Source organism: Bidens hawaiensis, unplaced genomic scaffold, assembly GCF_021521415.1.
Source record: "Bidens hawaiensis isolate Kalapana, Puna unplaced genomic scaffold, B.hawaiensis_p1.1 tig00006068_1, whole genome shotgun sequence".
NCBI classification, from domain to species: domain Eukaryota; kingdom Viridiplantae; phylum Streptophyta; class Magnoliopsida; order Asterales; family Asteraceae; genus Bidens; species Bidens hawaiensis.
Window position 1 is genome coordinate 275,786 of NW_027491401.1, and position 60,948 is coordinate 336,733.

Below are 60,948 nucleotides of genomic sequence, written 5' to 3' on the forward strand. Positions count from 1 at the left end.
TTTAATAATTTTGAGTATAATTATACATAATAAATGGGTTTATAAGAAAAATATTATTGATAACTTTTTCTTTGGGCTGATTTAATGTATGGAATATTGTTTGGGCTGTACCCAATTGGAATATTCTTTCCAAGAACACCTATCTAGAGGTGTATAAATTGGGTTTTTTAAATACCCGAGTTCTGGTATAGAACCGGGTGGTATGACCGGGTATGGGTATGATCGGGTATTGGTAGTAATCGGGTCGGGTTCGGGTAGGGTATTGTCTCTAAAAACCATACCCTATGCATCGGGTTCGGGTCGGGTATAGCACCGGGTATTCTAAAACCGGGTATTGAATACCCTATTATCGGGCATTGAAAAAACCCTATTTACGAGTTTTTTTCCGGTATTATTTTGGTATAGATTGGATTTTTAAAAGTTTACACTTTTTAGGGGTATTATTCGAGTATTTTTAAGGTATTTTTCGGGTATACATCCGGTATTTGAAATACCCGGTTTCGGGTATTGGAAAATCCCGGTTTCGGGTTCGGGTATTACCGGGTACAAATCGGGTTTTCGGGTATTACCGGGTACAAATCGGGTTCGGTTCAGGTTCGGGTTTTAGTGCCAAAATGCATACCCTATCCGTACCCTACGGGTAGGGTCGGGTACGGGTTCGAGTATAAAAAACCCGGGTATTAGAAAAGCCAGTTCCGGATATTTATTTCGGGTCCGGTTCCGAGTTCGGGTTTTTTATGCACCTCTACACCTATCTATAAAAATACACCATTAGCCCAATAACTTTTTCTTATGTGATTATGTTATAAAATTCATTTGTAAATGACATCTCTCTTATGTGATTATGTTATAAAATTCATTTGTAAATATATCAAACTTATGTAAATTTATAGTGTTTAAACCATGGTAGTAGCTTCAATTAACTAATGACTTTCGAAATAACATTAAATGGCCGAGAACGCGTTGTTAGACTAAAATTCGTCTCTTTTTTGTTTTCAATTTCAATGCGGCTATGCATTGATTATGGAACCATGTATAACCCTTTGACGGGTAAAGCGATATCATGATGTTGGTTCGATTAGGGTTTATAAAAGTACATTGGCATTTCATGTAAAGCACTAGATATATAAAAGCATTATCTATTTGTAATGCAACTTAACATAATGTGTTACATAATTATAATGTCATGTCTATAGGTATAAAAGTAATGAGAAAAATATCAAGACTTCTAGATTGGATCATTTTTGTGTATATTTCAAAGATATATGAATCGAAATTTCTCATGTTTTTATCGCATATTCTTTCATCTCAAGTAACGCATCTTCAAAAAATTTTGCTAACTTTTCAGGGTCAGGAATAAGATCTTTAGCAACCAGAATCTGCATATCGGCCTTTCCTGCATAACTCACCATATGCATCGTGATTGCCTGCATCCAAAATCAACACAAACCATTAAAACACACAAGTTGTTTACAAATGAACGATGGTAGTAGTGTTTGTATTTAGAGCATAGAAACTTGTACGTGTGGTAAACTTGATGATGTCGTTCTGATGTATGTGACCGGGATGCCTGCAACCGTGATCTCTTCTTTCGGCCCCACCACATTTGAAATCGTGAATGAAGTGTTACAAATTACTCTATAGTTAAGTATACTTGCAATCTACAAGTACCAGTTAATGACAATTACTTAAAACTCAACTTCATTAGCAAAAATGTAAAAATGATACTTTTAATCCATTTAATTTAGTAAACATAATCTATTTAAGTTGTAATTTGTAAAGGGTTAGTAAAATATAAATATTTGTTCTTCAACCAACATTTTGACAATTAGATATTATTTCAATATGTAAACTAATACAAAAAACAACAAACTCATCTAAAACATACAAAATCTTGTGGAGTCATATATTGACTCCTTGAGTTTATATGTTCTAATAACTATGTTATTAATCCTATTGTCGACGACGATTATAACTTTTAGTTTTTATTTTATTTTACAAATTTTACCCAAGTGAAAGTTAAACTTTTTAGTAATGTAAACTATACTGTATGCCGGTTTAAATTCCGCGATAAAAAATTATAATTCTATAAAATTGCTATTATATGATAATTTCTATTTCTAAAAATGTGATATCCTATAATATTATGTTAGTTTTATATTTACAAAAATAACATGTCAATTATAATATATACATTTTATAAAATAACTTTTTACTTGTCTAAAACTAATAATCTGTCACCTTTGCACCAAAGAATTTCATAACAAAGTACCCAAGCTGGTATGAAAGAAAAGCTTCCAATGACAACTTCTTCCTATCAATCATCTTTTTAGCTCTTTTCAAGTAGTGAAGTGGATCAGACTGATTTTTATGATAGTAGACAGGCAAGAGCATAATACCAAATTTATTTCCCCATCCTGCTTTCCCAGCATTTTTCTTCATCAATTCTTTTATATCCTGATACGTATATGCGTTAGCTAGTTTAACCGGATAAAACTCCAAACACGATAGCTTAGCATAAAGTTTTTCTTTTCATAGCGTAAAACTTTGTCCAAGCCGTTGAAACCGGCCAGCTAAATAAAGCGAAACCAAACTTGATTGAACCGGACATATGTAAGGACTGGTTATTGGTCCATGATATTGGAGTATATGATCAAATTAGGGTTAATGGGCTTATTAGGGCCCACGGGCCTCTAATATGATTATACGTTCCAATACATGATACAATAAATACAATAAAAAACCAGTTATTGATATAGTTTAGTCATATATATTCTTTTCCTTTATTATTATAGTTAGATTTGTTTAAGCGAAGAAATGGGTTGAATCACTATGCAAACGTTTTAGTTTTGTTCCCTTTGTGGCCGTACCGGTTCTAAGTTGCACCGAACTTGTACTATACGAAGCCATGTTAGGTTCTAGCATTTTCAAATATTCAGTTTAGGTCCGGCTTGGTTTTGGAATAGTTTTACAAGCAAAGACCAAAAATTAGAAATTCTTTAGATTTTGAGAACCAAAAAAAAAAAAAACTCACAAATAAGGTAACCACTCTAGACCTTTAGATATAAAAAAATGGTTCGGGTTAAAGTAATCACATGTGATTTTAAGAATGAGTCGGGTTTTAGTAATCACATTTGATTATAAAATTCGTTCTCTAAGTGTTATAAACTGAATTTAGGTTTACAATGTTTCATATATGCAACCTGAAGTCCTGGCGATGGTCTTAGATTAACAAGGGCGACACCCGTGATTTGAAGTCCCTCTTGAAGAGCTAGAAAGTAAACACAAGTAATTAACTTGATAAGCATAAGTATCGAGCTTGAAATTTGATGTTATACATTACAAGTTAATGATAAATGTGAAGAGACCGAATACATACATTCTGGTGATCTACTGTCCAAGTATTTTGATAGTCCTGATGATATTACGCCAAAAAGAACGTCATTTATCGTCTGCATCAAATAATCTATTATGAAGTCTATGCATATGACAATAAAAGTAGTCTATACATCCAATATGGATGTATAGACAATGTTACGTTTCCATCATGTTCTAAATCATTGTTTTGCCTATCACTGCATTTGCAGGACATATTTTATGCATATGAAACAATGTCTATTACAAGTAATGTCTCAGAATCGAACCAGACATCATACCGATTGTCTTAGGGTCGGATGGACCAGATTTAAGAAACATACAACATAGATATTCTAATAAGATATTTGCAATTTTGATGTGGATATACATTTTTAATTAATGCTGATTAGTATGAAATTGATCATCCCATATGTACTAGAAAATATAAAAATTTGTTTATGCAAAATACCTAATAATTTTTTTATGTAATTAGAATTATTGAATTATTAAAATGCCTTGAAAAAGACCATTCAATACTCATTTTAAATTTATTATACCCACAATGGGTGCAATGCCCAAGGTCCGAGTGATGTGATAGTGTAACGGACTTGGAGGAAACAAACCTCTTTGTCGGGAAGGTGAAGTCCAAGACTGAAGTCTGCTTATGTAGATGGGGGAACAAATAAAATGTTTAAAATCTGACGTGTCGTTACGACCATTTGTTATTGCTTGTGATGTTAGACATCTAAATTATAATTTCCGTGCATCTCTTATAATATCTAGTAACAAAAACTTCTTGCAATGCATAAATATGACTCATCTATTTGCATAGTTAGTTTTAATTTTAACTAGATTCATTTCATTTATATGATCATAGCCCAAAGTAGTATGTCAAGAGTGGCTAAAAGTTGACATTTTGTAACCATCACTGTTTATAGACAATTCCTTTAGTAATTTATTATGAACCAAATAATGCCACCCACCCACCCACCCACTTTCATGGACCAAGCAAAATAAAATGCCATCTTTGGTGGGTCCATGTACTTAGTTGTCAAGTTCTAGAGAATCACAGATTTTCAAACTTTAGGCACCATCCGGTTGGCTCTATAATTGCATATACAGTTGGGGGAAAAAACCGAAAAATCTAAATTGGAACGCCTAACTGAAACAATAAACGACGGTTCAGTTTTATGTTTTTGTAAAAACCGAACTAACGGTTCGGTTTGGTTTTGCATATAATATAAACCGAAAAAATTGAACCGAATCGAATTCCTAAATATTTGTTATTTTATATTTTGTATTAAGTAATTATTTATAAGAATTTAATAAACATATAACTTAAATACTTTTGGTAAAATGTTTAATAGTCTATTATTTTACGATTAACAAAATTATTTATACCTAAATTATTTATTTTTTGAAAACATTCTTTTGACCTATAATTTTCAAGATCAAATGGCAAAAACCGAAAAAACCGAAACCGAACGAGTTTCAAATACTCCAAAAACCAAAGTTTTGGTTTTCGGTTCGGTTTTAACCAAAAACCGCACCGAACCGCACCACGCACACCCCTAGATATCATGTGTCGGATAAGTATTTGTCTTTTAGAATTAAAAAAATTAAGTCGGTGATTAATAAAAATATAAGTCGCTAAAGAGAGTATTTTTAAAACTTCTTTACTTTGGGGAGATTGTTTATTCATTTGGCCGATCATACATAGACATGCACAAACCGGTTAACTGGTTATTCGAAAATCGGTTACTTTAATAACCGGTTATTGGTCAACAGTTAATTATCGGTTAGATCGTCAACTGGGTCGGTTAGTAACCGGTTTTTAAGCACAAAAACCCTAACCGGTATAACCGAATCGGTTAACCGGTAATTAACCGGGAAAAACCGGATTTAAAAAAATAATTTAAAACCAAAAGCTGGTTTCGGTTAACCGGTTATTAACCGATTCTAAGGCCAAAATGAAAAACCGGTTACTAAACGCCAGTATTTTCCGGCAGAAACCGGTAAGAGACGAACTGGGCCGGTTACTATCCGGTTAGAGAATTAGTTAAAAACCGGTTGGTGACCCCGGTTTGGATGTGCATCTCTAATCATACCGGCTACCGGATGTTATACTGATTCAATATTTATTTACTCATTAGTCATTTTCCTTCCAAAATCTTAGTTATCTCAGCCAACATTATATATGAAAACTTCGTATATTTGGTTGTAATCTTGTTATATATATTATTAAAATTTAAAATTATTTACGAAGTCACTCAAATTTAAAAAGTGTACTGATAAGACGACAACATGATCCGTTTTAAATGATCAAAACCCCTCAAAGTTAATGTTGTTCAAAAAGTTGAACCGAGCTGAAAACCTGAGCTCAATCTTGGCTAAGGTTTTTAACTAATCCACCTCAGTCTGGTTTCAACTCCATTTCATATAGCTTTAAACCAAACGATAATGGAGAGTTAAACGATAATGGAGAGTTAAACAGAAGGGGGTAGTAAAGGAGGATCATTTTCGGGCAAAAAGGGTCACTCTAGGTACAAAGGAAAGGAGGTTAAAGAAACTAGTGGGTTTTCTTTTGTTAATGGTTTGACAGATCTTATAGAGGTGGGAAAGGTTCTTGGATACAAAATGGAAGGTACTAAGGCGGATCTTAACAAATTAATCAGCAGGACTGGAGAACACAAGGTGGATCAATGAATATCTTAACTAATAATATATGTGGGGTGGGTAAGGCGATTAAAAGGAAGTGGGTGGCCAATCTTTGTTGAGCGGAGGGGGTAAATTTTTTAGGTCTCCAAGAAACGAGAATGACGTCTGTGGATTTATTTTATGTTCGGTCTATGTGGGGGAACTATTTTTTTGATTTTGTTACAGTGAATGCGCGGGGGAAATCAGGTGGAATTATTTCTATTTGGGATCCTTCGGTGTTAGTTAAATCAAAAATATTTTGTTTTGACAATGTGCTTATAGTGGAAGGGTTATGGGTTAAGTTAAAGGTCTCGGTTTATATGGTGAATGTCTACGCGCCTCAAGAAGAGAGTGAAAAACTTATTTTATGGGAGGTTATTTCTTCGTTCAAAAGGAATAATCCGGGTTTATATTTTATTTTTGGGGATTTTAATTCTTGTAGGTATCCGTCGGAGAGAATGGGGACCGTTTTCTCTAAAGTAAATGCTTCGAATTTTAACTCGTTTATTGATCGGATTGGTTTATTCGATATGCCTCTAGGTGGTTTTTAAATTTACTCGGGTTGGCTTCTCGGGTAAAAAGTTAAGTAAACTTGATAGAGTTTTAATTTCTGAAGAATTATTGGAGGTGATGTTGTCTTTGGCGGCAACGATTCTGCCTTCGGGTTGTTCGGATCATAGACCCATCATGATTCAAATGAAGGAGGTAACTTTGGTCGTATACCGTTTAAATTTTTTAATTCCTGGTTTGAATGGGAGGGGCTGGATAAGGTGGTGGAAGATGCTTGGAAGGAGGAGGTTGTTGGTAGATGTCTCGTTAAGGTTAAAAACAAACTGAAGTTACTCAAAGAAAGAATAAAAGGTTGGGTGAAAGTAAACAAAGAAAAATCTTCAAAAGATAAGGTGAGATTGGAATCTAAGTTGATTGATTGTGAACATAAGATTGAAACAGGCTTGATAGACGAAGGGGTATTTGAGGAGAGAAATGATTTGCTTCTTGAGTTGGAGAAGTTGAATCATCTTGAGAATAAAGAAATGGCGATTAAACTTAAATATAAATGGTCTCTGGAAGGTGATGAAAACTCAAAATTTTTTAATGCTTTGTTAAAAAAGAAGCGGAAACAAATGAACATTTCAGGAGTTAAAGATAAGGGAGAGTGGATTATAGATCCTCTTCAAGTGAAGCAGGTCTTTTTCGATTTTTACTCGAAGAGATTTAAACCTTTTGATGGGGTGGAGGTTGTTAGAAGAAGTAATAAATTAAAATTTTTATCACCGGATGATAATGATTTTTTAGTTTCTGAGGTCACTATGTTGGAAGTGAAATTGGCGGTTTGGGGTTGTGGTTCAGATAAGTCGCCGGGACCGGACGGTTTCTCGTTTGCTTTTATTAAAAAATTTTGGGACATTATGAAGGCGGATTTTTTTGAGGCGGTTCAACAATTTTTTTTGGAAGCTTCCTTTCCAAAAGGTTGTAACTCCGCTTTTGTTACATTGATTCCTAAGGTGCAAAGTCCGGTTCTTGTCAAAGATTTTCGTCCTATTAGCCTTATCGGAGCTGTTTATAAAGTGGTAGCTAAAATTCTGGCAAATCGAGTAAGTAAGGTCATTCCTTCAATTATTAGCCCGGAACAAACCGCTTTCATAAAAGGAAGGCAAATTTTAGATGGTTCGTTAATTATGAATGAAGTGGTTGAGTGGTTCAAAAAGCGGAATAAAAAATTGATGATATTCAAAATTGATTTCGAAAAAGCGTATGACTCTTTATCGTGGAATTTTTTGTTTAAGATGATGGAACACATGGGCTTTCAAATGAAACGGATTTCTTGGATTAAAGCGTGTTTGGGATCGGCTCGTATGTCAATTCTTGTTAATGGAAGCCCAACTTTGGAATTCGAGATGCATCGAGGTTTACGTCAAGGTGATCCTTTATCTCCGTTTCTTTTTTTAATAGCTATGGAAGGGTTACATGTGGCCATGGAGGATGCTATTGAAGCGGGTATTTTTAAAGGAGCTCGAATTGGTAGAAATGGAGGGCGGATATCTCATCTATTTTATGCTGACGACGCTATATGTCTGGGGGAATGGTCGGAGGCAAATATAAATGGTATTGTTCAGATCTTGAATTGTTTTTATTTGGCTTCAGGTTTAAAGTTAAATTTATTCAAATCTAATTTATATGGAGTGGGGGTCCTATATGAGGAGGTGGTTTTACGTGCTTCTTCGACATGTTGTCTTCCGGCTAAAATTCCTTTCACCTGTTTGGGTTTACCGGTTGGTTCGAGTATGAAAAGGGTTGAAGATTGGAAGGTTATCATAGATAAATTCAAAACTCGTCTTTCGGTTTGGAAGTCGAATTTATTATCTATTGGAGCTAGAGCTCTTTTAAACACTTCGGTCCTTGGAGCCTTGGGAATTTATTTCTTTTCCCTATTCGTTGTGCCTCCAAGTGTTTTGAAGGTTTTGGAAAGAATTCGGTATCGGTTCTTTTGGGGTTTTAAAAATGACGAAAGAAAAATTCATTGGGTGTCTTGGAAACAAGTGTTGGCCTCTAAAGAGAAAGGAGGTATCGAGATTGGTTCCTTGGAGGCATTTAACAAGGCTCTTTTACAAAAGTGGCGTTGGAGGTTTGTTTCAGATAGCAATTGTGTGTGGGTTAAGTTGATCAAAGCCATATATGGAGTTGAAATGAATCCTAACTATCGTGAAAATAGTGTGTTAGGGTCGGGTGTGTGGTCGTCTATGTGTAACTCATTTAATAAACTACACGATTTAGAAGTAATTCCTCTTTCGGCTGTTCAAAAAAAGATAGGAAATGGTCAAGAAACTAGATTTTGGTTAGACTGTTGGGGGACAAGTAGTACGTTGGCGGTCAAATATCCTCGCCTTTATGCGTTGGAAATGGACAAGCAATGTTTTGTTAATCAAAGGGCAGACGATGGTTTTTGGAATTGGAGAAGAGAGATTAGAGGGGGGAGAGAAAGTGAACAATTTGATAATTTGATGGTGGAGTTAGGACATGTAAGTTTAACGGATTTTCAAGATAGATGGATTTGGAGTTTTGGGGATATGACAGACTTCATGGTTAAGGGTGTAAGGAAGGTTATTGATGAATTTATTCTTCCTTCGTGGGCTCGAAAGACAATATGGTTCAAATTTCTTCCTAGAAAAGTTAATATTTGTGCTTGGAGGGTGTTACTTAAGAGACTTCCTATGAGAGTCAATCTGGTGAGTAAGGGTATAGACATTCCGAGTTCTTTATGTCCTATCTGTAATGATCATGAGGAGTCTATTGACCATGTTTTCGGTATGTGCTCGGTGGCTAATCGGATTTGGGGTCTTGTTGCTTCTTGGCTTGGCCTGCCGTTGTCTTCCTCTTTGGCTCCGATTGAGCTGATGTCTTGGTGGGACACTTTAAGAGTCCAAACTCATAAGAAAGATATGATCGGGATGATTATATTTGTCACTTGGTGGATTATTTGGAGATTCAGAAATGACTTGGTATTTGAGAAGAATCGGCATAACAAAGAAACGATATTTGATGAAATTTTAAATTTCTCGTTCTTATGGTATAGTAGCAGAAATCGTAAATGTAATATTTCTAGGATCAAGTGGCTTAAGAACCCTCTATTGTATTTGTAATGTTTTATGTTTTTTTGTTCTAGCTACTTGCTAGGACTGTTTTTATTTATTTTTATAAAATACCGCCTTTTCAAAAAAAAAAAACTTAAAAAGTTACGGTTAGTTTAAGAGGCTAATGAGCGAGTTATGGCTCGAGCTAAGCTTATTTACAAACCGAGTCAAAACCGAGATTTTTATTTGTGATACTCTTATCCACACATCAAGGTGGGACCTTTAATATAAAGTTTCCTTGTTCTATACCATTTGGTTACCCATAAAACAACGACATTTAACAACCAATCAAACCGTGACACGCCACCAAACTTAACGGTAGTTAGTTGTGTCACATACTGTCAAGCCATCAACGTTAGGTCAACGGAAAACTTAACGGAAAACATAACAGAAATTTAAAACTTACTGCGTTGGCAACTTTACTCTTAACCATTTTCATATCTTCGAGACTAAACTTGGACGTTACAAGCTTTCTCGGCCACAACTCCACCCCTTCGCCGCCTCGAACCGCCGTCTTTCGGTCTTTAACCCATAACCCTCTCATTATAAACTCCGTTACATATATTAAACTAAACCATATTATTTTCAGCACTTCGATAATATTATCCAAAGTTCCTAACTTTCTCCGTTTTCGTGTCGGTGACGTTTGTGTTTGTTCAATCGTAGGCGTTTGATCCGGATCGTTGAGTTTCCGACATAACGTCAACATCAACGACATGAGCGATATACCATCGCCCAACGCGTGGTGTATACGCAACACCACACATTTATGGGCGGTCAATACATGTACCTCCCATAAAGGTTTGTCAGTGGTCAACGGACATGATACTGTCAAATCAGCAATGTATCCGTTGACCACTTCCTCATCCCTGGTGGTGTCAGCATAGGTGTCTGTTGTGCATACACCAACAGGGTCTGGACGGACAATGACGTGGCGGTTGATGTCAACGTTGGCTTTCCGCCAGTGTTCACGGCCGTGTTTGTCCGTGACTAACAGGCTGGAAAACCTGGGGTGTTTGATCATGAGAGAATCGGAGATGACGGTTCGAGCGGCTTCTACATCGATGGACCGTTCGAGGCCGAGAACGCCGTTGATGATCTGGTCGGTTTCGGGTTGAACGAATAACCGGCCGGCCGGTGAAAGAGGTTGGTCGTCTTCAATGGTAGTCATTTGTGTTGAGTCAATGGTTAGAAGGTTGCATACGTTTTATTATATAGATAGTTTCTTATATATATATAACTCTTGTGCTTAAATAATAATAATATGTAACAAGTGTTTAATTATTTATGTAACGCCAGTCAATCTTGTTTACTAAGTGATACTTTTTTTTACTTTTAATATACTTAAAATATTAAAAATAAATAATTAATCACGTTTTATGATTTTTAAATTGAAGTCAACTTGGAAAAAGAATAATCAATAAATAGTAAGCAGGATTAATATTGTATATTTTATTAGGTTAATTCACTTAATTTTCTTTTTAACATTTATAGAAAAAAATTATAGGATTAGAACATTATATGGAAACTGATTTAGTGAAAAAACTAAAGATAATTTTAGTAATATACTTTCTTTTTTTTTTCGAATTGCATAAATTTAGTTTTATGAGTTAAATATTTTACTAAATTTATCAAGCCTTTGATTACTTTACTAATTTAGAGCACTAACATTGAAGTTAACATCTCCATCTTAAAATTTTGAATGGTCAAACTGGTTGCTTAGAAAGTTTCTTTCTAATCTTTCAATTAATTATTATTATTATTATTATTATTATTATTATGGTTTAGAGAGAGCCTTGATGAACAAAATCCCATTGCTAATGCTAGTTGCCTACAAAAATGGTGTTTGGTAGTCCTTTACAGGTTTCATAACGAACCAAATCATTTATGATCGAACTATATCAGTTTTAAAATCAGTATGAATGGTGATATAAATATGTGCTGATAACTTTTTTGACATATAACGATTTTCAGTTTTTTAGTTTCCTCTGAGGTTGCTATACCGATAATGCCAAGACCGTACTGTTACCATATTGAATCAAATCCGAATTTTTATTTTACTAGCAACAATAATTCTTGTAACAAACATATAACTGTATACCGGGAGTTAATTGGTACTTCAATAAAGTCTCTTAGCTTTCAAGTGATGTAATTTATAAAGGCATGTGAGTTTCGTGGTTCAAAATAAATAAGCATGCTTCATTTGTATTCAATTATAATCATCCTATATGTTTTTAAAAATGTGTATTTTAAGTGTATTAATCAGCCAATGACAACTACTCAGAGGTGGGAAGTTTACTATTCATGTATGGTTCTTACCCAGAAAGTTCCAAATTCGACTCTTGGCTCATGTGTACACTCTAAAATATGGGCAATATAACTGTAAGAGAGATTCGAACTTAAGTAAGATCGGTTGTATGCGGGTGAAGCCTTTCAAAGTCTCCTGACAACCAATTGCACTTGGTCGTTCAAAAAAGAAGTATATTAATCAATCATTATTCTTATTTTATTATTATTATTATTATTATTATTACTACTATATAAATCACCCACATATTTTAAGTGGATGTGTGTTTTTATGAATAAATTTGTTTGGTGCGGAACATTATAATAAATTCGTTAGGTGTTGTATAAAAGATGTTCAACTTTTTTTCACGTTAATATATTTTCTCTTTTTAGCATTTAAGAAAAACACATATATTTCGTTTTCATGATAAATGGTCTACTAAAACTTCATATATGGTTATTATTAATACAGGTAACCTTGTTATCCCGTATAATAAATGTATCAACAAGACAAATTAGGACATCATTGTTGATTTGTTTCCAACACGCCAATTGAACTTGTCAATATTAAAAAGACAAAACAGGACATATGATTGTTGGTTTCAAACTTCTAAATCATAACTACTTCCATCTAACGGTTGATGTTTAATTAGACTGTCCGTTGTGGTTGGCCCATACGGATAAATTGGGCCACGTCACGCGCGGACATCACAACGGGTAGGGAACGGGCAAGCGCGAGCTGGCTAGCGGCCATGATAGGCAATTAAGTGAATGGATAGGGGTGTGAATGGCTAGCGGGCCACAACAGACTCAAGCGTATGGTGGCGCGAAGGACAGGGGTGAAGGGTTAGGCCCAGTTATGTGACGCAATATGTTAGGATGAATCTTGGTGATGACTTCAATCACAACACATAGCCTTACATGAAGTAAGAGTCGAACTATCAAAATTTTTATGTGGCATATATGGAAAGCGGACACTCTTGAATTATCAATATATACAGTTTTTTTATAACCGATGTAACATGTAATAGACCCGGTGTTATATATTTTGTTACGAGCAAATTGGCCGGTAGGATAAGGACTGGCGATTAATAGGGAGTAATCGGATTGGAATTAATAAAGTTTTCAAATACACAACACACCAAATTATACATATTAATAATTTTGACTAATTATAACCAAATGGCGATTAATCTGTGACTAGCTAGTCAGTGAGATACCGACTAATGATTAGTTATTGCTATTTTAACCATGAATATACCATAGGGCTTGTAGCCCAATAGCATCAAGGTGAGGTGGAGTCTCTTCCCCCAAATAATGAGGGTTTAAGAGCCACATAATAGACAAAGATGGAGTAATAATTTGTCGTTAACAAATGTAATGTGAAGGAAAAGAATATTATGTTGAATGAGTATTAGACACGTTTTATTTTTGTCATCGTGAAATTTGATCTCTCGTTACTGAAAAGACAAATTTTTATCCAACACATCGATATCACTAAACCAAAAATCATTTACTCAATTTGAAAAAACCCATCACACATGCCAAAATTACTCAAAAGTGGCTTCATATCATATCCATCTTAAAGATTATAATTCTGATATCTGCGTTTACGTCCCTTAAAATTAAGAGGCCGTGTAGTCATGTAGGAACAATAAAACACCAGAGCGGGCGATTTCTCACAAAATTTTAAAGCATTTTCGAAATAGAAGCTATCACGTTTACGTGCCTAGGGCCTTCGGTAGATGCAAACATGAACCATACAAAGAATTGGCAACCACTCATAGACATATTAGGTTATGCGTAGTGGAGGGGCTACAAATGGGGGCGAATTGTGACACATGACGCCTAGTCAGCAAAGGGTGAGAATTTGTTTTTAGGGTGTAATGGTGTAGGGGCTACAAATTGGGCCAACAATATCTCTTTTATTATTTCCTTTTTATAATTAAACTAAACAAATAAAAATTATTTTATTTAAATAATTAAATAAAAATGCATTAAAATTAAGAAGAAATACAAAAAAAACATAACTAAAAAAAATACATAACTAAAAATATAAAAAATTCGCCATAACCCACGCCCACTATACATTGCCTTAATGACTAAATTGCTTTATTTCAGCGGGAAGTAATAATTATTAAGACGATATTAGCTCCATGATAGGTAATAGAGACACTAGCTAGAGGGTTTGAAGGCAAAAAGTTTTTTAGGAAATCACGGAGGTGAACAATAAGATATGTTGGATTTCGTGGTATAGAAAATTCTATGGTCTGTTTGTTCTGAGGTAATATAATGGACGAGGAAATGGAATTGATGAATATGAAATGATAAAGAAACGTGTTTGGAGGGGGGAGATGAATGATTTTGAGGTGTTTATAGAGAATACAATTTTGTATTAAATACCTTATAATGATCTATTTTATTCCGTCTATGATTTCTTATTTCTTTATTCTAAACACTACCTTAGTTCTAAAGGTAGGACTGGCTTTGGAAGGATGTACAAAACTATTCTACAAATCCTTTGGTTACTGTCATTATGATGTGGGCTATCTAGTACAAAACTGATTCATCTGTCTAGCCCTTCTAGTATTCACAATGTGGGCTATATCTTTTGGGCTATGAGTTATATTCAGCCCAATAGCTCATGAATTCGAATAAAACAAATTAATTATTTTAAACTAAGGAATATCTCATAAAATAGTAACCAACTTTTAAAAGTGTTCCAATTAAGTCACTCATGCATATTTTTCTCAAATCGAGTCACTAAATCTTCAAATCGAGTCTCACATATTTAACTGTATGAATTCGAATCTCATATGTCGAGTGATTTTCTCACAACATTTTAAACCACTAAACTCTCTGGCCATATTGCCTACACCATCATAACCTTGACCCCTAAGTTTTAACCCTTATCAAACTCAATTCATATCGAGCAAATAATTCATAAATGACAAGCTTAAAAGATAATGTCTAACGTGGGTGTTTTATGACATGAACAAGACCAAAAAATCGCTCTTTAATGCCTCGACTTGTTAACTAATTTGTGCAAATTAATTGCAAATGTTGTTACAAATTTTGTGAGAAGTCATTTGGTTATTCTCTAGAGCATTTTCTAACATAATTTTACCAATGAATTCATTTCGAATCAAAGATTGTAGATTGTTATACAACAGGATGAAACCGCCAACAGTCAATAAGCACGCATTAAGCAATAAGGTTTAAATATGTAATGAGACACCAACAAAGTATGTTATTTATAGGGTCGTTATATTCAAACACTACCCCCATGGTGTGTTAACAACTCTATACGGTTCGTATAGGGGATATACGAGTCGTATATGGGCTATACGAGTAGTAAAGCCCTCACATGACTAACTAATGTACGGATGCCAGTTTTTTAATCTATATGGGTCGTATAGTCCCTATACGAGTCGTATAGGTTTCAAACACCTGACACTCTCCAAAACAAAATGACAAAATTTTGCAAATATACAGCTTGTATAACCCTATACGAGCCGTATAGACACATATAACGTCCAAATAATTTATATGGTATGAAAATAACCTATGCCTATTTATATTGTTTTTTTGTGGATTTCAAGTGTTAACATTCTTTATACAAAGTCAAAACATTTTTTTTAACAAATTGCTCTTAAACAAACAATATTTTTATAGAATATTTATGTCAACTTGTTTAACAAATGATTAACTAATTTAGAAGATGCACTATTAATTTTCCTTAAATTAATTGAGAAGAATGGTGATGATATGATATTATGATACAAGAGTGTATATATTTGTTTTTTTGATGACACCTATCCTATGAATCCATGTTTTTAAGTAGTCACTAGCCTTGCAACATTCGAGTTTAGGTATCGAAACATCTTCGCGTCGAAAATGAGAATAGTTATGCACAGATGTAGACTACACATATTTCCCGAATAAGACAATTCATTTAAGACCCTGTAGATTGCGACTTCACTTTTGCTAGAGTTTCATGAAAGTCACTCCATGTCTCCATCTCACTACGAATTTTTGTGAAGACCGTCTAAGTCGCGACCCCTTCTACGACTAGCCTAAAACTACATGTAATTAACAAAATCATTTAGAAATAATTAACAAAATCATTTAGAAATAATCAGCTAAAGATAACAAAACAAATCCTCAATGATCTTCTAAGTAGTCATATAACATATTTGAGAAAAAGTACCAAGGTAAAAGACAAATAAAATCTAGCTTATTTGATATCTCACTAATTCTATCAAAATATGTTGTGTATGAAGTATGAAAACAAATATTTATTTACATAACAAAAAATTCTATACAATTCTCTCTTTTCATGACACAAAAACATCATATCAATATAAATTACAAGATCAAATAATGCACAAATTTTCTTACTAATTACAACCTTCAAAACTCTACCGTTAGGTTCATCACCTCTTTAAAAGCCATCATCATCTCCGCCGGACCGCCACCAAGCCTCCCGCCGCGTCCAACAACCAAAAAACCATATCACCCGCGTGTAGTGTCGATAATCGTCCACGATGCCCACCACTCTCTATTTGTTTCATAACCCCACTCCCAAGTTCCACAACCCGCAACCCTTACTCGAAATCACTACTCTAGCTAGGTGAGGTAGTGTACTCGCTCAACCAGAGCCGCCCCCGAGAAATGTTAAAACATTTTGGGTCAAAGAAGGTAAATAATTTAGGCCTTAAGTAAAAAGTTTTTTTTTATTGAGTTTAACAATTAAGTTTTTAAATAAGAAAGTTGGGTTATGTTTTGGGCTATTTAATTTATTTTATATAAAATGAGTTTAAATGAACTGGATAGTTATGTTTAAACATTAAAAATACGTATTTTTTAAAGTAAAAAGTTTTCGGGCCTACCTCAATGATCCAGCCGGGGATCGTCGCCCTTCCTGCCCCCTCAGAGCCACCCCTGCTCTCAACCTAGTGAGCTCGGGTCGTCGTCGTCCGAGTAAAACACCTCATCCACCCGAAGTTTTCCGGTTACGAAACCATTGATAACAAATCAACAATGTTACTAACACCATCAAAATAACAGGAAAAGCCAAGTATCTATTACACCTCACCAACCCAAAAACATCTACAACAAGATCAAAGAATGCATAAATATTCTTACTAGTCACAACCTTCAAAACTTCTACCATTAGTTCCATTGCCTCTTTAAAAACCAACATGATCTCCTCCACCAAGGCCACTGCCGTCGCGACAGCGTCCAATGACTGAAAAACCATTCCCTTCACTGTAGGTTCCCAGCCGGATCTACACGGAATATCTCGTTCTACGTAGGTGCGGAATCCCTACGTAAGACGATACGAGCGTAGAAGACGATACACGTTAACACAATCAAACACACGCTACAATAAACAAAGACACGTTGTATTGCAACTGGAAACACGTGATTCACTGATCACCGATTACACAAACTCTGAACAACTCATAAACTGATTCCCCTAATTCAGCCGTAACCTAGCCGTATATAACAGACGACAACTTCGCCTAACATGTTTAGGCGAAGTTGTCACTAACTTCGCTTGTTCCACAAGTTCGCCTATATAAGCGAACTTGTGAGCTAACTTCGCTTAATACAAAATACAAATCCAACTAACTCGATTACAGACACTAGACACTGAACTACTGACATCATGTACCAACAGACTCCCCCTTGGCAGTAGCTTCATATCTCTATCTTCAAACACGTGTCTTGTAATCCCAAAAATCTTGTATCTTTCATCTTCAAGCATGAACGCCTTCTCGTACACAAACCGAAACAACTCTTTGATACTTCTTTGCTTCTTTTTTCCAAGCAGGAATATAAAATATCTTTTTCTCGTTCAGCACCTGCAGATCAGCTTGAGACAGATTCACTAGATGCATAGGATCATAAACTCTCATCAGCTCTTGTTCATCTTCATCCTTCATTACTGCTTCAGCTGTTTCATAATCCACATACAACCACTTCAGATCTTTTAGCACATCCTTGGGCATTTGTTTCATCGGCACTTCTTTTAAACACCGGATCGGCTTATACTTCATGATCATCCAAGGCTTGCCATCTGCTCTCATTCCTCTGTCTTTGTCTTCAACAAGCTTTCCTTTCTGTGGTTTCAACAGCTCGAACTTTTTCTCCTTTATGCTTTCCTTCCAGACTATCTTCCCAATGACCCTAGCCATGTTATCATCACTCCTGTTTATCAACCCCAACCTGGCTAAGTCCTTCACTTCACACTCAGGCAACGTATTCAACGATCTCAACAGCCTCTTGAAATACTGAACCCCATCATACCTTTTAATCACAAAAAGCCTCAACTGCTCATCATATAACCAGCATATAATCCCCTTTTTCGATTCAGCATAACCCCTGATGTTGTAACTTTTCTTGAACATAGTAGGGACCGCCGGTTTCTTAGTCTTTACGAACCACTGAGCGTAGCCTTCTTTCCATCTTGGCTGCTCCTCCCATTCCGTCTCATCGCTTCCCATATCTGCCTTATCAACTTCCGGAATCTTGTGCTCAACGTTCTCCTCCATAATCTCTCCTTCTTCAATCTCACTATCAATGACAATCTCAGCCCCTATCTTCTCTATCTCCTCCATCGGTAACACATCCTCATCACCTATAACATCATCTAACACCTCCTCAGCATCCACAACCACCACATCAGCACCCCCTGAACCGCCAGCTGCACTCGTTGACTCCCCCTGAGATGTGGAAGTCCCAAGAGCTTGTTCAGTTCTTGGCAACTCTCCACCTGCACCTTTCGATGCATTGGGATCATCGTCTCGATCATTACGCTTCTTCGTCCTCAGCTCATCACCCTTACAGCCTGTCTCCCCTTGAGATGCCAAGAACTGTTTCAAGGCATCAATTATTTTACCATGCTCGATCAGGAGGGACGACTGAATCTGATTCTCCGCAACGAGGCGCTGAATAGCATGAGTCTGGATAAGATTTACCCTTGATTATTCTGCCACGACCCTTTCTAGCTCTGCTATTCTTTCCGAATCGGATAAGGTTGCATCGAAATCAAACCTCATATATGATATGTCTTGAGCGTACGGAGGAGGGATTCCCAATGTAACCGGCACCTCAGAAACAGGTGGAAACGTAACCGCAGGTGGTATCGTAACCGACAACCCTGCAGTAGCAACAACTGTCGACTCAACAAACCTTGCTACGACCTCCGTTGGAGTAAGAGTTGGAGGTGGCAGGGACACAATCTCCGGAGCCGAGAGCTGGAATGTAGTGGGTGGGATGCCGAAGGAAGATGAGGTAGTCACCACGGGAACATCCGTGGCGATTGGCCCTGTAACTTGCAATGGTGTAGGGACTATAGTCATACCAGACAGTGCGGGTGGAGTGAAACGAACCACCCTTGAGCTCTCACCAGCTCCCGAACCTGCACCTGCCCGTTCCCTTCTCGATCTATGGACCAACTGATGTAAATCTTCCTCAAAATCCGACTCACTGTCATCATTGTCTCTCTTCCTCTTCCCATGAATCGTTTCTTGTGTAACCAAAATCCGTCTAGCTTCAGCCACATCATCATCTGAAGAATCAAAATCAGCCTCAGTCGTAGCTGCCCTAGCAACATCCACACTAGTAACCCGGGCTACCGAGACCTGTACCTCTTCCTCAGGGTCAACACGATCCATATCAAAAAATCCTTGACCGCCAAACAGGAGCAGCAGGTCTACATTTTCCTCCGGTGCCACAACAGGAGCAGCAGGTAAAGCTTGTTGTACCTCAGGTGGTGGTTGAGGTGCTCCAGCCTGTTGTGGTGCCGGATCCCGAAACTCGTCCCCACGAGCTGGAACATACTCTGGGTTGATCAAGTACCCAAATAATGGAGTATGTCGAGGACGGAGCTCAGGCTTGCTTCTTGCACTTGATGATCTACACTGAGCGAAGATCCTCTTGCTTACACTCTCCACATATCTAATCGGGCGGCGCTGAGGTAACGTGGGAGCAACATGATTCAAGATCATTTGAAGGAATCTTGGATACATCAGAAATCTCTCACGCGCCACCGCTCTTCTTTGACGGTCTATCTCGTAGAATACCATCTGACTAAAGCTATAACGCTTATTGTAAGTCAGTGCAGTCATCGCCGACTACATGGTCGCACCCATTCCATCCGTACCAGCCTTTCTCCCTGACATACACACGATCATCACGTGCATAAGAAATCGCCATTGGTCTAAAAAGAATCCCTTTCGTCTTTGAGTATCTCCCAATGGACCAGAATATCCCATCCTCAGAAAAGCACCATCTCTGAATGGAGCCACGAAGTCTGTAGGATCGTCTCTCGTTTCATCCCCAAACTGTAAAGCCACCCTGATCTGTTCAGACGAGAACTACCCTATCTGATTGTTAACCGTTGCACGCATAACCGGGGGCTCGACTCGACAGTCATATTCCACTGTCTGCCAGAAATCTTCTATGTTTGGCAATGAGATAGGCAGTGTTGTAGTAATAGCGTGGAAGATATGCGAGCGGAGTAGAAATGTGATGATCTCGCGGAAATCATCAACACCGCTCGCATCCGGGTCCAATGTGATGTACATGTTACGCCCCGGGAAAAACTGTCGATGGTTATCTCCTCCTTTGTCACCACCTGCACCACCTGCTCCAGCTACAGCTGCCATTTCTGCAACAAAAACAGACTAAGTTAGAGAATCGTCGAGGCAAATCACAAGTTCGTCTGTTACCATGAGCAAAGTTATGATTTATTCTGTATAGGCGAAGTTAGAGGTGGGGCGAAGTTGGGAACAACTTCGCCTCAACTTGAACTTCGCCTAACCACAACTTCGCCTCATGTACTGTTACATAATTAATTATCAGGCGAAGTTAACCCTCAGGCGAAGTTAAGGATAACTTCGCCTAAACTGTAAGTTCGCCTGAATATGAATCGGCAACAGTTTAGTTGTTCAAACGAATTGATTTGGTCAATTTGGAGATTGCGGACTGTTAAACACATGTTTTTATGGAGATCTAGACGATCAATATGATTACGACCACATGAAAATAAGTTTGAAAATCGGGTGTTGGATGTTTGAAAGAACGAGGTCACTAAACGGGTCGAAACGACCTTTGATTAACGCCAATGACATAGATTAAAAGATGCAACAACCCTACACACCTTTAACACGGAATGAACTCGAGAAAAAATAACACAGATTGATCGAGATATAACTTCGCTTAGGGTTACTGGGAATAAGTTCGCCGGATTTTGAAAAACAATACTGAGCATTTGACCAAAAACTTCTTTATATAGGGTCAAGGTTATACAGGCGAAGTTATGGATAACTTCGCCTATTGCAGGCGAAGTTAGGGATAACTTCGCCGATATTAAAATTTACAAAACAAACCCCTATAATTTGAACAATTTGCAATTAAGTTTTAAAACATCCTTTAAAGAGTTAAATGATACGATCAAGACCAAGTAACCAGGTATAAAATCATACAACTACATAAGTAGGATAAAACTTAGAAATAAGGTACACGGGATCAAATTTCAGTCTAGACAGGGACTACCACGTTTTAGAAAAGATCCGAACAGAAATCATACTAATTACGTGACTGTCACATAGATCCATGTTCAGCTGTATTATGACATAAAGAGACAGGTTGTAAGCAGGTAAATAACTTAAAATGGTTTTCATCGCTTCTGTGATACGGGTTAGGTTCAATTAAGCTCAAAATTTAAATGGGCAACACATCAGAGATTGTGATGTCTCCTATCTATTCTCAAAGCGTATTTGGCTTTCCCCAAGTCACCCTGAGTTGACCTCGACCCGTAGTGTCTGATTAAATAGTAAGTACTCTTCGATCTTTAGACTCTTCTTCCCGTTCTCTTTCTTGCATCTTGATTGAGAAGTATTAACATTATAAGCTCTAGAATGTCTCAGTTTTTTTTTTTTTTTTTTTAATAACAAGATTTACACAGTTTCAGAGACGTAAACAACTGCAAGTCCCGAATCTGGATCACTGCAGTTTCTTGACACACTATTTTCACGGGAATCAGAACACTCACGGGCTCGTGTATGACTGGGTAATCGCTTTTCTGCCTATCATTCGGAAAGATATATATGGAGACATGCACAACTCTTAAGGAGTTTCCACGTAAAATCGAGGAGATTTAGTTTGTATCACTTCTACTTTTACGCACCATAAAAAGCTACCATGACATACAATGACTGTTCTAAAGTCTTTTAGGCCTAATAACTTCACTAATTAAGCACACAGAATCAGTTTGTCTATCACTTTCCAAGGTTGGATCAATTTTCATTTAAACATAGTAAAGAAACTTCTTACGAAGTAGTAGACTTGAAAAATAATTTCATCTCCCTAAAAAAAAATTTAACTTCTATCGCCCCGATCAATTCGAAGTCTTCAGGTAAACGGCTATCCTGAAGATCCAATGGATCAGCTGGACCGACCACATACGAGTATGTGTCCTTCTAACTAAGTATGAACGACTAATTTTCAGCGAAAGAATAAAAACACATCATAAACCACCTCGGTCACTTTCAGTCATCTGGTTAATGACTATCCTCATACTCTACAGGTAGAAATGAGGACCAAACATATCCGAAGATATGTCCTTCAAACTGAAGCAACCGACATAATTCTAAGCGATGGTGACGTTTTTTTTTTTTAAATACTCAAAAACGAAAAACACGGTTACTCGGGATTGATCATCCCATTTAGCTCAACAAGGTTTTGAAAACGAGTTTTGTCAAACGCTTTAGTAAACAAATCAGCGAAATTATCTAACGAATCAACCTTTTCGAGCACAATTAATTTCTTCTCAGCACAATCCCGTATAAAATGATGACGGATGTCAATGTGTTTAGTTTTGCTATGCTTTACGGGATTGTTAGTTACTGAGATAGCAGCAGTGTTATCTATGCAAATAGGAGTATGAGTGAAATTCAGACCATAATCGCGCAATTGCTGTTGTATCCAAAGAACCTGGGAGCAGCAATTCGATGCTGCCATGTATTCTGCTTCACAGGTAGAAATGGCGACTGAGGTCTGCTTCTTGCACTGCCATGACACTAATCTGCCTCCAAGAAACTGACATCCACCTGTTGTTGACTTCCGATTCTGATTGCATCCTCCATAATCAGAATCTGTGTAGGCGACTAACTCCAAGTCTCCTCCTTTCGTGTACCACAACCCTAGCTTAGGCTTGCCTTTGAGATATCGCAACATCCTCTTCACACCCTTCGTGTGAGATTCCTTTGGGTTTGCCTGAAAGCAAGCACAAAGACAAACTGCAAACATAAAATCAGGTCTAGATGCAGTTAAGTACATTAAAGAACCTATGATTGCCCGATATTAGGTGGGGTCCACGTCTGTATCACTGTCTAAATCAGCACCCAGTTTATGGTTGACGCAAACTGGAGTATCAAATGGTATGCTGTCCTCCATCTTGAAGCGTTTGAGAACGTCTTGGACATATTTAGTCTGATGAATGAACATCCCATCTTTCTTCTGATCAACCTGCAGTCCTAAAAAGAAAGTTAGTTCACCCATAGCACTCATTTCAAACCTCTTTTTCATGACGGCTTCAAATTCCTGACACATGGCGACTTTTGATGCAGCAAAGATGATGTCGTCCACGTAGACTTGAACCAGAAGAAAGTCTCTTCCATTTCTCTTAACGAACAGTGTGCTATCGATCTTTCCCCTTTCAAATTCATTCTCAAGCAAGTAATCGGATAGAGTTGAGTACCAGGCACGAGGGGCCTGATGTAGCCCATATAGCGCTTTACTTAGCTTGTACACGTGATCAGGAAAGTCTGGGTCAGGAAAACCCGGAGGTTGCTCAACGTACACAACCTCATCGACTTTACCGTTAAGAAACGCACTTTTCACGTCTAACTGGAACACCTTCATCTCCATGTGTGCCGCAAATGCCAAAAACAATCGAATCGCTTCCAATCTCGCCACAGGAGCAAACACTTCATTGTAGTCGATCCCCTCTTGCTGATTAAAACCTTGTAACATCCTAAAATTTATAATGTTGAATAAAGAAAGTTATGTTAGTGATTTCGCGTTTTAATTATTAATATCGAGTAGGAGCGGGTCATGGACTTGGATTAATTGAGATAGGATAAATGAGAATGGGATTTCAGGGATATAAATACCCCCAAAATCCCAAAATATCTCATTTCTCACCAAACTCCACACACACTCCACACACTCCTCAAAACACACATACTAACCGATCAAGATTCGAAGCCGAAACCCGAGATTTTGTTGATAGATCTGAGTTGGTAAGGTAAGAACAATCCAACAAAGCTATTATTACTGTAAATGGTTAGGATTGGATGGGTTAACCGAACCCGAAACCCAAACTGCCCAAATCGGACCCCTAAAACATCGATTTTAGGCCGATTTGATGGTTGGGATTTGTAGGCGCCGATCATACGATTCCGTGGGTACCAAAATCGAGTTATTTGGCTAAGAAACGAAGGAGTTATGGGCAAACAGATCTGCAGCGCGATAACTTCGCCTGCAAGATTAAGTTCGCCTGATGAACTTCGCCTTCAAGCGTAACTTCGCCTTCAAGCGTAACTTCGCCTAAGGATAACTTCGCCTGAAGCCAAGTTCGCCTAAGGTTTAACTTCGCCTGAAGCCAAGTTCGCCTAAGGTTTAACTTCGCCTGAAGCCAAGTTCGCCTAAGGTTTAACTTCGCCTGAAGCCAAGTTCGCCTAAGGATAACTTCGCCTGAAGCCAAGTTCGCCTAAGGTTTAACTTCGCCTGAAGCCAAGTTCGCCTAAGGATAACTTCGCCTGAAGCCAAGTTCGCCTAAGGATAACTTCGCCTGAAGCCAAGTTCGCCTAAGGTTTAACTTCGCCTGAAGCCAAGTTCGCCCGAGGTTTAACTTCGCCTGAAGTGAAGTTCGTTTGGAAAATAAATTAAAAACCTAATGGAAAATGTGTTAAGGCAGTTATCGAAAATAAAATTTTTCCAAGCTGACCTGGCAGCTTAACCCCAGCCAGGGGCTCTGCCCCTTGGACCCCGCTAGGGGCTGCCGCCCCTAGAACCCCGCTGCCAGGGGCGCTGCCCCCGGACCCCCGTTCGTTGTGGGTCATATATAGATAGAAATACAAAACAAGAAGTAGTAGTTAATTGATATGTGTAAATATTATACAGTTAGCCGAGCCCAGTTAAAGAAAGGAATTACGATCAACGGCGAGCGTAACAGGATCCAGGTGAGTTTCTAGCCCCATTCCTTGTTATGTTTTCGGGGCTGTGTGCATACTTGATGTGTTGTTAATACATTTATCCTAAGTGATAAGTGTATGCCATATGTGATATATGTGATATGTATGAATGATTGCTTGATGGTACGTGAACGATCTTCGGATATTGCACGTACTGTCAGGTTGTAACGTTATAAATATGGTAAGTATGATATGTATGAATGATTGCTTGATGGTACGTGAACGATCTTCGGATATTGCACGTACTGTCAGGTTGTAACGTTATAAATATGGTAAGTATGATATGAATGAATGATTGCTTGATGGTACGTGAACGATCTTCGGATATTGCACGTACTGTCAGGTTTTAACGTTATAAATATGGCAAGTATGATATGTATGTTTATGTGTATGAACGTAATAAAGTTAATAAAAGAAGGAAATAACGGTTGTATGGTTGTATGGTTACGAAAAGGGTACCGAGCCCTAATAATACTCGAGGTATGATGTATGGTTGTATGGTAACGAAGAGGGAATCGAACCCTACTAATATTCGAAAACAAGGGACCAGACCCTAATAATATCTGTGATGTTAGGGACCAGACCCTAATAATATCTGTGATGTTAGGGACCAGACCCTCATAATATCTGTGATGTTAGGGACCAGACCCTTATAATATCTGTGATGTTAGGGACCAGACCCTTATAATATCTGTGATGTTAGGGACCAGACCCTTATAATATCTGTGATGTTAGGGACCAGACCCTTATAATATCTGTGAGGTTATAGGGCGAAAGGCTCTTTAAAACGTATGATTATGAATGTAAAGAAAGTATGTAAGTAAGAATGAAGGCATGAGTACTTATGTGTGTATGAAAGAAAGTTATGAGGTTAAGTACGTATGTATGTAATATGGTATTGTATGGTATTGTATGATTAACTAGAACTCACTCAGCGTAGCTGACTTTTAGTATGCACGCAGGTGAGTAGGTTGAGACAGCTGGCTTGAGTGGAGGACACATGGCAGAAGACTAAAGCCTGGCATCTGAAGATCTGATATGTTTATTAAGTTATGTTTTGATTTTGAAAGACAAGAGGAATGTTTTAAGACATGATTATGAATCGATATGTAATGTTTTATGAAAGTTTTATATTCCGCGTAAAGTTTTTAATTAACTCTGATATTTAGAACTGTGTTTATGAGTAAATCCAACACGAAAGTAGGGTTACCGGTAACGGGGCCTTACAAACCTTTTACAACCAGCCTCGCCTTGTTCCTGATAATTATCCCTTTTTCATCTCTCTTGCATTTGAAAACCCATTTTGTGCCAATCGCATGCACATTTTTCGGTTTTGCAACCAAAATCCAAACCTCTATCTTCTTGAACTGGGCTAACTCTTCTTGCATGGCTTCAACCCACGAGCTGTCCTTGAGAGCCATTTGATAGTTCTTTGGTTCAATATGGCTTATGAAGCAGGTGTACAAGCATTCGTTAATGATGCCTGTATCTTTAATGCTTGTGTAAACACAAGTGTGCTCATTCAAGCTTCGTCTTGTTTGTACACCGTCGGACAGATCACCTATCACGTTCTCCAAAGGGTGATTTTTGTGAACACTCGTAGTCGGAACCGAACTGACTTGCAGATTGTCTTCCAGGTTCGAAGATAGCTCATCAATGGGTGATTGTTGTTGAGAGTGAAACGGATTGAAGAATTCCTCTTCTGTAGAGGCAGCAGGGGTATCGACAGCATTTGACGAGGAAGGTTGACATTCATCATACTGCGGTCGTTGCACAAGAGTTTCTTCCTCATCATAAAGTATCTTCGTAGCTATTCTCTCATCAACTTCTGCACAATCCAGGTAAGGCAAATTAAAAGATTTAAAAAGCCTATCATAGTCGAAAGCCCCAGCGGGTCCCGTGCTTGGTATTGGTGATTTGTAACTTGTGATATCAGTGTTACACACCACCTCAACCCTGCTGGTCGATAGATTAAAGACTCGTCTGTTGGGAGTCCCAACAACATATCCGACTAGAATACCTTCGTTGGCTATTTCACCAAATTTTGAGTTCGTCTTTAATATCGAACACGGGGACCCGAATGGTTCGAGACCACTCAAGTTAGGCTTTCTCCCATGCATAAGTTCATAACATGTTTTATTCAATCTTTTAACAGTTAAAACTCTATTACGGATATAACAGGCTGTTGCAACAGCTTCAGCCCAGAACACCACAGGAAGTTTAGAATCAGCCAGCATGATTCTGGCTCCTTCAATTAGCGTTCTGTTCTTCCTCTCAGCCACCCCATTTTGTTGCGGAGTATACGGAGCGCTGTACTGGTGGTCTATCCCTTTCTGTAAGCAGAATATCTCCATCTGATAGTTTTTGAACTCTGTCCCATTGTCAGTCCTGATGTATTTAACCTTCTTCCCCATAATATTCTCAACCTTGGTAATCAAATTTATTACCAACTGCACCGTTTCATCCTTTGTCTTCAGGAAATATACCCAAGAATATCGATAGAAATCATCAGTTATCACCAAGCAGTATGATGTTCCACCTAGGCTTTTTACATTCACGGGACCGAAGAGATCCATGTGAAGTAGGTCTAGGGTACTGACTATTGAATTAACCTTCTTGGTGTGATGAGATTTCTTGTGTTGCTTTCCCTTTTTGCACGATAAGCATTGGTCTTCAAAGTTGAAATTTTTCAAGGGAACACCCAGCACCAGCCCATTCTTGACAATGTAGTTCATTTTCCGAAGATGAATATGCCCCATTCTTCGATGCCATAACTCGGACTCCGATTCAGTTGCTTTTGACAGAAGACACGATTCTTTTGTTGCCATCTCAGTCGACCTCATGTCCATAATATATGTATTCTTTTCCCTTGGAGCCTTCATTACTATCCATTCCTCTGGTATCTTGAAACCAGGATACAGTACGATCGCTTCATCTTTGGTAAAGTGCACAGTGTACTCTTTGTCACAGATCTGAGATACACTCAGCAGATTATGCTTCAGTTCTTCAACGAAATTCACCTTCTCTAACTTCATTTTGCCATTAGTCACTGTCCCAATTCCAGTAATCCTTCCACCACTCTCTCCAGCAAAACTAACTCTTCCTCCCTGAACAGGTTTCCACTCGTGTAACAAATTCTTGTTACCCGTCATGTGCCGGGAACAGCCGCTATCCACAACCCATAGATTGTTTGCAGCCCTATTCAACTGTTCCTGCACGATCAAAGCAGAGGATTAAAATCTGGGGACCCAAGACCTATTGGTCTTGGGTCGATTAAATCTATTAAAATGCATCCCGTACTTTGGCTGTCCAAAGTTAGTATTAGACTGATTTCTGTAAGTCCCAAAAGGATACCTTCTAGTAGATTGACTATGAGGCCATCCAAACCTTCGTGAGTTAAATGAATTATTACTAATGGTTTGGTTGTTAACTGGGAAAAACTGAGGTCGACTTCTTTGAAAACCTGGATTAGTCCAAGATCTGAACTTTGATGAGTTTTCATTTTTACCATTATAGAAATTACTATTAGTTCTATTCTCAGTTTTCGAAGGCCTCATACCTCTGAATCTCTGCTTCAGAGGGCAATCAGCAATCAGGTGTCCTATTTGATTGCATCTGAAACAACTCCTATGTTCAACTTTCGTCTCAATAGTTGTTTTAGATGATGAGGCTGCATTACTGCCCGTTTGTCTAACATATGGTGGGACATACGGGTTTAGTGGAGAATTCTTTTCAGTTGGTTTATGTTCCTCTCCACGTTTTAGTAACACTTCCTCTTCTTCTGTCTCACTAGACTCGGATGTCTTGTCCGAATTTGATGAGACAGAACTAGGAACAGAAATCTTAACATTCAAAACAGGCTTACTCGTTTCGCCTTTACTAACTTCTGGATCTTTAATCGTAACCTTAACAGGAACTATCTGACCAATTTCAACATCAACAGATTTCTGATTACTAGGATCAAAAGTATAGTTATGATTATAAGGTGGTGGAACTTCATTATATCCAATTCCTCCCCTTTTAACTGGGGAACGTTGATCACTTACGAGGTGATCAAGTATTGCGGAGGAATTTCTAAATTGCTCAAGCTTTCTGTTTAGTTCCACCATTTTCACCTGGTGATCAGCTATCTGTTTATCCCTTTCAGCAATTAGTTTGGTTTTCTCTTCTAACACTTCATAGCTAAGATCAATTACTTGTATTTTTTCAGCTAGACTTGCTTTAAGACTTCTGATATCTTTCTCACTAGCTTTTATTTTTACCTTGTAACTGTTTTCTCTAGTTTTAGTGTAATAATGATCTTCTTTTAATGTTCTGAATTGAGCATCCAAACTAACAAACTGATCAGTTATTGTTTTCAACTGTTCAGACAGATTTTCACATTTCGTACAAGGGAGTTTAGGACTTACCTCAGAAAGCTGATCGTTCACTTCTGCCATGTAGGCTTGATTTTCTTTTGTCTCTCTGGGTTTTTCTTCAGTTTCGATGTTAACCAAGTTGGCCTGTTCGAACACTTCCTTAACTTGCAGATTCCAGTTGTATTCCCCGTTCTGTCTGGATATCATCGCCCTATTCTCACTACCACCACCACTCTGTTGTGTAGACCTGTTTTGACTGCGTTCTACTCTGTCATTTGTGCATTCTTTAGCAAAGTGGCCATTCTGTTGACAGTTATAACACCGAACCTTTGACTTGTCAAAACCTGGTCTTCCACCAACGAATTTTCTACCAGTTTTCTTCATAAACCTTTTAACTCTTCTTACAATCATTGCCATCTGCCACTGCAGATCCATCTCCTCCAGATCATCAGCGTCGATCTGATCATAGTCTTCGTCTAAAGTTGCAGGATCAACGATTTTACCTTTAATGTAATTTTCGTAAGAAGCAATGAAAGATGCATAGAGAGCAAACTGCTGTTCAGCAGATTTAACACTCATGGGCATCTGAGAGTAGTTGATGTTCGGAACACTTGAAGAAAAACTACCCTTTGTTGTTTGAGGTTTAGAAGAATTTGTTCCACCAGCTACGAAACACACATCACCGTCCATGTTGAGAGAAACATGACCATCATGAGTTGAGTTAGAGATCGAGTCTCTCTTTGAGTAGTAAGCAGATGATTCTGACTTCGAACTTGAACTTGAATTAACTTTCGCACCATACATTCCCGGATCCTGAACCTGATCAGTTGGTGTCTCTTTTCGAACCATGTTAAGTTCAAAAGTTCGTAGTTTGTTGAGTGCTGTTTCCAAGTCATAATCGGCAAACTCTTTATCTTCTCTCATCAAGACAGTGTAAATCTCCCATTTCGGTGGGAGAGCATCAAGATGTTTTTCTACAATCTCCTCTTCTTTGTAAGCAATGGAATAATTGCTGAGTTCGGTCATCAGGTGATAATATCTCGTGATGATATCATCAAGTGATTCATTCTTCAAATACTTGAACACCGAGAATTGGGTTTTGAGTAGTTTAATCTTGGATGCACGTATCCCCACATTACCTTCAAATCGGTTTTCAAGTGCTTCCCATAACTCTCTAGCGGTTTTATACTTCCTGAAGGTGTGAAGAATCTCTTGTGGAAGAGCCATTGTTATCGCAGCATGAGCTTTGCTTTCAGCCTCATACATCTTCTTTTCTTCCTCTTCCATCTTGTTGTATTTCTTAATTTGTTCACGACCCTCATACAAAGCAGTTGGTGGAATGTATCCATCTTGAATGCACACCCACATCTTAGCATCTTGATATTTAACATACTGCTCAAACCGATCTTTCCACGCCACGAAATCGGTACCCTTAAGCATTTTCGGTGCCTTAGTAGCTGAACCCGCTTCCACCTCCATTTTTACCAGTTCCGTAATATTTATGGAAGTCATCTTTCACGAAACGAAAACACAAAGAAACCCGAAAAAATAAAAATTTTATTCTGAACAGTACTGTAGGCGAATTTAAAGTTAACTTCGCTTAAGTCTTATCTTCGCTTGATTTCTCAACTTCGCCTGATTAAGTTAAGCGAACTTGTGAGGTAGGCGAAGTTGTGGATAACTTCGCTTGAGATAAGCGAACTTGTGAGGTAGGCGAAGTTGTGGATAACTTCGCTTAACCTTATATCTTCGCCTAAACCCTACAAACAGTAGCGGCAACTTCGCCTGATGAACACGATGATTTTGCAGGTTTGATTTTGACATTTTGCGAGGTATGCGAAGGTGTAATGGGTTGTTTATGATGGTGGGAGGTGAGTAGGACACAAAAATTCGGTAAACTCGTCCCGCGAATAGTCGAACGGAACGATTTCTACACCCGCGTGATAATCCCGAACCACACAATCACGAGCAAAAGCTCTGATACCAATTGTAGGTTCCCAGCCGGATCTACACGGAATATCTCGTTCTACGTAGGTGCGGAATCCCTACGTAAGACGATACGAGCGTAGAAGACGATACACGTTAACACAATCAAACACACGTTACAATAAACAAAGACACGTTGTATTGCAACTGGAAACACGTGATTCACTGATCACCGATTACACAAACTCTGAACAACTCATAAACTGATTCCCCTAATTCAGCCGTAACCTAGCCGTATATAACAGACGACAACTTCGCCTAACATGTTTAGGCGAAGTTGTCACTAACTTCGCTTGTTCCACAAGTTCGCTTATATAAGCGAACTTGTGAGCTAACTTCGCTTAATACAAAATACAAATCCAACTAACTCGATTACAGACACTAGACACTGAACTACTGACATCATGTACCAACATTCACAACATTGTAGCATAGATCAACATGTCTGCTTACCGCCTCTGACACCACTGGAGTACTCGCTCGAATGTAGTGTCGATAATCTTCCACAATGTCCGCCAATCTCTCTAATTCTTTTGTAATCTCCCCGACAACCTCCTTGATCACATCAATCGATTGATATCCTTTTTCGGCCACAATGGTGTAGTATCCATTTGTCTTTGAAAAAAACAATGGATCAATAATCTTCCAAAAGAAATCGATTAATTTTTTCACTCTCTCCAAATGTTTTATCAACTCTTTGATAGCATTAACCGCGTCCTCCATTCTAGAAATGATATCCACAACGAGTTTGTAAACTTGATTTATCTTTTTCATGATCTCCAGAATATCAATATCCTTCAAAACTTTCTCAATATAATCTTTCACCATCTCCCATTGTTCCATCAACACCTCAAAAACCCATGCAATAATCTCCTTCAATTCCCCCGCGAAGTTAACCAATAAATCAAAGGCCTCCAAAATATTAAACCAAACATAGACCATTAGTTCCACAAACTCGGACCATGTATCCACCACCACCCGATGTGCTGCCACAACTAACGTTGAAAATAACAAACTTACAGCCTTCAAAACACAATCCAAAACGAAAACAAAAAGAGTTTCGATGCAACATTTTACGACACAACAAATTAGTTGTATCAAAGCCAGAAGTACTGCTCCGGGGGCTTTTAACACTTTGATTATTATTGTAGACAAGCAAGTGATGATGGGGCATAACAAGCATAAAAGGAGGCTTGGTAGCTTGGTTATGATCCAACAGATGAACTTGCATAGTGTCGCAACCGCCATTGATGAATGGTTGAAGATATACAAATGGCATTGGCATGCATATTGGATAATAATACCTATATGACTATATTATATGACAATGAACTATCAATATATGTACTAGTTGCATAGATTCGAATGTTATTATTTACCGATTCATGATCGTGCTATGCATATATGTATTAATGTATATATGTAATGAAACATGTTGACTTCACTTGAAAATGAATTGAAATAATATTATTAGTTGAAGTATTATCTGTTGTGACCAAGCCCCTAGATGAAGACCAAATCATCATAAAGTAACTGTGATTGGTAAATTGATTTAAGTTAAAATAAGTGCTACTTACAGAGATTAAAGTGGACCATGATTTCTTTTTCTTTTTAACCAACGAATCGAACTTTCATTATCAACAATGAAAAGATACAATACAACGAAAACTTTATAGGGGTTGAAAGAGGGTTGATGTCAAAATTTTATAGGGGCTGATCGGGATTTTAACATATATGTACCTTTTGAAAAAAAATATTCACAGGGGTCGGCCAACACCTATACCAAAGTTATAGGCCCGCCAATGTAATTGAAGCGGACAAAAACACGGTTAAAACCCGCAACAAAATTAACTAGTATATGGTTATGACAGTTACTAGATGTACGATACCAGATTCCGGTTTTTTTTTTAATTTTTTCAAACCAGTTCCCATTTTAAGTAAAAAAGAAAAAAAAAGTCATTCAGCTAACATATTCAGCTAGCATACAAAGTAAAAAGTAGAATCAACTTAGCAGGTGCGTGCTTGGTTCATGTTCCTAAGATATGCATGGTAGTTGGTACATGTTTGGGGAGAAACATGATACCAGGTCGTACCCGTAGGCCGGATCTGGAACCGGGTATTTTGTGCACCCGTGTTAAAGTTATTTCAAACATGCAATTACAAATAAAACTAGATTGAAATCTTGAATACAAATTGTTAAAATGGGCCGAAAGGCCCGTGCAGCCCTTCTTGTATATGGCCCTCTTCTTTGGGTCAAAATTTTTTAAGCCCATTGCTTTTTTTTTAATTTCACATGATGACATGGAAGTCCAAACCTCACAAAAGAATAAAACATATTAATTTTTTAACACAATATATTTTACTGTATGGTTTCAAATCTTAATTTAAAAAATTACATTATATATATGTCGAATGATTTTCTCACAAAATTAAAGCTTTTAAACCATTATACTCTCAAACCGTAACGCTTATGTCATCATAACCTTAACCTCTAACCCTTATCAAACTCAATAGTCATCAATGACAAATCTGAAAGATAACGCATTTGCTTTTATGACATGAACAAGACCATAAATTTTTTTTCCAAAACAAATATTAAAAAATACACCGTCAACTAATATGTAATATACACCGTCATCTAATTATTCAAAAATATGTTTTAGTACATTTTGTGCAAAACAATTATAAAATGTTGTTACAAATTTTGTGGCACGTCATCTGATCATTCTTCTGAGCATTTCCTAATATAACCTTACCAGTATATTCATTCATTTTTCTATATAACTTTAAAAATTCAAAGAGATTTTCTTTCAATGATTTAGAACTCAAACCTAAAATTGTTATAAACTTTAAATATGTAATGAGACAGAGACAACAACAACAAAGTGTGCTATTTTATGGATTTCAAGTTGTTAACATTCTTTGTATACAAAGTCAAACATTCTTTATTCAAAGTCTTTACAAATTGCTCTTAAACAAACATTTTTTAATAAAAAACAAAATAAAAAGCAATTCCGTTCAGTACTAATAATAATAATTTTAATTAAATTGTTTATATCAACTTGTTTAAATGTATAGATCAATATTATCTAATTTAATAGATACATTACTAATTTACCCTAAATTATTTAAAAAGAATGATGTGATGATATTAAAGACTAGCAAGACGCTAGATAAAACATTGCGTTATATATTACAAAAATAACGAATACATCACTTTTACCATGGCAAATTTACATAGCGTTGCCCCGTTTTAAGTCCAATTAATCGGTAAAAGCTAGAGTTTCTCATTAGTTTTCAATGACGAATCACGAGTGTGTGTCCCTTCTAGAATGAATAGAGTTTCAATCCTTCCATGTCGTCAAATAGCCGAATAACTTGAAACGGAATAGGCATAACCGGATACGGTTACGGTTGTTGTTCCTATCAATGTTTATATGAACTTCATTATGCCAGTCATAGTTGGATTTAAAATCGTAAAAATATATTGAGTTATATTAAATTTTTATATATGTATGACTAGTCAGCATTAATGATATATTATTTGAAATAAAAAAGGAAACAGTTTTATCTTTTTAATATAATAGACTCAACCAGACCAGTTATATAGCGTGTTCTCTATCCAATGGGAGAGGGATCCGTTTTTTTCTAAACAACAGATTTGGCTTATTTGTGTTTTGTTGTATATGGTTCCATTTGTCTGTCGCTTTTAAGGTATATCGTCAAGTACTATTACGTCGAGTCCTTAGACTGCATTATTTTGTTTGGTAAGGATAGGAAATTTGTCAATTATAGTAGTGAATGTTTTGTGCTGGGATTGCTTTGAAAGCATGTTGCTGTTTTTGTTTACTCCATAATTTTCAATTCAGTTTAGTAATGTAGACCAGGGGTGAGCAAGAAACTGAAAACGCGATTCAAAACCGAAAAAACCAAAAAATCCAAACCGAAACAAAAACCAACGGTTTGGTTTTATGTTTTTGTAAAAACCGCACTAACGGTTCGGTTTTGGATTTGCATGTAAAAAAACTGAAAAAAAAAACAAACCGAATTACTAAATTTTGTTTTTTTTTATATATTTTATATTAAGTAATTTATAAGAATTTAATAAATATGTAACTTCAATATTTTTGATCAAATGTATAATAGTCTATTATTTTACAATTAACAAAATTATTTATACTAAAATTCATTATATTTTGACAATTTTTTTTTCGGCCTAAAATTTTCAAGCTCAAATGGCGAAAACCGAAAAAAATGAAACAGAACTAAAACCAAAACGAAATCCGAAAAACCGAAACCGAACGGTTTCAAAAACTCCAAAATCTGAAGTTTTGGTTTTCGATTTGATTTTAGCCAAAAACCGCACCAAACCGCACCACGCACACCCCTAAATTGTTGACCTGTGTTTCTAAAGTTGATTAAGGAAAAAAAAACATTGTCAAAAATCATTACTTGATCTCATCCCGTGTTACTTTTCATAACTTCATTATTATGTCATTCTTAATCTCAGAAACCCGTGTAATACACAGGGTTAGTTACTTAGTTTATTATAAATCAACAATATTATTAGCAATATTACCAACATTACTAACAATATTTTTACTAACACGTTCAAAATCACCGGAATAGGCAACAGTATGGCACCCGCCACAACCACAAGTAACAATATTACCAACGACACTATTACTAACACCTTCAAACCCGTCGATGAAGGCAACAACTCTTCGATAGTCTCCTCCACCGACCGGAGAACCTTTACCACAAGATCAACTAATGCTTCAATACTATTAGTAATTACAACCCTCAAAACTAACATCATTAGTTTCATCACCTCTTTTATAACCAACATGATCTCTGTCACTAAGCCTCCAACCTTCATGACTACATCCAAAAACCAAAAAAACATATCCGTTACAAGACCATAGAATAAATCAACATGCCTACTTACCTCCTCCAAAATCACTGGAGTCTTTGCCTGAAGGTAGTGTCGATAATATCTCACGATTTGCTTCGCTCTCTCCACTTTTTTAATAAACTCTTCGACAACTGACCTGACCGCGTCAACAAACCAAGAACCTTTTTCCACCATCTCCTCCAAAACCAATGGAATAATATCGTCCCGAATGTAGTTGATATAATTTTTCATTAGCTTCCATAGTTTCATCAACTCATTAATCACCCATACAACCTTTTCTATCAACTCTCCGACGACATTAACCAACCAACTACCCGCCTTTAACATATTAATCCAAGCATAAACCATCATTTCCACAAACTCCGACCATTTCTGCACCACCAACCGATGGCCTGACGCCACTAACATCGAAAAAAACTTAACTATACCTTTCAAAACACAATCCCAAACGAAAACCAAAAAAGTTTTGATGCAACATTTTACGACACAACATATTAGTTGTATCAAAGCCAGGAGTACTGCTCCGGGGGCTTTTAACGCTTTGATTATTATTGTAGACAAGCAAGTGATGATGGGGCATAACAAGCATAAAAGTAGGCTCGGTAGCTTGGTTATGACCCAACATATGAACTCACAGAGGGCGGCGAGCACCATTGATTAATGGTTGAGCAGTTGAAGAAGATGTACAAGTGACATTCATATTGGATAATATATACCTATATTATATGGTGATGAAAAATAAATAAATATGTATATATACCAGTTGCATATATTCATGATCATGCTAGGCATACATGCGTTGAAATAATATTATTAGTTGAAGTATCATCTACTGTGACCAAGCCCCTCATGTCGTCGTCATCATCATCGTACTCAGTAAATCCCATCAATAACAAAACTACGGTAGAGTCTGAGTATGGTAAGATGTAGACAGCCTTACCTCTACCCCGTAGAAATAGAGAGACTGCATCCGATGAGACCCTGACTCGATAGTAGTTTTGCATCAGCCTTGGACACAAGACACATAACACTCAACCATTCGGACACTGGCTGATTGGTGCATGTGCCTTTGTCTTTCGGCCATCAACGCCACCACATGATGCCTGATTAACCTTCCGCCACTTTTAACGTTATTTTCACAAAATTAGTAAAATAACGTCAAAATCAGTGCAATTTCACTTTTGCCCACCCGAAGGCCCACACATAAATACATTACATGCGCGCACCGTAACCAGGGCGTGTGTTGAATCTTGAATGTATTTGAAATAATTAATAGTTGTTTTACTTGTTGCTATATATATTATGTATTTTAAATTGTCAACGTTTGAAGTTTCTATTGTGATGTTGGCAAGAATTAATAAGTCAAGCTAGAAGACCAAGTCATCATACAGTACTTATGATTGGTAAATGTTTAGAAAACTAACTATTGAATATTATGATTGTCCTTAGAATCGATTAACACAATGTAACAAGAATTAAACATATTTATGAACACAATTTAATAAGAACAAATTTTGTATTATTGATTTTTTTTAAATATCAAATCTATATATAACTTTTTTTTTGAACGGCCAATTTCAGTAACAATCCACCCCACTCGAGTCAAGACTATGTTGTCTTAACCGGGCCCACGCTTGGGCACGAGTTTTGTTTCCTGGTCCACCTAACCACCAATTCACCGGATAAACCCGACCCCCACACTCACAACGGAGAGCCGGTAAAACCGGTCGAGATCAAGAATCGAACCTGGGATCTCCAGGTCTTCTATCATATCCTTGGCCACTGAGCTAGCCCAGATGGTTAATCTATATATAACTGGTTGATTAAAATACGTCTTATCAAATAACACAATTTCAACAAAAAAGTGCTAGCTTCCTCAAACCCACATACTCACTATGTTGAGTTTAATCAATCAATTAACCAATTCTAACCAATATGACATATATATAACCCACATTCAAAGTAATGTGTGTAATAACACAATACCAAATTTCACCCGTTTATTCCGTTAATTGCGTAAAGTCACCATACTAGCCCAAAACCAAACCAAACCAAACCATTCATACGCAACTTTAACATCAAACGCATCGGGCGAGTTATAACATCAAACGAATCATGCATGTGAATAATTTCACATAACATTATATAACATCAACAAGTAAAGTAAAGTAGAAGTAAAAATTGGGCTAGGCTAGGGGTAAAAAAAGTAATCAAAATCCTGCAAAAAGAAGGCATCCCGCCTACAAATCGGGCAGTCACTGCGGCTGAAGTTGATCATCCAATCCTTGATGCATTTCTCATGATAACTATGATGACAGTCTAGTGTTCCAATGACATCCTCTCTACGGTATTCTTCATAACAAATTACACATATCTCCTTATAATCTTTATCCGAATTATATTTACTGGTCTCCACGGCAACTTGTACAGCCTGGAGCCTGTCATTACGAATAACGATCTGGCAAGTGTCCAAAAATTTCGCTTGCGATCTCTTGAGAGTAATCATGGATCGCTATTGTATGATCCGGCTTGACGTCAACGATTACATCAGGAACATCCCCATCTCTCACATTTACGAGTAACTCGTGCCTATAGCCGCTGATATAAATACAGTAGAAACAAGAAGATATATATATATATATATATATATATATATATATATATATATATATATATATATATATATATATATGATATATCCTTCCTTAAGATCAAACAAAGATATATCGATCGAGTTGTATGTATGTATGTATGTATATTCCAAATAGTACATATATACATGGTATTTATAAGTAAGTAATATCAAGGTCGGTTTGGCTGCATGCATGTTAACGTAGTCGCCAAGCTTACTATTGTTATTCTTTTCCTTTTTTTCCCCTCGTTAACTTTTATTATTATTATTATTATTATTATTATTATTTATGGGTGAGGTTACTGTACAATAGTTGTTTAACGTACGATATGTACACGACAAGCTCAAAAGCAAAAAATAAAAACACTCAAAGGCAAAAATAATAAAACGCTTAAAACGCTTAGTCAAAAAACTAAAACGCTTAAAAACGGTTTTAGTGAAGAAAAGTAAAAAATTGATCGATTAACGATCTAAAACTGTTTATTACGGTGAACTCTAATGTACGTTAAACAATTATCGTATTCTATCGTTTTTCCAATTATTTATTATTATTATTATTCTATAATATATGATTAAGGAGGAGTGATGGACGGAAGTGTAATTTCACAATTAGAGGACGAGGAAAGAAACGACATTTCACAATATAATGGCAAAATTATTTTTTCCTCGTCCTCTAATTGTGAAATCACACTTCCGTTCATCACTCCTCCTTAATCATATATTATAAAATAATAATAATAATAATAATAATAAATAACAGAAAAAAGATAAAATACAATAACTGTTTAACATACATTAGGTACAAGAATACTTATATTCATGAAATCGATCCACAAAATCACATCACATGCATTACATCATTACTTGCTCTTGATCTACCTCTTGATTGATGTGATTTACCTGATAAAAAATAATGTATTAACAAATTATTAGCTATTTGGTGTATTAAAATCCCTCTAGAAGTGCAGATCACAAACTTGACATCTAGGGGTGTTCGGGCTAGCTTTTTTAATAAGGTTTATAGCTTTTTTTTTTAGTCTTTACAAAATAAGATTAACTTGATGTTTGGTTTAGCTTTTTAAGCTTATGCTTATGCTTATTTAAGCTAATTTAAAGAAGGTTATTTGAAAATAGTTTTTTAGCTTATTTAAAGAAGCTTATTTGTATAAGGGTGTATTTACTCATTTGCCCTCAAATGATGGTGGATTAGTAATTATGAAACAACTTATTACTCTTAACAAATTAAAGAATGGTGGATTTATAATAACTTATTAAGACACATAATTAACTTGTTATATATCAGCTAATCCAAACACTTGAAAATAACTTATCAAATAATAAAAAATAGGCTATAAGCTACTTTAAAATATAAGCATAAACAAACAAAAAAAAACTAGCAAACACCATTCCATTTCACACTACAAATAAATAATAATAATTACATGCACAATTATTTTATAATGAATCTCAAGTTAGTTCACCTAAAACAATACTAATACAAACTCAATTTTTAGATCTTCGTCATTACTATGGGTCATATAACTCCTTTGTGACTCGTATGCCAATTCTTATTTAATGATCATAATTTTCAACATAATTAAGTTTACCAATGTGAATTTACACTAGTATGTGATTGCATGTCACATTGTGATTCATTAGATTTAGCTCAACGCGTTCATTAATGGACTATGGTATATATTACTCAAAACATAACGTCAGTCGTCACACGCATTCCTTAAAGAGACTTAGCACGCCACACATATGCCCTATTGTCAAGCAAAGCAAACAAATTAAACCACGCAACGATAAGTTATTACAAATACTTTTCTACCTAAGGACTTGGTTGAGTTCTTCTTCCCCTTGTTGAACTCAACGAAGTGAGCATATCAACATCTATTATACGAGTATTAAACATACATAACTGATTGATTAAACAGGCTTTATCAAATAACAGAAGCCCATGTCATCCCAAACTCATCATCCAAGGCTCCAAGCTCACCTAGTCATCATACTTTGATAAAAAAAACATGATTTAATATACGTTTAAAAATATTAATAAAATCTATATATAACTGGTTGATTAAAATACGTCTTATCAAATAACACAATTTCAACAAAAAATGTGCTAGCTTCCTCAAACCCACATACTCACCATATTGAATTTAATCAATCAATTAACCAATTCTAACCAACATGACATATCACCCACATTCAAAGTAACGTGTGTAACAACATAGCACCAATTTTCACCCGTTTATTCCGTTAAATGTGTAAAGTCGCTATACTAGCCCAAAACCAAACCATTCATACGCAATTTTAACATCAAACGGGTGAGTTATAACACTTCTACGCATTTAGGTAAGTCATTTACAACTCAAATTATCATGATTTCCTAAAATTCTACCCAATTTCTTTATCTACTCGCAAAAGTAACGTTGAGTCTTAAATTTCGAAATCTCTTACCAATTGTTCTTATTCAACAAAGGTCGGTTGTTATCTCCCTCACACCTAATTTAAAGCTTAAATTAGTTGATATCGAGACATTCCCCTTATGATTGGTGTATTACTCGATGATTTCTCTCAACACACTCTCACCAAGTTATCAGACATATGATCCAAGTCGTGAATTGTGTCGCGGGAACATTTGTCTGATGGATAATGACTTTCATGTTATTAGGGAGAACCCTTTGTCTGAAAAAAAAGGTTAAAGCGGGTAGGGTGTACGCGGATACCTCTGTCTGCCACCCCCTTTGCATGTTGTCACTGAATGGAGGGTGAACGATATTTGTGGGTTTAGTTGGTATAAGTAGGTTACATTGGATTGTCGATTTGTGACTTGGTTTCTGACGGGCAACACCCTGTCCAGCCTTAGAATAAACCGGTTAACTGAATTGACCCAAAAATCCAGCCGAAAGCGAACCGGTTTGAAACCGATTATGTAGAAACCAGTTTGAAACTGAATAAAACCGTAGGATCCGAACCGGTTTGTAATTTTTTCCATCAAAACTGGTCCCAACCCAGTTTACCAAACCGAAACAAGACAAAAACGGATCAAAACTCAAACAAAAACCGATCAAAACTCGAAACGAAACCGATCAAATATATTCCACATAACAAGAATCTTTCTTCTTCATTTTATTTTATTTTCCCAATGAAACCCAATTAACTATTTCAATCTCTCTCTTATTATATACATACATATACATACATATATACATATACATACATATACCATTGTGTCTTCTCATCTAAACATCTCGTTACCGTCTTCATCTCACCGATTATTATTATTATTATTATTCTCTCAATCGGTACACTTTTTTTTTGCTTCTTTTATGTAATCGATTTCTTAATATTTTTATTATCTCAATCTGAATGTTTAGGATCTATTAGTTTTTCATTTCTAGGTTATTATTATTATTATTTATTTTTTGTTATTTATGCAATTTGATGAATAATTAAACTATTTGACAAATTAGGGCAAAGTTTAGCACTTTTTTTAGTTTCTGAAATGATTTGTATGAGAGAGCAAATTGTAAAGTTATTATTATTATTATTAGTTACTTGCTCATGTGTAATTTGATTACGCCTGTAAACGAACCAAATTAAAACGAACACAAACACTTAATTGAACAAATGTCTGTGTTCATGTTCGTTCGTTCGTTTAAAAAGATGAACATGAGGTTGTGTCCGTTCTTTAACAATCTAAATGAACATAAACAAACATGTATGAAGTATGAACAAATGTAAATGAACACGATTATGGTACTGTCTGTGAATTCACTGTTTCTTTCGTTTAGCTATTATTTCTTCATGATTTTTACTCATGTACGGAACTTAAAACACGTATTCTAACCATTTGGTATTTTGTTATTTGTTTGTTTTTTCGCTGATTAGATACGGGAAACTGATATGAGAATGTTGTGTAAGTAGGTCTGATTCGTGTTTAATATGTAAAATTGATAAAGTAAGATATATTTCTATAATAACAATCAGGTTGAGATAATTCGTGTATCTTATGATGTTCTATTAATTAATTATTAAAATGTTGCTAAATATGCTGATATATTAACTCTGCATTGATGATGTATAAATCTCAGGAACACATTCTTATTTATTCTTTGGTGCCGTCTATGCATCAAGTAAGAGTGAAGATTTGCGGGGGCGATAATTTGTGAATTGCCAAGTACTTTTTTGTAATAACCAACTTGGTCAATTTCATATCTTGACCGGATGCAAGGTCAAAGGAGCATCTTTGATCCTTTCCCGGAGACCATTGACCTAAACCAGGGGTCAAACTCCAATAATAACAGTATGGATGAAACTGATGATTGGAATAATATGATCTCTCCAATGGAAAGACGGTTGTTAAATAACGATCTTTCTAACGAGCTAAATTTCAGTTGCATGAATACAAACCGTCATAATAATTTTCAAAGTTTTAGAAGCTGGGATGCCGGTGAATCTAGCTCTAGCTCTAGAGCAAGTTTACATGATCGGGCTTCTATTGATGGTCAAAACTGGTCAAACTCGGCCGCTCATGCGTCAAGATTAGAACATCATCAACAACAACATCATGAATCATCATCAAGTCATCAGGGTAATATGCAAAGTTCGGTTTCCAATCATATTCCTATGAATGTAAATTTAAACATGGGATACGAGAGTACTAGTGATGATGACGGTATCGGGCCTTCCGATATTGGTCCGGGCTCGTCTTTAGGTAACTGGGGTTTATCTTGTAAAAGAAAAACCCTAGAAGGTACTTCTACTTCGTCCCTCATGGGTGGCAGTTCGGGTTCGGGTTTCTTTTCAGAACCTTCTAGAAGCTTAAACATATCGTCAACCCAAGTCAACCCTGTGCACATGAACCGCCATGAAACACCAAACACAAGAACTGGAGTTCCAGAAAGGTCACCAACACCGCCACCTTTTAGCATTCGGAACTCGCTTCTAAATCTTAATAATAGTGATAATGCACCGTTAACCGGTAACCCTAGTAGGCGTTCAAATATAAATTCATCTCACCGATCATTGAATAGACAAATTTTGCTTAATGAGTTTTTGGACCATTCTCGAGGGCAAACCGGTAATTTGTCGAACCAGCAACCACCTTTAGTGCACGCTCCAGATGTTTCAAGAAATACACATTATTTTCCTTGGGGCAATAGTAATAATAATAATAATATCGGTTCAAGAAGCGGGAGTTCATCAAGCTTGTTAAGAAACAATGTGCAATATCATAATTTTGTTCCGCCATCCGAAAGTAGGAATTTGGTTCAAGATCCTACTAATTGGAGCTTAGCTACCGGAAGTGGCGGTGGCGGCGGCGGCGGGGGTGGTGCATCGTCATCTAGTTCCAGAAATGGCGGTGGTGGATCTCGGTCCTTTAATGGTTTATGGGCACGTCAGCTTAATAATAATAACCATACACCGCCAAATCAGCAAAGACCATCTGAGCTACCTCCTTGGACTCTGTTTCCATCTGCTGAGGTGGAGTCGGGTGCGCAAAGAGGTCATACTTCGTTTCCTGCTGGTTCGTCTTCATCAGATGATAATCGTATTTCGTCTGGAGTTTCCGGTCGGAGACATCATTATCAACCTTTTTGAAGGCTTGCGTTGTTGATGGAGGTACCTAGCGATGATTGGCGGGCTTTAGCTGCTGATATTGAAGGAAGACAAAGGCTGGTATCTGAGGTTTGTGCTTCTTATTGTTATTCGTTTTGCAAAATGAGATAATATATGATTATATGGAAAATGTATGTGGAAGTCAGTTAACTATTCAAATCAAAGCTAAAAACATATCGAGATATTAAGATGACAAACATATAACTTTTTTTACCTTGAATTGTTGCTTAGTGATTGTTCAAACAATGGTATGATTGTCTCTTCAAAAAAATTTAAGGGTAATTTCATTGTTAGCCATTTTGTTGCCATATTTTGTATTAGCCGAACTTGATAGATACTAGGGTAGCTTAGAAAGAAGTTTGAGTACATGGGTGGCTTCAGCATACACACACATTATATGGATTATGGAGATTTAAGTAAATGTAAATCCACAATGATGGTACACTTGAGATAATGGGATAATATGTTATGAATCATTGAAACATAAAGTTTGATGTTGAAACACTAAAAGTGTAAATTAACACTTCTCATGGTATCAAATATCTTGACTTGAACTACAGAACTAAAATTAGAAAGGACCAAAAAATGTTGCGTACCCAGAAACATAAAGACCCAAGATCCGAACCGCAATCAAAACCCGTAAAATCGGTCAACTTCGGTGGAATAGTAGCTACAAAGTAGGAAGTAACGTGAGTGCGTTGTTAGTCCTTCATGTCTGGTTGAATGACATATTTTCCTCCATGTTCCAATTAAAGTGCATGTAAAATAGATTAGACTAGGATTTGCATTTTATATATTTGTATTTCGTTGAATGAAGGATATGAATGAAATTATGAAACTAGTCCGATTATCCCTCTATAATTCTTATTTGGTTTTGTCTATCTTATTTGGCCAACGATTAAACCGTAGGAAACGGTTTAATCGTTGGCCAAATAAATAAAGATGAAAGCGATATTAGAATAGTAGAGAGATCATAGACTAATTTTATCAATTTCATACATATTTAACGAAATACAAATAGATAAATGCAAATCCTAGTCTAACCTGTTTTTAATGCACTTCAATTGGAACATGGAGGAAAATATGGAATGCATGCAGACGTTAAGGACTATCAACCCACTAACTATACTTCCTTCTTTGTAGCTGCTATTCCACCAAAGTTGACCGATTTTCCGGGTCTTGATTGCAGTTTGGATTTTGGGTCTTTGTGGTCTCCGGGTCACAACAAAATACCTAATCGAACAGCGGAACATTGAAGCCACAACAAAATACCTAATTTATGTACCTTTTTGGTTTATTGCAACTGCTTCAAGCAGTTACTTTCTTTATACACAATATTTGATAGAATCTGGACTCAAAACAAACGATCAGTTACTGAAACATAATAACCCGATTCGAGATGGGAAGTCTCCAATACAAGGTTAATATAAACCTAATACTTAGATAATAATAATAAACATTGACATTCTTAAAGATATGACCCTAGGCCTATTTATTCTAAATGAGTGTTGAAACTTCTCCATTACTTTAGCATTTGACTCCTCAAATTAAGCCTTTGACTTTGACTCTCCTTTGAATTCTCTTTAAATTAAATGATAGACGGGAAACTGAATATGTTCTTTAATTGACTTGACCCGTTTGGCATTATGGAGATTAACCCGAACCAGGTTTCTATCAATATTCTTTATATATACTTTGCTAGAGCTAAAATTTGAAAATTCGGAGAGAAATTTTCATGCAGCCTCAAAAGGTCAGTCACTTTGCTATTTAAGGTAATACATGTGCATGCTTCTAGTGTAACATCTTATCTTTGATTATTTAAAGTCAATATATACAGAATTTTATCTCCAACTTTCTAAAGCATGATTTGAACCAGTAAGGGTGTAAATGAGCCAAGCCCGAGCTTGGTTCGTGTTTAGCTTGTTTTCTTATCTACTAATTGTATCCTTAACCTCTATGACTCCTACACACAAAGCAGACTATTAGTTTTAGTATTATCACAAGTAGTATTCTGTATGTTCTTTTTGAAGTTCATCATATTCAATAGTTTCTTTTTTTGACAATGTAACAGATTCGACAAGTGTTAAATGCAATGCGAAGGGGTGAAAATCTACGAGCTGAGGTTAGATTTTGTCATTTCTTTTAATAATCCTATATAAAAATTGAACACAAATATCTTTCTATATATTTTCTCCTCATCTTGCAAAAAGAATCAATGTTACAAATCTTGAATATCAATTGAATACCAATGATCGGGTTCAAATAAAGCCCAAATAACTCGGTTTCATATAAATGGGTTGAAACAATGGAACCGGTTGTGGATCACTTAATTGACTATGAATGCCAATAAATATGTAGAATTTATAATATCTTTCACAGCCATAGTTTACATGATGAACGACAAATCATGCACACTGGTATAAAATCATAGATTTGTTTGGATCTAATTTAAACAGAAAAATTATTATATGTGACAGGATTATATGCTATTCGATCCATTTATCAACGGGGTTGCTGAGTTGCATGACAGGCACAGAGACATGAGGCTCGATGTTGATAACATGTCATATGAGGTGAAAGTGGTCCAATTTTTCATGAATCTTATTCTGACTATACTAAATAAGATTTGCAATATTGTTGCAGGAACTACTAGCATTGGGAGAACGTATAGGACACGTGAACACCGGCCTAAGTGAAGAAGTTATTTTAAAGTCAATGAAACAAAGGAAACACATAACTTTTATGGCTATCTCACCTCCAAATTTAGAGCCTTGTTGCATATCTCAGGTGAGAATAAGATTTATTTCAAAGTTTTCTTTTTATACCGGGCTGATTACATGATTATCCTTTTAAACACTAGTATATGCTACCTTTCAACTTTGATCTGATTTCCGTTTTGGGTAGTTTGACCTTTTTTGCGCTAAAAAGAACTGAAAGCATGTTCATGTTCGTTCGTTTAACTCTAACCGAACAAAAGATCGAACACAAACAATTTAACGAAGGGGGTTTTCTCATTTGTTTTCGTTCGTTAAGAAAATGAATATGATTGTGTTTGTTTATGTTCATTACATAACTGAACATTGATGAACAAACATAATGGGCAAAATTAGTTAAAAGTAATGTGAAGAACAATGTGTTGATCTTAAAAAGTTATTAATACTATACTAAGTTGTAATGGGTCTTTATAGGTCAAACGATTATACTAGAGAACATATATGAACGCAAATGAATAAGCATAAAAGATTTTAAATGAACAAATGTAAACGAACGTTCACTGACATAAATGAACAAATGGGACATGTGTTCATGCTCTTTCATTTAACTGAATGAACAAAACTTTTTGCTCATTTTCATTCTTTTATTAATAAACGAACATAAACAAGATTCATTTATAATTCGATTCTTGGTCTGGTTCAGTTTAATATCCTCACAAGTTGATTCCGGTCTTGTCTAATACCAAACTGTTTCAAAGTCCGAACGACCTGCAAAAAGTTTCTACTTGTGTTCTTAATAGATTTATTTATTTTTTGTATTTTCAGGAAGAATACGACACCGGTAACAACATTGGAAGCTTGGATTGCGGACATGATTTCCACACAGATTGCATCAAACAATGGTTGGCACAGAAAAATATTTGTCCGATTTGCAAGATGACCGGTTTGGCTCCTTAACACCCCCCCCCCCCCCCCCCCAACACACAAAAAAAAAAAAAAAAAACTTTTAAATGGAAGAAGAAAAATATTTAAAATCTAGCAAAAAAGATGCATTTAAATTGGATGTTATGCTTTGGCTGGCAGACATTTTGTTGTTTTTTTACATTTCCTTTTGCACCCCTCTTTTGTGTTGTGACTTTTAATGTAAGAGGGGTGAAATTTGGTCATAAAGAGATTTGATGTTTAAATTGAAAAATCAAAAAAGTATTTATTGACTTTTTTATTGTCTCAAATGATGGCCATGGATGGTTATGACTTTGGAGTTTTGTTGTTTTAATTTGGTTACTTGATTGTATATATATGGGATTATATATGTGGATGTAATTGTATTCTAACTATTTTGTTGAGACCATTCATATTGTCTTATGGACTTATATGTTCCTTAATGTTTGTATCAAATTTAGTATGTGTAACAAATGAGTTTTAGGTGAAATGAGGTGAACAAACTTCTAGGCGACACATAATTGACTGTATTGATCTCGGTAGGTACTCCGTTCATGGATGAACTATAATCCTAGTTTGGATTAAAATGGGTTTACTTGTTATGTTTGAAATGATGGTTCCAGAAAATAAGGTTATCCGGTGGTTTTACTGGTTATATTTGTATTTCTGACGGCTGGTGGTGAGATATGACAAGGGTGTTGCTTGTCTACTTGGACCCGTTTTAGGTCCGAAAATGATCACAAATTGTCATGATTTTGGATAATGTATTTAACAGCGTGTTGTCTAAAGTAGTTTTTGTCCTCGTGGTTTGTCTAAATCTGCGGTTTTAATCCAGTATCAATTTGCAATTTACGTCCATGTGGTTTCATTTCACTTGCAATTAAACCCGAATTCACTAATCCTGTTAAGTCTAGTCGATAAATCCATCAGCGTGCCCTTTTATATGAGAGGTAGTTTTGTCCCTTTTTCCCCCTTTTTTTCTCAAATACACCATAGCCCCTTACGTAAGGGGGCTTGCGAATTATGACTGAGGTTTATTTGGGGAGATAAATGACAAAACTACCCCCTCACGTGAGGGGCACGCAGATGGGTTTAACAACCAAACAGGCAAACTTAATTGCAAGTGAAATGAACCACAGTGACGAAAATCGCAAATTTGAAACTATTAGACTAAAACCGCATATTTGGATAAGTCACATAGACGAAAACTGCAGTTTACTCTTATATATATACATACAAGCACACACTTATGGTATAATTCTGTTACGGTTATTATTTACGTAATGTATTTGGCTGTGTTATTATTAATAAACTTATGACATATCATTCTATTACGGTAAGTTTTGATTTGTGTTTAAAAGATGGAACACGGTTTATAAATATATCGACATGAATTGTATAAAATACATGTTACATATTTACGTAGCATTCGCGTATTTTTAAAAATATCAAACATAATATAATACTTCTATAAACATTTTATGACAAATAGGAGGTTTTTTGAACAAGAAACATCAAATTGATGTGAATGTAGTAAAGAACAAAATGGTATACATGAATTATGAGTGTTGGAAAAGTATTCACATGAATTATTATGTGGATACTTTGCTTGTCTTACATACTATTATTGTTTGGACTATCTTCTTGGTCAAAGGTTGTTCATATTAAAGTGGGGTTTACATGTTATATTTGATAGGAATTGTTCTAAAAATTTACAAGTTATATTTGTTTTTTTAATGACGGCTAGTTGTAAGTTGTATCATATGACGACAACGACTTGTTCATCTATTTAAACCAGCATTCAAAAATTTTTATTTCTCCTCTAGATATTAATACATGCTTTGAAACTTCAAATCGTCATCTCAGCACTTACTTTTTCCTTTATTTAATATAGAATTAATGTGAATGGGCCCGCTATCAAATGTTTGTTGTTGTTCTTACTCACAAATTACTGGGGGAAAACGGTGTCATGTGGGCACCATTGTAGATGCTTTTATAAAAATATGTAAAAACTCTTAAAAAGAATTGGTAGGCAAAGCATAATGTTCTTACAAGCGGAAGAAAGGTTAACTCGATCCCAGAAGATTCCATCAGTCGAGGAGCACTTCTCAGGCCGGGGATGGGGTTTAGAAACAATAAAGTTACCAGTTATGCACGCCTAGTGGTTAAAAAACAATTGATCGTACGATTGATATTACCTTGATTTATTTTTCTAAGAGTGGAACATAATTTATAAACATAATGACTTATGATGTATAAAAAGATATGTTATGTAACATAGCATTTTAATTTTTTCAAAGTTTACAAAAGTATATTATATTTTTATAAACATTTTATGACAAATAGGAAGCTTTGAAAAAGAAATATAAAAACTGATGTGAATGTAGTAAAATTAATATGAAGAAAATGGCATATATAAAGTCATGGGTTTTGGTTCATGTTGAAGACATAAACTATGAGTGTTTGAAGCCACACTCAAAACACATACTTTTGTTATTGATACTTTGCTTGTGTCTCACATACTATCATTGTTTGGACTATCTTTTTGGTCAAAGGTAGTTTAAAAAATAAAATAATTATTGATTTTTTTTTTATTTTTAGTAAAATTGAATTATTTGAATGAAAATATATCAATATGTATCTATTTTATTGCTAATGTAGAGTCTTTAAAACTTACATTTTAGTAATAACTTTTATAACTTACATTTTGATTCTTTGTATCCAAATATATCCAAGTTAACATCTTTTTTTATATATAACAAATGTTCAAGGCTTTTTGTAATCGTGTTCAACTGGTATCTTAAACTTTCGATTAGCGAGTTGCACAAATAGCCGATTTAGTAGTATGGTTACTTGAACAAACAAAATTAAAGAGGATATAAGATAAAGTTTTAAAAATATTCCATTTTTATGATTTTAACCTTTTTTTATGTTTTTTTTTCTGAAATCATAAAAATAAATATATTTGTAACAATTTTAAATGGTTTTACACTTTTACTAAGTACTATTTGCACATAGACCTATTAATGAACATGAAAGATGATTTATGGGACATAATTCATAAGACATGCCAGCTACTCTGATCCCACCATGGTCAAAGATAGTCAAGGTTCACAATCAATAGGTAATGAATGCATGAAACACATGATGTCCACCAATGATTATTGAGTCATCTTAAAATTAAATTAAATTAAAATAAAATCCAAATTTTAATTTGGATTTTTTAGCCAAGTTAAATTAATGGTTTTTTATATCGGTTTAACGTAATCTACTTCTATTAATCATCTATACACAGGTCTCTTATAGGATTTGAACACTTCACCATTACAATGTCCCTTGGAGACAGTTGAACTAAATGATATAGAAAGTATTGATCACCAGCCTATTTACCGAAAATAAATATACACTTAAAAAACGGTTTGCCAATAAAAGAAAGCAAGCATCGGTTTTTATGGTTTGTTTATAACCATTCGATTACTTTGTGCTATGTTCATTACCTCGTAACTAATTAACTACATGTCCACATACACAACGCTGAGAATTTATAGTTCAATAATGAAATCCACTCGTATGTTCACACAAATGCAAAATTTTCCTCAATCTCACGGGATAAAGAGGTTCCAACTAATAAAAAAATTAGTAATTTGGTAGTTGTAAATGAAAAATGTAAATATAAAAAGAACTTAATACAAACACTAACTGGTAAACATATATATTACTTTTTTTATAGTGAAGATAGTTGCACGTAATGACAGATCATGACCATATTATTAATAGTTTGAGGTGCTAATGGGTTTCGTTCGAGCGCTCATAAATAATCTTCCAAAACTTTTGTGTGTTCTCTTATTGTACATTTATAAATATCTTCTACTTCATAGTTAGCTTACGTAAACAAGAAGAAATATTTTGAGTAATATTGAAGAAAAATGTATTGGGAATGGAAATCTATGAGATCGAATCTCCCGTTATTTCTCAATAATTCAGTGATAGAGCGGTCAGCTGTCGACCGGTTATTTTAAATAACTAAATTTATAAAATTAAACTTCAAGTTTTCCATTAGCAAAAGGCATCCGAAAATTTGTTACATACATTTCTTCATCCTCTCTTTCATATACCCCGCCATCACTTTCTAGAACCTCAATAATATTCTCTTTTTCTAAAAACATCTTTTGATTTTAAAACTAAAAAAAAAGTGGACTAAAATCATCCACAAACAAAAAAGAAAATAAATAAAATGTCCAGGTTAAATTAAATAAACTATATATTTAACATTTTTCTCGTAATGTTTACATTCAATCTGATTAACCCGTACACTTTTTTAATAATTAGCCGGCGGAATTTTCAACTAATACAATTCTACCACGCGTCATAAAACCATCAGATCGATAGTTTTTTTAAAAACCTCGTCGAGCTGACGAGATTTTCTGAAAGTCGATCCGACAGTTTTATGACACGTGACATAATTGTGTTAGTTGAAAATCTCGTCGACTAATGTTTAAAAAGCGTACGGGTTAACTTGATTGAAGGTAAATATTACGGGAAAAAGCTTGTTAAACAACCATTTTGTTTACTTTGACGGTTAAAATGGACATTTTCACCAATTTACGAATCAAAACGGAACGACGTCGCTGCACACGAAATAATCATCCGAATTCCTAACCGTCTTATCCGGCCACGAATCCCGTAACAATTTCAACAACTTTTGCGCTTTTCGCTTCGCACGCTCCGTACAATCACTCTGCACCACCAACAACAACTGCGTCACCACTCCAACCGCCACCGCCTCATCCCGCACCCGCTCCACCCCCGAACAAAGCGACAACAACGCGCCGGTCGCGTACTCCGTCGCCCGGTCCGAAACCTTCAAAATAATCTTAACCAAAACCGGCACCGTAAGCGCGTGCGCCGCAAACGCGGTGCACCCTTCTGGAACCCGACACAAAAGCTCAACTATCGCCAACGCCCGTTCCGCGTCACATTTCTCGAAATCCGAAATGTTACAAATTATCGCCTCCGCCGCACCAGCACCAACCGCCTTATGTCTATGCTCCTTCACTAAACATAAAGCGAATAACGCTTTAATCCCAACCTTCATTGCTCGCGGATACGTCGGGATATAATTTAATATCCCGACTATCCGCTCAAACACGTGCTCGTGTTTACTAATTTCCGCTCTCGCCTCTGGCGATTTCGTTAACGCGAGTATGTTCTCGATTAACGAAGCGGAATTAACCCTAACTTCAATTGACGAATGGTCCAAACCCGAAATTAGGTACGTAACTCGATTCGGATCCGATGTAATCAACACACACTCTGATTCAGATAACGAAAGCATCGATAACACCGCTAACGATTCAGTCTCTAACTCATGTGAGTTAGAGCTTCTGAATAATATTCCGATAAAAACCTCACGTGCTTGTGACTGGACCAAGACCGTGCGGTTTTTATCGGAGTCACGTGCAAGTGAGGCTAACCGCTTTACAGCGGTTAGCCTCACCAAGCTAGCACAACTTTCTGTGCCAGCTTGGTTAAGCAACGACCGTACGGTGACCGGATCGGCCGGTTGCTTTGGCGTTGGGATCCGTTGGACACCGTACGGTCGGTTGGCCACACACCAGGCTTGGATAAGCCTGCGAAGTGTGTGGTTTGGGATTAATGTGAAGTCTGTTAATGGGAGTCTGGAGACTGGACACGTGGCGTGTCCGGTGGATGTCCATGACTCGATGCTGCACCGGTCGTAGGTCTGACCGGTGCAGACTGTGACCGGATCGGTCATTAACTCGAGTGAGATTGGACACCGGAAGTGGTATGGAATCTGGAAATTTACATTCAATGACTGTAAGCTGCCTGGCATGATTATATATGTAACTAATAATAATAATATTAATAGTAAGAAGAAGAACTTATAATAATAATATTATTAATACATGAATGTTGATATGGGCAAATGCAAGAGAGGAGGAGAAGAAGAAGAGAGGTGGTTTATTATTAGCATGATATGACCAAGGTACTACTACTAGTTCTAATTTTTTTGCTACACACGTGTGGTGAGATTTAACTAGAGGTTTAACTATGGTTAATGAATGGGGGTGGGGTCGGGTCAAAGATGAGTGGGGCTCACTTTCATGTTGGAAGTGTATCTAACTAACTTTCATTTGCATTATGGAGAGCATTACTATAGAGGGGAGGAGGGGTAGAGGACGACCGAAATTGACTTGGGATGAGAGGATTAGGCATGATTTGATAGACCTAAACCTCTCCGAGGACATGGTTGAGGATAGGAATTCGTGGAGAAGTAGGATTAAAGCTAAGGATTTCTAGAGAGAATTGAATACCTTAGGGCTTAGACTTAACTTATTTAGGTCACTTACCATAATGGTATTTTCCTTACATATTTTATTATTATTATTATTAGCTTTTATATTGCGGTTAAACTGCGACCTTATTATTAATATTATTATAATTAGTAGTAGTTTTTTTATATAACTTTTTTTTTTTTTTCATACACATGTTCTTAGAGCCGAGGGTCTCTCTGGAAGCCACCTCTTTATTCCTTTGGATAGAGGTACGGTGTGCCTACATCCCACCCTCCCCAGACCCTACCTATAGCTCTGCTGTCGGTGGGATTTTACTGGGTATGATTGATTGATTGATTGATTGAGAGCAAAATCGGTTCTACCTATTGGTACCGTACCGGTACGGGTATTGAAATCGGAATTGATCTGGCACTGTTGGTATCGAATCGGTACCAAAGTTTTGAGTTTCAGTACCGAGATTGGGACCGGTATTTCACGAACTTTTACCTTTAATTCCGGTACCGATACCGAACCTAATATTTCGGTACCCGCAAGAATTCGTGATTTCCAGGACCGGGATTTTCGAGACCGGTCGGTACCGGTATGGTCCCGATCTCATCCCTAATTTGCATAGTGTGGGATGCAACTTTTTATTTAATTTCTAAATTGTTTCATTTTTGTTTTCACTTTATAGTTTATATAGTTTGTTCAGTGTTTTAAAAACCGATTCAAATTGGCTGGTTGAATCAGTTAAACTGGATTTTAGCACAACATGCCGGTATTTTTGAGTTCGGTCTTTCGGCAAGTTTGATAGAACATCGTATCAATGGTTTTTGTCTAAAATCCCGGTTTTTACCGGCAAACCGGTTTTAAGTCCGAGAAATTTTTTATATATGCGGTCCATATTTATCAAAACTACTATTAACCCAACAATTAACATTTAACTAAGACTAATTTTTAAAATTAAGTGTTTTTGTATTATTTTTTAATTTGGATTAACTTTTGGATTATTTTTTATTATGTAACCGTTTACTTTTGGGTTATTTTTGGAGTTGAAGTTGCATTTAAAGAAAAATTATAAGGTAAATTATTTTACATGTTGAACCTCTCAGTATAACTCGGTTCAACTGGTTATATCATTTTTAGCCCAATCCGGTACGAATAAAAAACCAGGCTTTAAAACATTGGTTTTGTGTTTTGAAACTGGTTTGTTATGAGTGTGATTTTATCAGATTTGCTTGTAGGAAATGGTTCGAGAAACCCGAAATATAAAGCGGACAAAATTCTAACTATGAATTTCAGTCCTATTTTTGAAATCTTGAATCGGGTTAACGTTTGAACACCTAGAATTTGATTTTCAAATTAGTTTGTATTCGATGGTCTTTGAAATGTCTACTGAAGAAACACTAATCGACCCCGGGCAGATTACGGATAATCTAGGGGTTAAATAGATGTTTCCCACGAGGGTTAGGTCCGGCAAAGATGGTTGTTCTTCTGATGACCTGCAAAACAGACACCGTGAGCTCGTCACTGAGAAGGGGGGGGGGTACCTCCTTGTGACCACCCTCCGGCGTGAGAATCAGACTAGATTGCTCTTGAATATAAGTGTATATTAAGAGAATTAGCTAGAGAGAAGATATGATAATAAGATGTGATACCGTTCCAAGGTGTTGGAGTATTTATAGCCGAAGGTAGGTTTTCAAGCAGGTACAGCCGGCTGAATAGTATTCCTGTTCTACCAACTGTGGGCTACGCACGTGCCATGCTGATGGTTGGTGGGTAGGCAGCGGCTGATAGTGACCAGGCCGGCTGTGTACTATTCTTTTTCCACCAACTGCAGGCTATGGACGTGCCCCGACAGAGGTTGGTGAGTAGGCAGCGGCTGATAGTGACTTTAAGTACTAGAGCGTGCTGTCCGTCGTACTGTTGTCAGTGAGCTGTCGTAGCTTTGGTCAGATCTTTTGTCCATACCTTGGCAGGTACAGTACAAAAGATCCTCCAGTATCGTACGGACTGGCTCATTTGGGCGGGAGTATTCCCGGCTTTGGGCAGGAGTGTTCCCGGCTTGCTCATTCCCTCTTCAGGTGACTACTGAATTATTTGAGAGTTAGTGCCTTGTGCGTGTAGCCTTGCTGTGCGAGTAGCCTTCCCTGATGGCTAGTATCCGTAGCTGCGGGAACATGCGGAGTACGTCACCATTGGGAGGCTTTTCCTGCGGGAACAGCTTGCGTACTGCGCGTAAGGACGTCGCGTCTCTGAGCATGGTTGGTCCTGCGGATCCAGTTGGTCTTTGCGCAGACGTCCCTCTAAGGTGAGTCTTGCGAGTTCAACTGCGCAGACGTCTCTTCGAGGCGAGTCTTGCGGGTCCAACCGCGCAGACGTCCCTGTTTAAGGTGAGTCTTGCGGGTCCAACCGCGCAGACGTCCCTGTTCAAGGTGAGTCTTGCGGGTCCAACTGGGCTCTGCTGGGACCCACCTCTTCATCTACTTTTGAATTATAACTGGAATTCGACTCGAATTTTAATTTTGTTTTAAAAGTATAAGATTAATTAATATTAATAACTTAGAAATACAACTCATAAACACCTTTGTATCTCTGTATCTAAGATTACTTTTGCACTTTTCTTAACATCTCTTTGACTATCTTTTATAAAATTTGAAATTGGTGTTAAAAGACTTTCTTTATGAGTTACACACTTACACCTTTAACAAATTTGAATTGCAAGAATATGAAATTGACACAATTACCATTACATGATCACAATTCTAAACCCAACCCACATTGAGACCATATATTTTGACCAAATTAAATGCTTTGGGGAATGTATATACCATTTCTTAAATGTATATATATATTTTTTAAATAATTGTGAGTTTGGTTACATTCCAATGGTTTGACCATTGCTATACCAAATGTAGTCAAAGATGACAAGGAAGATGTCACCACCACATAATAATATGTAATAAAAATTTACTATAATGAGGTACTGAGTGATTGCCTCAATCTTTGAATCCAAAAGAATTATATATAGATCTATTGGAAAGGGACATTCATTTTATTTAATATAACAATTAGAAAGGTTGGTATGGGTGTCTTACACATTGTAATTCCAATGTAGGCAATTTGTAAAATTTATGGTGAAAGTGCTTTACAACTAAAATTTTGTTGTCATTTGTGTAAATCACCAAACGAGGTAGACAACTCTTAAAGTGAAGTTGGCCAAACAATGCAAGTTTTTCATTGGTGTTTTTTTCTTTTTAAACTTTTTATTATTTAGACCTACTTCATACCCGTATTAAACTATAAGTCTACCAAATAAAATATTATATATCTATATTATATAGAAAACATATGATATAAACAACTAATAATGCATTTTTTATAATATACAAAATAGTTTAAATTCTTTTTCATAGTTTTAATAATAAAATATATAAGTGGGTAGTGTTATTCAAATCCTTTTCAAATAAGAAGATTGAACTTATTAATTTCAAAAAAATAAATTATTCCAAAACAATTTATTTCACTTGTAAATAAATAACAAGTTTTTAATAATTCAAACTATCGCATGTTGCCATATTGACCAACAATAATAAATGTATATACTTGTAACTAAGAGTAATCCTTGTAACATAATCATCATAGATTTACACTCAATACACCTTTAATTTATACCCGATTTCGCTAGTACGGTTTCTTCATTTCATTGATAATCGTTATTGTGATAGAAATCGAATGAAAATTAAGTATAAATGTGTGATGATTATGTTACTGGGAGTGCTCTTTGTAACAAAAGTAAAAGAGTTAAATTATTATTGATCAAACTGCAACCAATTATCATAGCTAAAATTATTAAAATTCAATTTTTTTAAAAACCTCAAAATAGTTTATTGATGTACTAAGCATAATAAATAAAGTTTAATTAAAATTTAAAAGTATATAATAATATAAATATTAAAAAAGGGTCAAAGGTCAAAGATGAGTGGAATGTGCGGGGGGGCTGTTGTCTGTTCTTCTTTTTGTTCGTGCTCCCGACCGTGGATAACACTACCCACCGGTCCCCACTCAAATAATAATAATAATAATAATAATAATAATAATGTATATTGTTTTTTATTAATCTCAACTATCGTCTTTTGGTCGTTGCCGATCTAATTAACGAATTGGCTGCTGACGGTTTCAACTTTTAACGTATTTGATCCCAACGGTCCGCATTTAACAGAATCCTAACGACATTAGTTGCAAGTCACCGGAAAAATGTTTTTGACAGGAAACACCACATTTTTTCGGAATAATTAACATTTTTGTTCCAAATATCTTTGTAATCGTATCGGATCTTTAGGAGCTTTTTTCTAGTAAAAACCCCAATTATTGAGATTGTCGGAACCCTAGAACCATTGTCGGGGAATGGTTGATGGTGCTAAAGTAATGGTGGTTGGTTGGTGGTGAGACAATTGGTGATGGTGGCGGTGTTCAGGTGGTGTATTCTGGAAAAAATGTGACTTTACTGGTCAAAAACGTTTTTCGGCGACTGGCAACTAACGACGTTAGGAATCTGTTAGTCGTGAACCATTGGGAACAAGTACGTTAACAGTTGGGATTGTCAACAGCCAGTTTGTTAGTTGGGACCGATATCGTTCAAAAGACGATTGTTGTGATTAATAAAAAACCAGTATACCTAAATTATATATTGAATAATAATACTTGTATAAGTTTTATGTCTCAAAGTCTATTATTAAACTACGAGTTAGAATACCTAATATTAAGTTCTAATGATATGATTAATCGCATTTAACTTTCGCTATTAAAGGCAGTGTCACTTTAGACGTGTGTGTATAAAAACTAGGCAATACGATGCAATTACTATGAGAAATGGTATATCATTTTGAATACTAGTTTCCATCCCAGTATTTAAGCACTAAAAGTAAAATGGCATGAACTTGGATTAGAAAGTTAGTTTCAAGATGATGAATGACACACCTACTTACTACGGGTGACAAGTTCATACACGACACGAAAATAAGCAAGTTTTTTTTGTTTATTGTTATATCTAATAGGTGTAGCAAGGCCATGTTCGCTGTTTAATTAAACGGGCATGTTTATGTTGTTCCAGTAAAACAAACATGTTGGCCCACCAATCATTTATGACCGTTTAACCCATTTTTTACAACCCATCAACTGAAACGCATTGGCAACGGACGGTGAACAAACAACTAGTTAATGTTTATAAAACTAACCAAAGAGGGAACCAATTAGAATGTATATAGGGTCTAAATTATCATTTGTGAAACATGAAGGATTTTAGATGAAAAATGAACAACCATTCAGATGGAATCAATACCTTGTAAATCAACCACATGACATCTATGTTGTGTTAGCAACTACAGGTAGGTCCCACATCCAACGTAACGACGACCGATATTGTCTTTTGGTCAACTGGCAACATTTTACTTTTACTATACAGATATATTGTGACAAACTGTTGTTTTCTAGATCAATTAGAAATAGTAATTGATTAATTGTATTTTCTTTTAGCAAATTTGATTTAATAATTCAAATTATGATTTACTAGTCGATAAGAAATTATTTTTTTAGAATATCGACTTTCTTGTATTTAGGTTATCGTATTCTTTAAATTTGGAGAGTCTCGATGCCCTACTCTAGTCAGACTATGTAGTCTGAACCGGGTCTATGCTGGCCTCAGAGGTAGCTTGGACGTTCTCCCGGACAACCATACCGTCGTTGTGCCGCCACAAGAGCATAACCTCTCTAGCGTAACACACGGTGGAACAAAATCCCAGGTGGGCTCGGAATCCGAACTGACAACCTTGTACAAGGCCAGTTCAAAACTTTTATTGCTAATATTCATCCAAAGTGTAAGGCCCCGAACCCGGTAGCCCTACTTTCGCGTCGGATTTACTCATAAACACAGTTCTTACAAATCAGAGTTCATTAAAACTTTCGCGGAATATAAAAACTTTCATGAAACGTTACAGCAATCCAAAACTTGCCTTAATTAAACATTCTTGTCTTTCAAAATAAACGTCAATTACATTAAAACATTTTGAGTCTTCAGATGCCAGTCTCCTATTCGCCCACCATGTGCCCGCTCAAGCTAGCTGTCTCATTCTACTCACCTGCGTGCATACTAAAAGTCAGCTACGCTGAGTGAGTTCTAGTTAATCAAGCAACTTATCATACAACCACTACATACAATATATACGTATCCGAAGA

General features: G+C 36.2%; 4 protein-coding genes and 1 pseudogene across 4 annotated transcripts; 2 read left to right on the forward strand and 3 right to left on the reverse strand.

Moving 5' to 3' along the window:
- Positions 1–1,181: 1,181 nt before the first annotated feature.
- On the reverse strand, positions 1,182–10,882 carry LOC143631380 (wax ester synthase/diacylglycerol acyltransferase 4-like). Its single transcript, XM_077100160.1, has 6 exons — positions 10,093–10,882; positions 3,380–3,452; positions 3,204–3,271; positions 2,242–2,457; positions 1,524–1,661; positions 1,182–1,427 (listed from the first exon to the last, which is right to left on the reverse strand). Exons 1-6 carry the CDS (start codon positions 10,855–10,857, stop codon positions 1,281–1,283), a joined length of 1,407 nt encoding a protein of 468 aa, XP_076956275.1. The 5' UTR covers positions 10,858–10,882; the 3' UTR covers positions 1,182–1,280.
- Positions 10,883–16,916: 6,034 nt separating this feature from the next.
- On the reverse strand, positions 16,917–32,881 carry LOC143631381 (uncharacterized). The gene is made up of 2 exons (XM_077100161.1): positions 32,002–32,881; positions 16,917–17,238 (listed from the first exon to the last, which is right to left on the reverse strand). The coding sequence occupies exons 1-2, from the start codon at positions 32,833–32,835 to the stop codon at positions 16,966–16,968; spliced, it is 1,107 nt and encodes a 368-aa protein (XP_076956276.1). The 5' UTR covers positions 32,836–32,881; the 3' UTR covers positions 16,917–16,965.
- A 10,486-nt stretch (positions 32,882–43,367) lies between these two features.
- Positions 43,368–44,744, forward strand: LOC143631419 (E3 ubiquitin-protein ligase MBR2-like). Its single transcript, XM_077100191.1, has one exon. The coding sequence runs from the start codon at positions 43,368–43,370 to the stop codon at positions 44,742–44,744; it is 1,377 nt and encodes a 458-aa protein (XP_076956306.1).
- On the forward strand, positions 44,660–48,450 carry LOC143631420 (E3 ubiquitin-protein ligase MBR2-like). Its single transcript, XM_077100192.1, has 5 exons — positions 44,660–44,831; positions 46,834–46,884; positions 47,240–47,335; positions 47,406–47,549; positions 48,302–48,450. Exons 1-5 carry the CDS (start codon positions 44,760–44,762, stop codon positions 48,431–48,433), a joined length of 495 nt encoding a protein of 164 aa, XP_076956307.1. The 5' UTR covers positions 44,660–44,759; the 3' UTR covers positions 48,434–48,450.
- A 4,121-nt stretch (positions 48,451–52,571) lies between these two features.
- LOC143631382 (U-box domain-containing protein 26 pseudogene) lies at positions 52,572–54,272 on the reverse strand (annotated as a pseudogene).
- Positions 54,273–60,948: the final 6,676 nt, after the last annotated feature.

Coding starts and splice junctions, on each gene's coding strand:
- LOC143631419 (XM_077100191.1), top strand. CDS start 43,368: ATGCAAGGTCAAAGGAGCATCTTTGATCCTTTCCCGGAGACCATTGAC.
- LOC143631381 (XM_077100161.1), bottom strand. CDS start 32,835: ATGGCGGTTGCGACACTATGCAAGTTCATCTGTTGGATCATAACCAAG. Junction 17,239..32,001: donor TATGCTACAATGTTGTGAAT/GTTGGTACATGA, acceptor CCTACAGTGAAG/GGAATGGTTTTTCAGTCATT.
- LOC143631380 (XM_077100160.1), bottom strand. CDS start 10,857: ATGACTACCATTGAAGACGACCAACCTCTTTCACCGGCCGGCCGGTTA. Junction 3,453..10,092: donor AGAGTAAAGTTGCCAACGCA/GTAAGTTTTAAA, acceptor TATTTGATGCAG/ACGATAAATGACGTTCTTTT. Junction 1,662..2,241: donor TGAAATTCTTTGGTGCAAAG/GTGACAGATTAT, acceptor TGGTACTTGTAG/ATTGCAAGTATACTTAACTA.
- LOC143631420 (XM_077100192.1), top strand. CDS start 44,760: ATGGAGGTACCTAGCGATGATTGGCGGGCTTTAGCTGCTGATATTGAA. Junction 47,336..47,405: donor TTGATAACATGTCATATGAG/GTGAAAGTGGTC, acceptor ATATTGTTGCAG/GAACTACTAGCATTGGGAGA. Junction 47,550..48,301: donor AGCCTTGTTGCATATCTCAG/GTGAGAATAAGA, acceptor TTGTATTTTCAG/GAAGAATACGACACCGGTAA.